Here is a 72,089-nt window from a genome sequence, read left to right as displayed (position 1 = left end):
ACAAAACAGAATTCTTATGCAGTAACTTTCAGATATATGTAACAACACAGAATATGTATTCAGTAACTTTCAGATATATGTAACAAAACAGAATATGTATTCAGTAACTTTCAGATATATGTAACAAAACAGAATATGTATTCAGTAACTTTCAGATATATGTAACAAAACAGAATATGTATTCAGTAACTTTCAGATATATGTAACAACAGAATTTTTATGCAGTAACTTTTAACGATGCAAACGGGAGCGAGATCGCTTATTAAAATACAATAAATTACACTTGTGAAACAGATGTAATTAGAGAAAAAAGTCCTGTTACCCTTTATAGTTTAGGTAGATAAAGGTCTCAGTCACATTTGAGTAAAATAATCCTATTTCTATAAATGTCATAGGATCTTTTTTTTAAAGATATTTTATTTTCACGGACCCCTTGCAATTACACAACGGGCCACTAGGGGTCCGCGGACCCCCGGTTGAGAAACACTGGTGTAAACTACTAATAAGACACGTTAGCCCCTAGCTAACAAATCTGACCCTTTAGCCGAGCGCTTAGTGATGTCGCCTTGTGGTGCAGTGTACCTCGTATCGAATCCCGCACCGGGCAAGTAAATAAACGGTTACACTTTGTTCTATAGTAAATCAGAAGCCTTTTATATAAGATTTTATTATAGGCGGAAATAGCAATTTCTAAGGATTATTCACTTGTAATCCTCGTCCTACTCTTCTATCAGGGATAGAACAAAACCTCACCTTGTTTTTTCACATGTTTAAGATGCACCCTTCATGAAATGGATGGTCAGCAGCTTTACTTTTACTGAAAAAGTCATGAAATGTCTCCACGAAGTGATCCACCACGTAAACAAAAAAGAGCAAAAACGCCTACCCTTAAAGAGGTGGTTTCAAGTTCATCCTATTATTTTCAACCTGATGCTTTTTTCAAACGTCAAACTTGCACAGTGTATTTTTCTGATGAGTATTCACTTCTCTCTGTTATGGTGAGAAAACCTGACCTTGGTTTTTTCAGAACTTTGACTTGCCCCCTTCATGAAATGAATGATCAAACCTTTTAAGTTTTAATAGAAAAAATGGTTCAATAAATTGATTCACCACAAGGTCCAGGAAAGTATGCATCCAGTGCATAAAGCAGAATACTAGCTAGCTATTAAAATAAAGTTTAACAGCAGTTTCATTTCATTTTTAAATGAAACAGATATAGTCTGGGCTCAAATTAAGAAAATGCCAGAAAGTACTGTTCTGAACATGTACCTTGCCTTTGGTCTTTTGAGGCAGTAAAAGTGTGAGGACTTGGGAATTTTAAAGTGTGAAGGCAAACTGACAAATAGCAGAGCACGGGAATTTATGTGAATGTATCAATCTGTCAACTGTCAACAGCCAACTGTCAACAGTTGGGCTCAAGGTATTTTTTGAGTTCACACTGACAGCAGCAGCAGGTCAGGGGATAATGCAGATGAGCCTTCCAGTACATCATGAATCTGCTCCTTCAAGGTGAGTATGTAGCCAGAGGGGTGTGTTTGTCCCCTCTGGGCTATTGTTGGGGGCGGAGCTATTAATTTGGTAATGAATCTAATTGCAGATCAGGTAGATGGTGACTTTCTCCAGTTCTCATTTTTATTATTACTTTTTTACAGTTAAACAATGGCAAGTGAAAAGGAGGAAACAGACCTATTGACCAATTGCATAATATGTGATCAGCCACTTGAATCTAGGAAGAAGAGCAGTCCATTTATAAAAAATCCAACTATAGATGGTCTCAAAACCATTTTAAATGCTGCTCAACTAAAAGATGACAATGTCCTTCAGAGACTCTCCCCCCACAAGGAATAGATACTTGCGGGCAGGCTTAAAGTTTCATTCCATACTACACGCAGAAGATTGTATACAGCTTCTGTTGCAGGAGAGCAAAAAGCAAGTAAAAGACCATTACCATCTGCAGCATCACAGGCTAAAGTGAGTCGAAAGGACACAAGTTGCTTTAGTATCCAGCGAGACTGTTTTATTTGTGGAAAGAACAGCAAAAGACCTGAACACCTGACTGCCATTTGTACAGGGACAGGGAGGACTACTCGGGACAAAGTCTTAAATGCAGCTTCAGCAAGACAGGATGAAGAAGTTCATCTACGGATGCTTGCTCATCCAGATCTTTTTGCAAGTGATGCAAAATATCATTGGAACTGTCTTGCAATCTATGTTGGATCAAGAAATATTGAAGCAGCCAAACGCAAGAATCTGTCAGACACAAAGACAACTCCTCATGACAAAGCATTTGTTGAGTTAACAAAGGAAATAAACAACACTGTGTTATCAAAAAGAATGACTGTGACACATCTAAATTCTCTCACTGAAACATATCAAAAGAAACTCCAAGAGCATGCAGTGGACGAGCCAGGGACTTACAAATCCTGGAAGTTGAAAGAGAGGCTGACTAGCCATTACGGTGATAAACTGGTGTTTGTGAAGCACTCTGGATTGTCAGACCTGGTATGCTCACATGTGATGCTATGAAAGAAGCTTCTACCCTGGAAGAAAATGACACACAGGACCCCAACGCAAGTGATGTGTTGCACATGGATGAGAGTCTGACTGATTATCAAATCCTACACAGAGCATCAGGAATCATAAGGAAAGCTATAGAAGATGTTCATTATGACCGCCAGTATTATGCAAGCAGTGATGACCTCTCTTTTTCACACTGCTGTGACTATGTGCCCAGTGCTTTATATGATTTCATAAATTGGTGTGTGGATGAAAAATCATACAAAGCTGCTCAGACCCGTGAAGAGACAGAGGGACAAAGAGAAAACCTGCCAGTAATTGCAATTTGTCATAATATTATTGCACAAAGCTGCAACATCTCTACCCCTATAACACTTGGTCTGGCCATTCTTATACACCATGAGTTTGGAAGCAAAACTCTCATTAATGAGTTGCATGGATTGGGTCATTGTGTATCATATGGAGAAGTGAGACAGTTCCTAACGTCTGTTGCTGCAGACCAGATCTCTCGAAATACACAAGGTTCTATTCCACGAGGGATGACAGGAGTTACATCTCGTGGACCTATTCACACAGCTATATATAACTTTGATCAACTTGAGGAGACTCTAGATGGAAAACACACCACTCATGCCATGGCAACAGTTGTCTATACATGTGGTTACAACTCCTCTGACGCTGACCGCATCCGAAGAGTGCCCGAGAAATCCCTTAATGCCTTGGACACCTATGATGTCAATGACGATGTCATTCAGAGGTAAGTAGAGAGAAATGCATACAATTACAAATCTTTTAATGAATATTTCACATACTTAGGCCTACATAATATGTCATTATAATGATTTATTAAAAATTTCTTCAGTCATATCCCAAGCCCAGATATCAAAAACCTTCAGTATGACCTGAGCCTCCCGTCATTGAGATTGCTACACTGGAGGGTTCACAATATCCCCAGGCAGCAAAACGAGACACAGCTTGGAAAATGAGCAGGATGATGAAGGAAGGTCAGCAGAATATCCCGGCATGGTTGGCTTTCAATGAATTTGTCAGTTCACCAACGTGTAAAGTAACAACTGTGAAGTACATGCCTTTCTTGAGAGCACCTCCAACAGATCTGTCAACCATTTACACGGCACTTTTAAACCTAGTTGAGTTTGCATCAAATGTGAGGCAGAGTCATATTTTTGTGACAGCAGATTTGGCCATATACAGCAAAGCCCAACAAATCCTTTGGGCCAAACCACAATCATTGGAGGGCAGGGTCTCCGTGAGACTTGGTGGCATGCACATCACAATGGCATACATTGCCAGTATTGGAAAAATGTATGGAGATGGTGGACTCCTTTCTGTGCTGACTGAGTCAGACGTGTACGCCGAAGGAACTGCCCGACAACTGATCCAGGGAAAACACTTGTCACGTGGAGTTCGGAGTATCAAACTCACTCTTGAGGCATTGTTTCGCCTCTTCTGGAAGGCGATGGCATCATGGCTAAGAAAACAGGAGCGAACACTGATCTCAAGCGAGATGGAGCAACACCTGAGAGATGTTCAACATGCCTTTAATGCAAAGAACAAGGCATCAGCAAAACATCTGGTGGAGGATTTAGAGATGAAACATATCAATGACATCCAGTCTGTCATTGAAGAGTTTACTGACACAGGAAGAAAACAATCTGCAACATTTGCATACTGGCTCAGATTCCTGGAAGGAGCAGACCTTCTATTGAAAATTCTCCGTGCAGAGCGTAGTGCTGATTTTGAAATGCATCTGAGCTGCATGTGTGATGCTTTACCGTGGTTCAGAGCTGCCGGACGGTTAAACTACTCAAAGTACCTTCCCCTGTATGTGGCAGAAATGAGAGCCCTTGAAAAAGAGAGACCAGAGGCATATGCTTTCCTGAGAGAAGGGGGGTTTGTTGTCCATCAATCAGAAGGGAAAAACTTCAACTGTGTCTCCACAGACCAGGCACTGGAGCAAAGTGTGAATCATGAAGCAAAGAGCCAAGGTGGAGTAGTTGGATACACACTAAAAAAGGCGCTCTCACAAGATGGCTCACTGAATCAAAGTAAAAATGTAAACTGTGTAACCGTAGTTTATGGCCGATATGACAGTCCACAATCGATCAAGTGTCTTGAGAGAGAGAAAAGAGGAAACGTAAAAGACAGAAAAACACACCATATCACAGGTACAGGAAACATCCCAAACTATAGACAGTACTTACAGAGCTATGGTAACAAAGAAGCCCTTTGCTTGTTTGTGTCAAACTACGTCATTAGTGCAGCACCGGCAAGACTCAAAGACCAAGACTCCAGCGTATTGGCAGGAGGATTTGAAAATGGTGAGGAAGTCAGGGTTGTTGACCATACAGGAGTCCGCTGTTTGCCTGAACTATACAGCACGCAAGAGGAAGCTGACTCCAGAATGGTGCTGCATGCAATCCACCTCTCTGACAAATATCAAACCATCATAGTGAAAAGTGATGATACAGATGTACTCGTGTTACTCATTTACGATGTCAGTCGACAACTCCTTGGAACAGCTTCCATATCCATGCAAGCTGGTCATGGTGATAGACAACGTTTCATCCCAGTATCTGAAATTTCAAAGAAATTGGGAACAGCTCTGTGTGAGAGTCTGCCAGCATGCCATGCGCTGACTGGATGTGATACCGCAAGCAGCCTGTTTAAAATAGGCAAAACGACAGCGCTAAACAAACTGGAGAAGAACATAAATGAGCTTCAAGGTCTGAGAACCTTTGGCCAAAGTGAATCTCTCCCAGAGGCTTTACCTATTGCACGGAGGTATGCTCTCCATCTCTATGGCCAGACAAAGAAGGCAAAGAGCAAGGCATGCACCAGTCTTGATGAGCTCCGTTGCATCATTGCTTCGACTACAGACACGCCAGTCTCGCATCTACCTCCAACCGAAGATGCTTTTGAGCAGCATGTGCTACGGGCAATGTACCAAACTGCTATATGGTGCTACAGCCATGTCCCCAAACCCCTTCTGTGGAGTCCAGTTGGAAAAGGTTGGATACTAAAAGATGACACATCACTGCAGCCTGTCTTTTTCAAACCTGCACCAAAAGCAGTAAGAAATGTCACACATCTCTATTGCAATGATAAGATCGCAGGCAAACTAAAAAGTGCCAATGTCTGTCTGTGGGATTACACTGCACAGAGTATTGCTCCTGCAGATACATGGACTGTTCTAATGCTTGTGACAGATTTTGATTCTGAAAATATTGCATAAGTGAATGAATAAAAATAAAATTGAAAATAAGCAGTAGATTGGCGATTTTTCATTTGGAATTTCATACATAAAGTAGTGTTTAATAGAAGGCTGCCTATAGAACAATATTTTTGTACACTTCAAAGCAGCAGGAATGACAAATATGAGTATCATTTGAAGATTCCATTTATAGTCGCCTATAAAAGCTGCTGATGCACTATACATCCAAATATTTTACCCTCTGGTTACTTTGGGGTGTTGGGGGTGCTAGCCTACCTGTAGACAATATCTACAAATATTATGTAAATCCAACCAGTGGGTGGAAAATTATGCAGGGTTAACTTGAAACTCCCCTTTTCAGGAAAGTCTGGGACTTTTATGCACTTTTTTTTGCAAATGTGGAGAATCACTTCATGGATAAATCTCATGACTTTTGCAGAAAAGGTAAAACTTCTGACCACTGATTTCATGAAGGGTACATGTTAAACATATGAAAAACAAGGTTAAGTTTTGTTCTATCCTTGATAGAAGAGTAGGACCAGGATTACAAGTGAATGATCATCAGAATAATATACTTTTTGCTATTTCTGCCTATAATAAGGTCTTGTATAAAAGGCTCCTGATACAAAATAGAACTTCATTTTGGCATCCTGGTTACTCTGGGATGTAGAGACATTACATGTAGACCTTTTGAGCAAGTTCTATGTAAAAACAAGCATCAGTTAGAAAATGACAAAGGATTAACTTGGAACTCCCTCTTTTAGGGTAGGCGTTTTTTTTTGTACTTCTTTTTCCTATGTGGTGAATCACTTCATGGATCAATTTCATGATGTTTGCAGTAAAAGTAACACTGCTGAGCATCCATTTCATGAAGGGGACACCTTAAAGTTATGAAAAAACAAGGTCAGCATTTGCTGTACTCCGGGTAGGGGTATCTCAAAAACCAAGGCTCTTTTTGAGGGTTTGTTCCTCCACTGCCTCCTCCGTGTGTTTTGCCTTGCGAAGCAGCGGGACTCACGCAAATGTATAACATGTGTAACAAAGCATGTGTGTCTTCCACTGGGAAGGATTGTGATAAAATCAAACTACAATCTGTGTTTTATCCATGACTTCAATCTACAGATGGATGTGATGGTGTTAGGCGAGAGGAGATTCATTTGGAAGACCAGGGTGAGAGCCGCACTGTGGAAGACCAGGGTGAGAGCCGCACCATGGAAGACCAGGGACATCAATCTACAGATGGATGTGATGGTGTTAGGCTAGAGGAGATTCATGTGGAAGACCAGAATGAGAGCAGCATTGTGGAAGACCAGGGTGAGAGCAGCACTGTGGAAGACCAGGGTGAGAGCAGCACTGTGTCACAGCAGCAGGGACTTCAATCTACAGATGGATGTGATGGTGTTAGGCTAGAGGAGATTCATTTGGAAGACCAGGGTGAGAGCCGCAAAGTGGAAGACCAGGGTGAGAGCAGCACTGTGGAAGACCAGGGTGAGAGCAGCACTGTGTCACAGCAGCAGGGACGTCAATCTACAGATGGATGTGATGATGTTAGGCTAGAGGAGATTAATTTGGAAGACCAGGGTGAGAGCCTCACTGTGGAAGACCAGGGTGAGAGCAGCACTGTGTCACAGCAGCAGGGATTTCAATCTACAGATGGATGTGATGATGTTAGGCTAGAGGAGATTAATTTGGAAGACCAGGGTGAGGGCAGCACTGTGGAAGACCAGGGTGAGAGCAGCACTGTGTTGCAGCAGCAGGGACTTCAATCTAAAGATGGATGTGATGATGTTAGGCTAGAGGAGATTAATTTGGAAGACCAGGGTGAGAGCCTCACTGTGGAAGACCAGGGTGAGAGCAGCACTGTGTCACAGCAGCAGGGACTTCAATCTACAGATGGATGTGATGGTGTTAGGCTAGAGGAGATTGCTTTGGAAGACCAGGGTGAGAGCCGCAATGTGGAAGACCAGGGTGAGAGCAGCACTGTAGAAGACCAGGGTGAGAGCCTCACTGTGGAAGACCAGGGTGAGAGCCTCACTGTGGAAGACCAGGGTGAGAGCAGCACTGTGTCGCAGCAGCAGGGACGTCAATCTACAGATGGATGTGATGATGTTAGGCTAGAGGAGATTCATTTGGAAGACGAGGGTGAGAGCAGCACTGTGTCACAGCAGCAGAGGGAGCATCCTGGGCCTCCTCGCTGGACTCCTTTGTTCAAATTGAAAGTTTTCGCAGTCATCTTGGCCGTGCTTCTCCTGGCCAACACTGTGGTTTTCGTAACTTTTTCCCTAAAGGTCAGGTGGCTGAGAAAGAAAAGGGAGTTGAAAAACACCGTCCAACAGACCAGCCTAATGTCCCTCAATCAGTCCCTGCAAAACTGTCTGCAGCTGGAGTACAGGGGAATGGAGGACATCAGAAAGCTGAGGGCTATCATGTCTTCTGACAAACTGCAGCTCCTCTCCCGGTGCGACCTGGACAGCCTGGAGTGTCGACACTGCCCGACCGGCTGGATAGAGCACAGCAGGGAATGTTTCTTTCTCTCCCAGGACACCAAGAGCTGGCCGGCCGCACGACTGCAGTGCATGGACCTGGGAGGAGACCTGGTGGTTATTATGAACATGGAAGAACAGATGTTCCTTGTCAAATTAATCACTGAGTTTTACCAGGAGCACCAGCAGCTGGCGTTTCAGGCTGTGTGGATCGGGCTGGAAGACCTGGTGAAGGAGGGCAAGCACCTGTGGGTTAATGGACAAAACCTCCAACACAACCGAGCCTTCTGGAGGGGACAGCACCCGTACAATCACGACTGTGTTGCGATAACGGCTCCAGATAACACAACCCATGACAGTCCTCTGAATACCTGGGAGGAAAAGATTTGCACCACCTTATACCATTACATCTGCCAGACTCCTGTTTTTGTTGTTCCCTGAGAGAGGCCAGTAGCAGGAAGAATGGCTCCAGCAGTAAAATCCATTGATAGAGTTGCCCTTCAGAGTTATCCATATGAAAAATAAATAAATAAATAAATGTCTTTATGTATGCTCAATAATTCCTAGTCCCGACTACAGCTCCATAATATCCAGGTAAGCACATCCCAGAAAGTTGAATCAGAGTGGGGAGTTGAGACCGAAGAGGTCACATTGACGAGTGATGAATCATTTCTCTCAATAAGCGTTATGTCCAGACGAACTGATTCAACTTTCTGTGAAAAGGAAAAAATGGATAATTGATAAAGTTTCACTTTCACTTTACTAAAATACATTATTCACATTAATGACAAAACAAGGAAAACATGTATGTCCTTTATATTTAATGATACACATAGCACACAGAAAAGAGTACCGCTAACAGACCAACAGTACTACAGTACATACTGATACACATGGTACACAGACAACAGTACCTCTAACAGTACTAACATAGCACCACAGTACATATTGATACACATGGTACACAGACAACAGTACCTCTAACAGTACTAACATAGCACCACAGTACATATTGATACACATGGTACACAGACAACAGTACCTCTAACAGTACTAACATAGCACCACAGTACATATTGATACACATGGTACACAGACAACAGTACCTCTAACAGTCTAACATAGTACCACAGTACATACTGATACACATGGTACACAGACAACAGCACCTCTAATAGACTTAACATAGTACCACAGTGATACTCATGGTACACAGACAACAGTACTGCTAACAGACTAACATAGCACCACAGTACATATTGATACACATGGTACACAGACAACAGTACCTCTAACAGTCTAACATAGTACCACAGTACATACTGATACACATGGTACACAGACAACAGCACCTCTAATAGACTTAACATAGTACCACAGTGATACTCATGGTACACAGACAACAGTACTGCTAACAGACTAACATAGTACCACAGAACATACTGATACACATGGTACACAGACAACAGCGGCCTCTAACAGATTAACATAGTACCACAGTGATACTCATGGTACACAGACAACAGTACCGCTAACAGACTAACATAGTATCACAGTGATACTCATGGTACACAGACAACAGTACCGCTAACAGACTAACATAGTACCACAGTACATTCTGATACTCATGGTACACAGACAACAGCACCTCTAACAGATTAACATAGCACCACAGTACATACTGATACACATGGTACACAGACAACAGTGCCTGTAACAGATTAACATAGTACCACAGTGATACTCATGGTACACAGACAACAGTACCGCTAACAGTACTAACATAGTACTACAGTACATACTGATACACATGGTACACAGACAACAGTACCTCTAACGGACTAACATAGTAACAGTACATACTGATACTCATGGTACACAGACAAGAGTACCTCAAACGGACGAACAGAGTAACAGTACATACCGACCAAGGGCGTCGGGAAACCGGGGAGGACAGGGGGGGACAAGTCCCCCCCCCCCATAAACAAAAACATTCACTACAGGATATATGCATAATATATATAATATTGGAAGTATGCTCCCTATATGTGCCAGCATTCATGTCATTCCCATCCCACAATATGTAAAGTACATATTAGTTATTAACAACAAAGAAACCCCCCCCCTCCCCATGTCTTTGGTACCGGCAGCGGCCCGATGACACGTGACTGCGGTGACGTATCGGTGGCGCTCACAACTTTTAAAGGCCGCAACGACGAATCCTCCGCTAGCCGTCGTCACTCACAGGTTTGTAAATTCCCTCACAAACAAAGTGTACTTTGTGGAGTTAGAAAACAACGAGACAGGAGACGTGAGAGTAGACGTAGTCGAGGTAGTTTATTAGCTCCAACTTTGCATGTCATACGTTCGAAAACGACACTGAACTGACTGTGAACCGGAAGCGGAAGTGCATTATCTGACCCCTCGCCTCTTCCCTTAAAGGTACACCGTCCTCTTAGGTGAATGTCTCTCGATATATAGATGTGGGTCACCACAACTTACCCATTTTAAAAGATAAACATGTCGTTATGAGGAAACCTGAGGTTGGAGCACAAGTGTTTATTTAATTAAGTAAGTGTATTTTTGCTAACTCCTGTCGATGCTAGCCAGTGAGCGGGAAGCTAGCCGGCTTTAGCTAGCACAGACGTCGTGATAGTCACACGTAAATACGTTCCACAGGTTATAACGTTAATACGGAACGGGTCACATTGACCTTATTGTGAATACAATGTTTTATATAGCATTTAGCTCCATTTCAGAGTGTTTTGGGTAGTTTGGTAACTTCATCATGTGTTACCAAGCTGTTGGGTAACGTTGCTAGCTAGTGTAAACCCTAGCTCAGTGGTTCTCAACCTTTTTGGGGTCCTGGACCCCCTGCGTATTTTTGATCTACCCTGAGGACCCCTCCACCTGATCTTGGGGGGGGGGGGTTGCAATTTGATAGAAATAGTAGAAACTGCATTTTAAATTGCATTATAGCATTTATTCACTCTTTGGGGCAAAAATAAGAGCGTTCAGTTGTAACTTAGATATAGTTAACAAAACAGAATTCTTATGCAGTAACTTTCAGATATGTGTAACAAAACAGAATTCTTATGCAGTAACTTTCAGATATATGTAACAAAACAGAATATGCATTCAGTAACTTTCAGATATAGTTAACAAAACAGAATATGTATGCAGTAACTTTCAGATATGTGTAACAAAACAGAATATGTATTCAGTAACTTTCAGATATATGTAACAAAACAGAATATGCATTCAGTAACTTTCAGATATAGTTAACAAAACAGAATATGTATGCAGTAACTTTCAGATATGTGTAACAAAACAGAATATGTATTCAGTAACTTTCAGATATATGTAACAAAACAGAATATGTATTCAGTAACTTTCAGATATATGTAACAACACAGAATATGTATTCAGTAACTTTCAGATATATGTAACAAAACAGAATATGTATTCAGTAACTTTCAGATATATGTAACAACACAGAATATGTATTCAGTAACTTTCAGATATATGTAACAAAACAGAATATGTATTCAGTAACTTTCAGATATATGTAACAACAGAATTTTTATGCAGTAACTTTTAACAATGCAAACGGGAGCGAGATCTCTTATTAAAATACAATAAATTACACTTGTGAAACAGATGTAATTAGAGAAAAAAAGTCCTGTTACCCTTTATAGTTTAGGTAGATAAAGGTCTCAGTCACATTTGAGTAAAATAATCCTATTTCTATAAATGTCATAGGATCTTTTTTTTTAAAGATATTTTATTTTCACGGACCCCTTGCAATGACACCACGGACCACTAGGGGTCCGCGGACCCCCGGTTGAGAAACACTGCCCTAGCTAACGGGTCCAAGCGGTTAGTGATGTCGCCTTGTGGTGCAGTACACCCTGTATCGAATCCCGCACCGGGCAAGAAAACAACCGGTTGCACTGGTTAAGCTTAATATGAGAAATCAAAACGTTGCAACCTGGCCTTACAAGGCTGTACAGCATTTACAGTACGCATTACAGGCAGGTTAAATATGTGTTTTGTTGCACTTTAATGCATATTGCTTTTCTTCTTGCACTGCTCCATACTCTTATTATCTCTGACCACTATTATCAATACTGCTGTGACCACTGTTTTCATTCACCACCAGTTTATATAAAACGTTGATTCTGAACAATGGGTTGTTTAAATTGACGATGTAATGGTTTATGTGTATTAAATGTGTAATGGGCAATGGAATGTTGAAATAAGAGTACACCAAGTTCAGAAGCATAGTATGCATACCGGTATTTTTGGTAAAAGAGTTTATAGATAGATAGATAGATAGATAGATTATTTTATTAGCCACATGACCAAGGCCGGTGGAATTTGTTTTTGGTACACTTTACACTCTGCAACACAATACACACATGGACAACAACAGACACGCCGCATATTATCAGGAACAATACAGATACACAATAACAGAAATAAACACATCATGCATAACAATTAGCTGAATGGTGGTGTTCATGCTAATGGTGTGTGAAGAGGGGGCTATAGGGAGGAGTTCAGAGTCCTGATGGCTAGGGGGGAAAAACTGTTTGTGAAGCGTTTAGTCTTTGTGGACAGTGAGCTGTAGCGCCTCCCTGAGGGAAGGAGCTGGAAGAGGCGATGAGCAGGATGTGAGGGGTCGGAGATGATCTCCTTTGCTGGCTTTACTGTCCGGTTAGTATGTAGAGATTCAGCTGAGGGGTGTGGGTTGCCTATGTTTTTGGATGCCTTGTTTGATAATCCGCTGCAGTTTTTTCCGTGTTGGACTGTCCGTGCCACTGTACCATACTGTAATAGAAGATGTTATGATGGACTCGATAATGGCTGAGTAAAACAGAACAAGCAGTTGATGTTTGATCCAGTATTCTAGCTATCTTATTCAGTACATGTAGTCATAAAGACAAATGTACATGGGCCAGTAGTGAAATAATAGCTACAATAGACTGCTAACGTTACTGCTGCAAGTTGCAACATTTGACGTTAACGTTGTTGGTTTGATACAGCACTGATTTATGCTTTTGTTAATGTGTAAAACCAGTAATATTTGATAAATTAATACAGTAAGTTCATATCCAATGTGTGATGGTTTTCTACTGCATCTTATGGCTGCTTTCAGCAGGACAGTGGCAGCCCCCCGGCCCCGAGACAGAGAGAGAGAGGGCGGGAAAAGAGAGTGGCATTAGCCCAAGAGGTGAGCAAGCTGAGGAAAGATATTTGTGTTCAGTGTTGTCATGCTTTTGTTAATGTGTAAAACCGGTAGGCCTAATATTTGATCCACAAATCCAGTAAGTTCATATCCAAGCCAATGTGTGATGGTTCTCTGCTGCATCTTATGGCTGCTTTCAGCAGGACAGTGACAGCCCCCCGGCCCCGAGAGAGAAAGACAGAGTGGCATTAGACCGAGAGGTGAGAGAGAAAATTAGGAATTTTTTTTTATGCCCAAAGTTCTCACGTGTTTTTCTCTTATTTTTTCGATTGAAAGTAACTTTTGCATATTGTTACCATTGATTTATGACAAGTAATTGAGTTCATTAGATCAAGAAGTTAGAGTTAGGGAAAAGGGTTTCATGTAGTATATGATGCATGAATAAGTTCATAACGACGGTGGTTTGTCACGGTAACGTGCAACTTTAAGCAAGAGAGCGACTGCTCCTTTCAAGACGACACAGAGGGAGGAAGAGAAGGGGGGCCTCAGCATTTCATGTAATCCTTCTTAGAAAGGACTGTACAGCAACGTATTGCTGCCACGCCAGAAAGAAAAAAAAAAGGATCAGTTTCACGTTATGACGCGATCACGTTGGTCTCGGGCGGAGGGTTTTTATTTATTTATTTATTTTAATATCTTTATATGAACGAAAGAACAATCTGGTCATAACAATTACAAATTAGCAAATAGTACAAATCAGACTGATCTGTCACACATTTTTTAGTATTTCAGTATTTCACAAAACAATAAAAAAATAAGGAAAAAGATAATAATAATAATAAAAAGACAGAAAGAGGTCTAATCAGAAATCAATGAATCTATGTTTTTGTAAATATGCATTTATATATACATATACATTTCAGTGCTTTCTTAGAATTTATTAATTCATTCATGAAGACTTAAGAATAGACTAACATAGTAACTACATACTGATACACATGGTACACAGACAACAGTACCGCTAACAGTACTAACATAGTACCACAGTACATACTGATACACATGATACATAGACAACAGTACCTCTAACAGTACTAACATAGCACCACAGTACATACTGATACTCCTTGTACACAAACAACAGTACCTCTTACAGACCCTTTTTCACAGTCAGCATTAAAGCAGGAGTAAGAGAATCAAGGCGGGTTATTTTAATATAATCCCATAAAAAGAAGAAGAAAAGACATTTGTGAATGTAATATAAAAGGAGGGGCACCGATAAGACTTTGTCACGTGCTTGGTTGTGATGGCACAACGTGAGAGGTAGCTGTTGACCATTTCGTCCTCTTCTGCAGAAGTGCCGGCACTGTTCTGATTTTTACCACTCCAGACAATCCAACAAACTGATATGGAACAAAGTAAAAATGCAGTGGCCTAAAGCCTTCGAAGACTTCGGAGGATTATTATTATTATTATTATTTTTTCCCCTTTTTCTCTCCTATTGTACCTGTCCAATGACCCCACTCTTCCGAGCCGTTCCGGTCGCTGCGTCACCCCCTCTGCTGATCCGGGGAGGGCTGCAGACTACCACATGCCTCCTCCCATACATGTGGGGTTGCCATCCGCTTCTTTTCACCTGACAGTGAGGAGTTTTGCCAGGGGAACGTAGCACGTTCCCCTGGCAAAGCCCCCCCCCCAGCCGAACAGGCGCCCCGACTGACCAGAGGAGGCGCTAGTGCAGCGACCAGAACACATACCCACATCCGGCTTCCCACCCGCAGACACGGCCAGTTGTGTCTGTAGGGACGCCCGACCAAGCCGGAGGTAACACGGGGATTCGAACTGGCGATCCCTGTGTTGGTAGGCAACGGAATAGACCGCTACGCTACCCGGACACCCGGAGCAGTTATTTTACAGCTACAGAACCAACCAACCCCCCCCCCCCCAACCTGCTTCCTCCTTCCTTCTCGTAGCCACTCCCTCCAGTCCAGCATCATACATGTAGCATGTAGCATGTAGCGGGTGCATGAAGTCTGCTCGTCACAGCTGGCAACACTCATGTTGTTGTTGACACATGCATGGATGTTTCGGATGTCCTTCTATCCATTACCCGAACTGCTTACCCTGCTCTCAGGGTCGCAGGGATGTTGGAGCCTATCCCAGCAGTCACTGGGCAGCAGGTGGGGAGACACCCGGGACAGGCCGCCAGGCCATCACACACGGCTAAAAACTGTGACTCTTCCTCTTGAGTTCTGATGTGATCCTCCAGCTTTTGGAAGATGGGCAGAATCTGGCCACATGTAGCATGTCTGTTGCTGTCTCTCCTCATGAGTCTTCTGAAATGTCTCTTTTTTTAATTACTTAGTGACACCAATTTCATTGTTGTGAAGCAATTTTTTACTTATAGGTGAAGTATTTAGAAAGATAGAGATCAACAGAGATCGATATTTCCTGTCCTAAATGTGTAATAATGCTGTATCACAGTTTATCATCCATGCATATGGAAGTTGTTCTGTTAGCTACACCAACAATGGGCCTGGTTTATGAATTGAGTGTGTAGATTTGGGGTTTACCCAGGCTCAGTGTCTTCTCTATGAGACAAGCTTGTCAGAGTGTGTCAGAACAAGTATTCCTATAAAATCGTGGCATGAATGAGTCCCGTTGTCTCCGTGAAGTAGTTTTCTGTCCTGGAGCCCATGGCTGCCCAATTTTGGGCCCCGCGGGCCACGTTTGGCCCACACTCCCTTTGTTTTGGCCCGTCATGGCATTGACAAGCGCATGCTTATTCTACTGTTATTTTGAAAGTGCTATAAAATCTTAACCGTAATGACTACAAAACGTAAATTATGTGCTGCTAAAAAGTACATAATCTGAGTTTTACGGCAATTTACAGCACAGGACTGTTAAGTGTCCCTATTACGTACGTCTTGTCTAGGAAGAATAACGGTACTCTCTCTCCTGCTCTCTCCGCTCTGTTTTTTTATTTGAATATTGTGGTGAGTTGGCGTGAACGAAAGAGGCAAGGATCTCATTTGAATAGCAGCCCCCGTGTCCCATACACCGCACTGAACAATGGCTCTCCCCCAAGGTCACTATTAAAAACATCGGTCTTCGTCACAGTGCTAACCCAGCCACTGAGGATGCACAAGCCAGTGCATTCTTAGTGCTGGTCCTAAGCTTGGGGTCAGCTCTTAAAGTAACGGGGAGTGCAGAAGAGGGGTGAAGAAGAGAGTGCAGGCAGGGTGGAGTGGGTGGAGAAGCATGTCAGGAGTGATTTGTGACAGAAGGGTACCAGCAAGAGTTAAAGGGAAGGTTTACAAGATGGTTGTGAGACCAGCTATGTTGTATGGTTTGGAGACAGGGGCACTGATGAAAAGACAGGAGGTGGAGGTGGAGGTGGCAGAGGTGAAGATGATAAGATTTTCATTGGGAGTGATGAAGAAGGACAGGATTAGGAACGAGTATATTAGAGGGACAGCTCAGGTTGGACGGTTTGGAGACAAAGCAAGAGAGGCAAGATTGAGATGGTTTGGACATGTGTGGAGGAGAGATGCTGGGTATATTGGGAGAAGGATGCTGAATATGGAGCTGCCAGGGAAGAGGAGAAGAGGAAGGCCAAAAGAGGAGGTTTATGGATGTGGTGAGGGAGGACATGCAGGGGGCTGGTGTGACAGAGGAAGATGCAGAGGACAGGAAGAGATGGAAACAGATGATCCGCTGTGGCGCCCCCTAACGGGAGCAGCCGAAAGTAGTAGTAGTAGTAGTAGTCACAGTCACGCTCCTACAGTAAATACAAAACACTGCTCCAAGATGCAGCATATAACAAACTACATTTCATTTTTTTCCCCATTGATTAAATATGAAATATACAAAATACTCAAAAGTATTTTTTTAAAAAGTATTTCAATTACTTCTAATTAGAATACTTGCCATCTCTGGGACCAAGCAATGTTATCTGTCACTGGGCTCAGAAAAATGTTTTTAGTAACTGGACTGAGCACTGTTAAACGTAGAATAAATAAGATGAAATATCATGACAAGATCATCTCAGATAATTCACTACAGACCTTTGGTTGCGTAATAGCACAGCTACGTCCTTTGGCATTGACAACAATAACTCACTCAAGGTAATTATGCTACACAGATGCTCGCACTAAGGCCTTGGCTGGTCTGTGAACACACACACACAGTATAGATTTTTAATTAGTAATGACCTGTGTGAACTGAGGCCAGTAGGATAGACACACACACACACACACACACACACACACACACACACACACGGCATGATAAATGACCATTCCTCAGGGCCGCCCTGACCGAGAGGAAGAGAGAACGGAGATGGATGAGTAGGAGGGGAGGAGGAGGAGGAGAGAGGGAGGACAAACGAGAGACGGGTCAGGTTGCAGCTGTATTAACAAAGGATATAGTTTGACTGCTTTTCCTTTAGGAGGAACTCTGCTGCAACGAAAAGCGAGAAGGGAAAAAAAAACAACAACATTTCTCTTCTGCTAAACGCCCTAAATCCCTGAAGACTCCCTGGTTTATCTATCCCTGTATTTAACCCTGATAAGTCGTGGTGGCATCCATCGAGGCCCCGTGGGCCTTTCTGACATGTGTGAACCTTATGAACCGTCAAACATCTGCACAAATAGAAACGCACAGCACACACGCTGGAGTCCCCATACGTGCCGTACCCAGAGATAAAAGAAGGGGCCCCTGGAGTCACATCAACAAAGTCCTACTCGTAAAGTCTGAGGGTTGAATGAGCTAAGATAAGATAAAAACTTAATTCATCTTGATATGAATGAAACCATAGGAATTTGCCTTGCACACAATGAGAAACAACAACACAAGTGACTAATCGCTTGCCACATCATCATAATCAGGGTTGGGTATTATAGGAGTTTATTGATATGAGCACCGTTACTGGTACCTCTAATCGATACCTCTTGATGGTACCTTTTTTGTCATGGTTTAAAAAATAAATCAAAATGATCAGCAACACCTTCACATCTGATAAAACAGGATGTTTTTATTGGTAACAACCACAAATCAGCATCATATGAATGACAGCAGTACGCTGAATAATGTGCTGGATCATGTACAGTAACGAAGCGCTTTGAGGCGTTGCCGTTGTTGGTTGACACTGGCTTCCTCTTTCCTCTCTCAGGTAGGATGTGTGGCCTCTCAGCTGACTATCAGCCTCTGTGGAAAATAATTTATATATATATAAATCCAGTGAGTCGAGTAAATTGTTTATGAGACAGTAAAAGCCTGTTTCCTGCCATAAGCATCATCAGCTGTCAGTAAAGCTACTCGGGACAGAACATACCATCTACTGCCTCGTCATGCACATCACCTGCACTCCGTCCAATGGGGAAGGGAGAGGTGCAACATTCAAAAATTCAAAAACACGTGATTGCTAACGGTCCAACTTGGGGGGGTTGGTATTTGTCTTTTGGCATAATTTATTTATAATTACAAAATAGGTGCTTATATCTACGTCTGCAATCGCTGGCCATTCCTGTTATTCAGTGTGGACATTTGTGGTTTGCAGATGGTAAAATGTTTTTCAGTTAGACATAGATTGCTACAGTGACGAGAAATGACAACGGCAAAATACAGACATAGGTCGGTCTAACAGAGGGAACATTCAAGAAGAGGTTTCTCCTGTGTGGTCTTTTAGCTCAAGGAAAGTTAAAAATCTCCCACTTGGTAAACCGTCTTCAGGTGATACATACCTGATAATTAAAGTCAGCTGATCAGTATGTGAAATGTAAGGGGTGCAATCTGCTGACAAGCGGAAACATCCAGCATTTTTCACGTCAGCCAGAATTGCGTCCTTAACTTTTTTTTTGCCGTGAGTCGAATCGTTTCCTCACACACAGTTTTTGACAAATACGAGCCGGAGTTTCCATTGCGATTGATATGAGCCAGTAAAAATGGATCAGATTTTGCTACTAATTCTAAAAGACCAAGATAATTGCCGTTAATCCAAATTGTTCATTGTCTCCTCTGAATGGTAAGCTTCGTTCTGCAAGAGTGCATATGACAGCGATGATTCTCTCCATGACTTGCCGCCAGTGCTGCTGCTCTGCTTTTATTTGTTCCTCTAGCGCTGAAGTTAACGTTTGTCCTCTCATCCATGTTATGTAGGCCAACGTGGCATTCCTGTTCTTCTCTGCGTTTTCATGAGTTTGGATATGATAGGAGTTTTGCCAATCGAACCCTTCAGAAGCTAAAGCTGTAGCAGAAGATGCAAGGTTTGGAAAGAGTTTACAAACAAAGCAATAAATCCGGCCTTCTGAGGGAGAATACACAAGCCCCTCCCGGCTATACGTATGTTTCCTCATTGACTTTTGCTGAATAAAAAAAGAGCTTTTGTGCAAAACCTGGACTGTTTTTTGTACACTTGCTTGGAATATGAAAATGATCCACAACGACGCTGAACTTGAGAGGGGCCCCTCTCTACCCAGTAGGATACTTCCTCATGTGAGGATTCTGTCCACGAACCAACGTCTGTTACCGTAGATCTATGTTTGGCATCATCTGTGTCTGCGTCTGGGACGCCTTGGACTTGGCCTGTCTTACCGGGTGTGAGCTGAAAATTCTGACTATCAACATTATTGTCTTAGCCTCTCCCTGTCCAGTAAGTGACTCTTGAATTAGTTTTATATTTTCATTTTGAGCCGGCATCATGACTGCCTCCTCATAATCAGCTTGCTGTTCCGCGTCCTGCTTTGCTGTTTCTGTTTTTGGGAGGTTTTCTTCTGGTTGGATGTCAGTAGTGGCTGGATAGCTCCACCACACTGATTGGCTGGTGTTAGTATCAATCTATCTGCTTTACCGCTAGCACTCGTTGGTTCTGTCAGTGGCTGATGCAAGAAAGCAGTGATTGGTCGTAACTTCTTCACCGTATCATTTTCAAGTCTCTTTCTCCTGCGCTTGCTAGCACCACTTTCAAACCCTTTACTCATGCTCAGATTAGAATCTGAAAATAAAAAGTAGAATTAATCTTCAACAGTTATTAGAAAGGAAAGCATGAAGGGGAGCTCTCACCAAATGGGGTCTACTTCAGTGAAGAACAAATCAAAAAATGAAAATTTTTCTGTGTAATATCCGGGCAACTTTTCTTAAAGAATTGTTCCTTATTGACAATTATATTGCAAAATCTGAATCAAATCTGCTTCCAAAAACTGTCTACAGAACAAGTATGCTTTTTCCTATTGTTAACAAAGATGCTATGAATCAGCGTAGTTTTATTACTAACCAAACTGATGAAAACGGCAACGTCCTCTGCAGGTACTTGCACAGCTGGGTTTTCAACTTATCTGTCTCGCTGCTTTCCTGGAAGGACAAAATCAATACAGAAGTCCACGCTGGTGTCCAGTTATCGGCTTAAGACAGCATTATTCTGAGACGGAACGCCCAAAGTGTGCCAAGAAAATATCCCCCACACCATTACACCACCACCACCAGCCTGAACCGTTGATACAAGGCAGGATGGATCCATGCTTTCATGTTGTGGACGCCAAATTCTGACCCTACCATCCGAATGTCGCAGCAGAAATCGAGACTCATCAGACCAGGCAACGTTTTTCCAATCTTCTATTGTCCAATTCTGGTGAGCCTGTGTGAATTGTAGCCTCAGTTTCCTGTTCTTAGCTGACAGGAGTGGCACCCGGTGTGGTCTTCTGCTGCTGTAGCCCATCTGCCTCAAGGTTCGACGTGTTGTGCGTTCAGAGATGCTCTTCTGCATACCTCGGTTGTAATGAGTGGTTATTTGAGTTACTGTTGCCTTTCTATCAGCTCGAACCAGTCTGGCCATTCTCCTCTGACCTCTGGCATCAACGAGGCATTTTCACCCACAGAACTGCCGCCCACTGGATATTTTCTCTTTTTCGGACCATTCTCTGTAAACCCTAGAGATGGTTGTGCGTGGAAATCCCAGTAGATCAGCAGTTTCTGAAATACTCAGACCAGCCCGTCTGGCACCAACAACCATGCCACGTTCAAAGTCACTTAAATCACCTTTCTGCCCCATTCTGATGCTCGGTTTGAACTGCAGCAGATCGTCTTGACCATGTCTACATGCCTAAATGCATTGAGTTGCTGCCATGTGATTGGCTGATTAGAAATTTGCGTTAACGAGCAGTTGGACAGGTGTGCCTAATAAAGTGGCCGGTGAGTGTATATATATATATATATATATATATATATATATATATATATATATATATATATATATATATATATATTACATTACATTACAGTCATTTAGCCGACGCTTTTATCCAAAGCGACCTACAATAAGTGCATCATTTAACATAGGAAATCAGGAGAACTACTAGTCATCAGAGGTCATAAGTGCCTCATATAGTGTGTGTGTGTGTGTGTGTGTATGTCGGCCCTGTGATGGCCTGGCGGCTTATCCAGGGTGTCTCCCCGCCTGCTGCCCAATGACCCATCCATCCATTATCCAAGCCCCGCTTATCGCAATTGGGGTCGCAGGATGCTGGAGCCTATATATATATATGTATATATATAGCCGATGAGTGCGAGACACACGAAACAGGCCTGTACTGCAGTGTATTAAAATCTTTTTTCCTGTATCCGTGTTGATATTCCGCTTGATATTCCGTGGCACCGATGTAAAGAAACACTGTTAGTACGGACCTTATCAGTCCAGTCAGTATGTCGCACTTGTATCTGGTATCTTAAAAGTATCAGTACTCGGTACCCATCTGTAATCATCATCGCCATCGTCATCATCCTCATCAATATCATACAAGGGGACTGAAAAAATGGATAAGCCTATATAAAGCACATCTACACAATGTATGGTGCTTTGGCAGGACCGCAAAAAACAAAACCAAAATAAGTTCTCAGTCTGTCCTCGGTACAAATGAGACGATGTCTCTTTCGGTCTTGACCTTATGTGTCAGGGACCCATGTCCAGACGAAAGAAGAGTGTCTTCTGGTAATAGCGGGTCACAGGGTCGGTTATTCTGAGAGCGAGCTGGGCGGAGTACTGCTGTGGGGGTCGGGGCATCTCTGTCATGTGGGTACCTGATATCCTGCTCACTTTGTGCAGTTTGGTTTTGATTTGTACTGAGAGGCTGACCACCCCAGCACTCTGGATATAAAGGTCTAACAGAAATGCTGGTAAGGTTGTCTCTGCATTAAAACGCCTCTATTTCGAGAGAAAATAGAGCCACATTAAGATGCAGTGGTCGCTTCCATTGCCGGAGAAGACAAATTATTCTGCAAGATCCACATTTCGGGGGATTTAGAGTCTGGGAATGTGCTTTGAATCGGGCGGGTCTGAGCTCTTTTGATGTTTCTCGTTTGATCACTGTCACTCTGCCTCCTCCTCCCTCCATCTGTTCCTCTCCCCCCACTACGCAGAGAGGCTGTTGCCATGGAGACGGGCAGCCGGCTCCCTGTCGGAGAGGCTGAATGGGTTAATTTGGGGGGGGGCAGCTTGTAGCTCTCCGGGTAGTGAAGTCTCATCTCCACCTGGGTCCCCTGTCACCACCTTTCAAAGAGCAGCCCCCTCCTGTTTATCTTGTTTGCCCCTCGCGGGGGTGGGGGGGGTGTCATCTCCCTCCTGGACGAAGAACCCTCCGGGTGCACACTTTTCTCCCATCTGACCCCCAAAATGTTGGAATGAACACCATTAGAGGTACTTGCTCACTCACTGCCTTCAGGAAAAACCTAAAAACTGCCCTCTTCCAGGCCTACCTTTATCCTTCAGTGGTCTCTTCAGTGGCATTTTGCAGCTAATATGAATAATATAACGTTACTGCTAATGTCGACTGTTACTATTGGGCCTTTCCTTAGACACCATTATTATTTATGTCTACAACTGTGCCCCCCTCCTACTTGCACTTTGCGTGTTTATGCTCCATGAGGATAACCTGGCTGTTATGGTGATATTCTCTAATTAACCCCCTTGTGATGCTCTAAGGCTGTCTTACTCTGAAAAGACTCAGTATGACTTAGTTTTATATATATATTTGTGCGTGTGTGTGTGTGTTAGAAGTCATCTTGCAGTTATTGCACATTAGAAATGTGCTTCAACAGCGCCCTCAAGTGTCTAGATTCTTGTCTATCATGGGACGTCAATGAAAAACTCAAACTGCTATAGAGCCATCCATCCATCCATTATCCAAACCGCTTATCCTGCTCTCAGGGTCACGGGGATGCTGGACCCTATCCCAGCAGTCATTGGGCGGCAGGCGGGGAGACACCCTGGATAGGCTGCCAGGCCATCACAGGGCTGACACACACACACACACACACACACATTATCAAATTGTAAAATCCACTTTTTGAATTTTCTTAATGTTGGCAATTGGTGATGAAATTACACCCAAAAACGTACCCTATTGTGTCCAATCAGTATAGATGTAATTCTTAGCTGAATTGAGCTGATGGCTAGTTGGGCCATTGCTGTCTATTAATATTCAATTTTATTTGAATTGGAGTTATATAAAGTCCAATTAATACAATCTAAAAATACAGGAGAGTCTTATGATATTACCAGGGTGACTGTAGTGTCAGCCATAGGGCCTGGAGTTCGTTTCCATAATAATTAACTTCTGGGTTGGCCGCCAGACCATCACAGGGCCGACACACACTCATTCACACTGCTATAGATAATGGCTATTATTTATTTGTTATTATATGACCAAGTGCAGTGAATTTTATATTTCATACAAGGGAGAGCTGCGAACACTTCAGATATATATAGCACATTAAATATAGATAGGGTAGCCTACTTGATATATCACGGTAGGCAAATAGCAGCTGAAATGAAATAAAGTGATATCAGTGTGTTTCAACAGTGTCCGTGCACTACATAATAAAGCACATTCAGTTACATTCATATGCAGAATATCCAGTATCGAGTGTGCAGGTTGAAAGTGGATTACAGCGAGAAGCCAAGATGGAATAAACCGTACGGTGGGAAGGCCATCCTACTCTGCAGGCAGTGTCAGTATGCTGAATTTGATAAATACTTTGGTTTAAAATGCCATGGTGTTATATTGTTTTCCAGACAACTGAAAAGTAAAAGAAAAGTACATTAAAAAAACAAAAAAAATGTGAAAAGAGCGATAGCTAATGATGCCAGTAAGAGTATGGCTAAAAGGATAGATGGATAGATAGATAATAGATGGAAATCTATTGAACGATGTAACACGCTGGCATTTTCTGTACAAAAATATTTAAGCTAGTTTGCTAATTCATTATCAAATCTCATAAAATCTTATTACAAAAGCTTACTCAAAAGTAGATTCTCTACATTGTGGTGTTGTTATTATGATTATGATTATCATTCTTGTCATTATTATCGTGACTGTTGTTACATTTGAAAGGTGCAGGTAATCCTCTATGTTAGCTTACTGCTAGCTGCATTATTAGATTGTACAGTAAGTGTGTATTTGTAGTCCCTGTGTACCGTCATATCACCAGCTTATTTTCAAGCTTAACAAAAAACAAATTACCAGCACCGCCTATTATTCTATCACCAGTTTGCTTCGTGCTGGATTTCCTTAGGTTTTCTATCATTTATACTTGTGTTTTGTTTTTTTTGTTTTTTTCCTAAACAATCCTAATTTTAGCCAACCAACTAGATTACATCTGTCATGAGACTTGTTGATTTGCCCAACAGCAGCTCAGTCAGGCCAAACTGTCTCCGGGTGACATCATCCAGCTAATCGTCGTTGTCATCCAGCTAATGGGATCCTGTTTTTAACCTTCTCGGTTCATGAAAAGTCCAGTTGTTTAAAATAACATTTCGTGACCCTTTTTTTTTTTTGGTTGCTAGCTACCTAGCTAACTTGCCATTGATGTCAAAAAAATACATAATCGCAAATATTGGACGTTTCATTTTAATGGAAAATAGGTTTATAGAACATCTTTATTGAAGATCTCGTCCACGCTACATAATGTTAGCTAGCTAGCTAACAAGGTGATCAACCAGTAGATGAACTTTCACCTAAAAGTATGCTTTTTTGTGTTTTTCGAAAAACATATCCTCATATAAACAATTGCAAGTCGGATACAAAAGGTGACCCTGCGCATGTATTGTACGATGTAGCTAAAAAGAGTACACTATTAAACCTGCTTTGCCTGCAATATTACGACTCTACGAACTACAGCAAGAGAGGAATGTCAGGAATGCGAGCTGTCACGATTGCATTGCGATGATGTCACCCGGACACATTTTGGCCTGACAGCTCCTACAGCCTCGGTTCTCACAGCCAAGCTAAGCTAACGTGGACACGGTGAGCCCGTAACAAAGACTGATAGATGGTACTGTACAGGGCTTTAAATTTGCCAAACAATGAACCAAACATAACAAATACACAATGTCGATGAATCAGATTGGAAAAATCTGACGTCTTCTAAAACAATTTGACCTTTTAAGCAGACATAGCAGCCAGAAAAATCTGCCCCCCCCTCCCCTTTTTTTCTCCCCAATTTTATCCGGCCAATTTCCCCACTCTTCAGAGCCATCCTGGTCGCTGCTCCAGCCCCTCTGCCGATCCGGGGAGGGCTGCAGACTACCACATGCTTCCTCCGATACATGTGGAGTCGCCAGCCGCTTCTTTTCCCCTGACAGTGAGGAGTTTCGCCAGGGGGACATAGCACGTGGGAGGATCACGCTACCCCCCCCCCAGTTCCCCCTCACCCCCGAACAGGTGATTCGACCGACCAGAGGAGGCGCTAGTGCAGCGACCAGGACAGCGCCAGCAGGACACATACCCACATCCGGCTTCCCACCCGCAGACACAGCCAATTGTGTCTGCAGGGACGCCCGACCAAGCCGGAGGTAACACGGGGATTCGGACCGCCGATCCCCGTGTTGGTAGGCAACAGAATAGACCGCTACGCTACCCGGATGCCCCCAATTTTCTTTTTATTGAGTGGGGATACTCTGTGGATGCTTCTAGGTATTGAAGACCAGGTAGGTGAATTTCTCCTCCTTGGCTTTGAGGCTGAAGTTGTAGTGTCCGATGCGGTTCCTCTGGTAGTAGAAAACAGCAATGAAACCACCGAGAAAGACGAGGGTCGTGCCTATTCCTAGAAGGCTGAAGCCCACCACATGGAAAACATCCAATGCCTCTTCCGTGGATTCTGCAAGAATATGTCCGATAAAACATTTCATAAAACTTATCTTAAATCAAACATGGAAAATAATAACAGAACACATTGAACAGATATCTGGAGGACACATTTTATAACTGGTCATTTGGCAAGCTCCTGGCCCCGTAAATAACATTACATCATGTTCATTTATGCACCTGTTTGTCTGATATACTCTGCCCTCACTAATTTGAACAAAAACAAAATGAAAGGTTCATTTAGAAGTGAAAATAATCAGGCTGAATTTGAGATGTATTTTAAACCAAAAACCTTTGGCCACTCAGTTTTAACTTCTGAGTTATGAGTGCTTTCAAATATATATGTGGTGCAGTGGTTAGCGCGGTCGCCTCACAGCAAGAACGTCCTGGGTTCGAGCCCCGGGGTAGTCCAACCTTGGGGGTCATCCTGGGTCGTCCTCTGTGTGGAGTTTGCATGTTCTCCCCATGTCTGCGTTGGTTTCCTCCGGGTGCTCCGGTTTCCTCCCACAGTCCACAGATATGTAGGTCAGATGAATCGGCCGTACTAAATTGTCCCTAGGTGTGAATGTGTGTGTGTGCTTGTTTGTTTGTGTGTCGGCCCTGTTTTGGCCTGGCGGCCTGTCCAGGGTGTCTCCCCGCCTGCTACCCAATTACTGCTAGGATAGGCTCCAGCATCCCCGCGACCCTGAGAGCAAGATAAGCAGTTTGGATATATATATCTTCTTGTCCATGAATGTCTTGTTCCAGTAGCCCATTTCTCATCAGGTTGCCCTGGTTCCTCAATACCTGACATGGACCTTGTTAACCTGGGTGACATCCGAGCTGGTATGACTCTATTTATGTTACTCTCACTCATATCTGAGGTAGCTGGCTTGTACAGCATTAGGAGTCTAAGCCATGGGCTCTTACTGGAGACTTGTCCCAGCCAGGGTTTGAACCCCCTATCTCCTGCATGGAAAGCGGACGTTCTTACCTACTGAGCTATCTAGCTTAGTGCAGCAGAAGAGTGTGGAAGAAGAAGAAGAGGAGGTGTCTTGGAAGACCAAGCCCCTCCATGGGATGTACCATTGACAGATAGAAGACATGGTTGATAGAGAAATCCTACCAGTGGCTAGAAAAGGCTGGACTGAAGGACAACACAGAGGCTCTGATCATAGCAGCACAAGAACAGGCACTCAGGACCAGCTCGATTGAGGCAGGGGTCTACCACACCAGACAAGACCCAAGAAGCAGGCTGTGCAAAGACGCCCCTGAGACAGTCCAGCACTTAGTAGCAGGGTGTAAAATGCTAGCTGGGAAAGCGTACACTGAAAGGCATAACCAAGTGCCTGGGATAGTGTACAGGAATATCTGTACTGAATACAGACTGGAAGTCCCCAAGTCCAAGTGGGAGACACTGCCAGAGGTGGTTGAGAATGGCAGAGCTAAGATCCTGTGGGACTTCCAGTTCCAGACTGACAAGCGGGTGCTGGTTAACCAACCAGACATTGTGGTGGTCAACAAGGAACAGAAGACGGCAGTAATGATCGATGTAGCAATCCTGAGCAACGGCAACATGAGGAAGAAAAAAGCATGAGAAGCGAGAGAAATACCAATGGCTGAGGTAAGAACTAGATTGGATGTGGAAGGTGAAATCCACAGTATTCCCATTTGTAATAGGAGCACTAGGGGCTGTGACCCCCAAACTGGGAGAGTGACTCCAGCAGATTCCAGGAACACTCTCAGGTCTCTGTCCAGGAAGATTCTGATGTCTCTGTCCAGAAGAGTGCGGTCCTAGGAACAGCTAAGATACTGCACAGAAGCCTCAAACTCCCAGGCCTCTGGTAGAGGACCCGAGCTTGAGGAAGACACACACCACCCGAAAAAGGGTGAGAGGGAGATTTTTTATTCTATTTAACATTAACAGTGTTGGAAATGTTATGCGCATTAAATAATGCTGATAGTGCTAATTTCTTGACAACACAAGTAAGTGTATTATGTTGAATCACTGACTACTGTTAACCTAACAAATGGAAATTATCCAATGCAGTACTTTTGACACACCTGTATTGAAAGACAGACATTGCAATACTACTGCTGTTGTTAAATCATTAAATCAAGCTTTTTTTTTTTTTTTTTTTTTTTATTTCTGATTTTCCCCTTTTTTCTCCCAATTTAGTGGCCAATTGATCCCTATTTTAATTCAAACACCCACCCTCGTATTGCATGCGTTCGCCAACTGCATCTCTCCGGCCGGCAGTCTCGAAGGAAAGCGCCTCCCCACTTTCGTGACAAGGCGAATCCAAGCCGAACCACTGTTTTTCCGACACACACAGAGACGCATTCACATGACGAACACAAGCCGACTCCGCCCCCCTCCCGAAGACAGCGTTGCCAATGATTGCTGCTTCATCGAGTCCGGCCATAGTCGGATCTGACGAGACCGGGGCGCGAACCCCAGTCCCCAGTGGGCAACTGCATCGACACCAAGCCGACGCTTAGACCACTACGCCACCGCGGACCCTAAATCAAGCTTTTTTAAAGTGCTCAGACCAACTTTATACCAACTTAGAGTAGGAAGTTATCCCTTACTTTCCAATCTTCAAGACCGGTCAGCTCGTTTTGCATCATAAATAGCTGAATAAGAGCTGTCGTGCCAGTGTTATTCCATCTTAAATATGATATTCACAATGTTAACAATTATTACAGAATTTGATCCTTTTGATACAAACACTTATGGAAGCAGCTGAAATGTTGTGCTAACTTTCCAACCTTAGCCATTTCAGAGAGGGCCAAGCATGTCTATTCTCTAAAGATAATACAGTTTTTTTTATTATTATTATATCAGCAGTGTGAATGAGCATGCTCACCGAGATCTGATCTAAGAAGAGGCCCAGAGCAACCGTAAGCCGTCCCAATCGTGTTGGCAAACCGTTCCATTCTCCCGGTGCAGTCCTTATGGGAGTATCATGAAACGACAGCGACAGTCAATTCAGAGTCAGATCTTATCTTTCGTACCTCCGGATGCATCCCTGACATAGCAACCAGAGAACAGAAGAAGGGGGAAGCGGGGTGGGGGTCACATTTGTGCATCATCATGCCTGAATGTACTCACAGGCACACAGGTGGTGGAGCCTGTCTCCACACAGATCTGGACCTGGCAGTGCAGATAGGCAACGTCCAATTCAACGAAGGAAAATATCCGGACGGAGAGACGCGATGAGCTGGAGTTCCCGTTCTCCAAAACCGTGGTGTACATGTTAGGCATGGGACAGCTATAGAGCAAAGGCAAGCAGAATCGAAACACAGTCTGTAAACAACAGTTATTGATGCAGGTGGTGATGGTGGTGGTGGTGATGGGGTTCACTGTAAGCTGCAAAGAATGACAACTCTGTCCAATGGACAGATATAGTGACGGCTACTGTATTCACTGAAAAATCCCAACTATGGAGCTGCAGCATTATTGTGTATTGTCTTTCAGCGGTATTGCATCAGGATAAAGGTTAAATATTCTCATTGTCACCATGATACACAACTTTGTCATCTCAATTTATGATGATGAGAATCTACAACCCAAAATTTCTCATAGACTGAGTTCTGAAATACTTGAGGGAATCCATCCATTCATCCATTATCGAAACCGCTTATCCTACTCTCAGGGTCATGGGAATGCTGAAGCCTATCCCAGCAGTCATTGGGCGGAAGACGGGAAGACACCCTGGATAGGCCGCCAGGCCATCACAGGGCAGACACACACTCACACCTAGGGACAATTTAGTACAGCCGATTTACCTGACCTACGTGTCTGGACTATGGGAGGAAACCGGAGCACCCGGAGGAAACCCACGCAGACACAGGGAGAACATGCAAGGTTGTCCGACCTTGAGGGTCATCCCAGGTGGTCTTCTGTGTGGAGTTTGCATATTTGAGGGAATATTTTTTTTAAAACTAGTTTTGGTTTGATATTATTACCATTATTACCATTGTCGGCACGGTGGCGCAGTGGTTAGCATGGTCACCTCACAGCAAGAAGGTTCTGGGTTCGAGCCCGGGGTAGTCCAACCTTGGGGGTCGTCCCGGGTCGTCCTCTGTGTGGAGTTTGCATGTTCTCCCTGTGCCTGCGTGGGTTTCCTCCGGGTGCTCCGGTTTCCTCCCACAGTCCAAAGACATGTAGGTCAGGTGAATCAGCCGCACTAAATTGTCCCTAGGTATGAATGTGTGTGTGTGTGTGTGTGTGTGTGTGTGTGTGTGTGTGTGTGTGTGTGTGTGTGTGATGGCCTGGCGGCCTGTCCAGGGTTTCTCCTCACCTGCAACCCAATGACTGCTGGGATAGGCTCCAGCATCCCTGAGAGCAGGATAAGCGGTTCAGATAATGGATGGATGGATTATTACCATTATATTATCATATTACCATTGGTTTGCTACTACAATGTCAGGCAGTTTATCAATGGGATAAGCCCCAGCTAAATTCTTAAATATGGTGTTTTTGCATGTTTAAAAGGATATTATTATATATATAAATATATATACAGCGCAACATTCCCTACGATGATCTTGATAATAACATTTTCCATATTGCCCAGCAGTTATCCAAACCCCTATGCAGAAGTTACAGAAGCATCAGCACACCCATCTCCTAGGAAGATGTAGTTGGTGCTGTCCAGTGGGTTTGTGCTGGGGGTGGCCCAGCAGCTGTTGATGACCACTTTAATCTGCTCCGCTGTGGTGTTGAGGCTGACTTTCACCACCACATCCTCCTCCGGCGTCAAGGTGTGGTTCTGGGGTAGGGGCGAATCGCCATTCAGCAGCTGCACGGTCACGTGAAATGTTCCCGAACCCACAATGGCATCTTTGATCATGTCATAACTGTAGACGGATGAGAACAGTTTGTTCAAACGGGCCACAATACACAATGCACAGTTATAGATAGCCGGGGAACACTTGATTTATGGCTTAGACCTGCAACTACAGGACATTAGCGGTATGACGTGTTGTTCTTTGCATGTCATTTCCTGCTCTAGGCTGATGGTGAAACTGACTTCCTGAGAGATGGGATGTAGTATAATAGTGGAGGGCAGTATCATTAATGTGTTGATGTTTGATGATAGAGCACAGCAGCATCTGTTCTATGTGGGTTTTTCAGTCTCAGGCTAGATTTCTTTAAGGTGTTTTTTTCTGAAGAAATGGAAAAAAAAGGTTAAATGTTCCTAAATATGTCAAACTATAAGATATCTTAGCTATGTCTAATCAGTCGAATTTACCGGTCATTTGCAAAATACAACATAGATAAGTCGCACTATCACCATAAACTCTTATGGAAAGGACCACTTTTCCAAATGTATTATGTTATAATTATTAACCAGAGATGGATTAACCCAGCTATAGGTTAAATGGTGTCAAGTCAGGTCAGCCTTTGCTGCTACCATTATGACGGTAGATGGTACTATCTGCATCTGTTTCTACTGCCTTGTACATTTGCCTCCTTAGGCAAAGGCTAGGAGAAGGTAACTCCGAACTCAAATCCAAGAAGGCGCTGGCAGCAGGGCGCTCAATGGTGTTTACGGCAGAAGAGCCCAATAGGATCATGAGCCCTATCGGACCAACGGCACAAACATCAGATGGCATGCAGAGGAACCACTCTGGTGGTCAACGGATGGCATCACTTGACAAGTAAGCTGTCACTGCGGGGCAACCTCTTTACCTACTGAGTCCGTCACACTACAGTATACCGCTCAGGAATGGGTTCTGAGGTCCAGAGAGACTGTTCGACGGGGGCACGACGCCGACTGTCTCAACTACTGTGCAAGGCGTGATGTGAGGAGAGCTCGATCAACATTCGTCTGTGAGAAATGTGGACGATATTGTCATTCTGGTGCGGGCCTGATGGCCCACAGGCCTGCTTTGATGGACTGTCGAAGAAGAACCAGAGATGAAAATCCTAAAGGGAACGTTTCCTATGGGATATTTTAGAATGGACATATGACACCTCACATGGAAGCGCCAGAGTTATTGATATAATGGGAGTGGTGGAGAACACTGGGTATCCATGGCACCAAATGGAGCTTTACCCCTTGGGGCCGTAGCCTGTGGAGACGAGGATGCTCTTCCTGTAGGTGCACATGATGGGCACCTCAAGCCGTGGTTTGGGTGCCTCTGCAGTGCCATTCGTCAAAGCCAGATGAACCATGCTGTCGAAGAGCGTCACTTGTACGGAGTAGTAAGTATCGTTCTAAAAAGCAAAAAAGTCAAGAGATGTCTCCTCATTTTCAGACGTATGGGCATGAAAGAAAATCATCTTTTTTATATATGTATTTATTTATTTCTGATTTTTCCCTTTTTTCTCCCAATTTAGTGGCCAATCGATCCCTATTTTAATTCAAACACCAACCCTCATACTGCATGCGTTCGCCAACTGCATCTCTCCGGCCGGCAGTCTCGAAGGAGACCGCCTCCCCACTTTCGTGACAAGGCGACTCCAAGCCGAACCACTGTTTATTCCGACACACACAGAGACGCATTCACATGTCGAACACAAGCCGACTCCGCCCCCCTCCCGAAGACAGCGTTGCCAATGATTGCTGCTTCATCGAGTCCGGCCATAGTCGGATCTGGCGAGACCGGGGCGCGAACCCCAGTACCCAGTGGGCAACTGCATCGACACAAAGCCGATGCTTAGACCGCTACACCACCGTGGACTAGAAAATCATCTTTTTTTTTTGTGGATTTTTTCCCCATTTTTCTCCTCCATTTGTACTTGGCCAATTACCCCACTCTTCTGAGCCTTCCTGGTCACTGTTCCACCCCCTCTGCCGAGCCGGGGAGGGCTGCAGACTACCACATGCCCCCCCCCCCCGATTCATGTGGAGTCACCAGCCGCTTCTTTTCACCTGACAGTGAGGAGTTTCACCAGGGGTCGTAGCCCGTGGGAGGATCTCGCTATTCCCCCAAGTCCCCCTTCCCCCCGAACAGGCGCCCCGACCAACCAGAGGAGGCGCTAGTGCAGCGACCCAGGACCCATACCCACATCCGGCTTCCCACCCGCGGACACGGCCAATTGTGTCTGTAGGGACGCCCGGCCAAGCCGGAGGTAACACGAGGATTCAAACTGGCGATCCCCGTGTTGGTAGGCAACGGAATTGACCGCCACGCCACCTGGACGCCCCTGCAATAAGTAAATCATCTTTTAATCTATAGGAGTTACATGACTGGCATTCTGTCTCCTTGCAACACGTGTATGAATAAAGAACAAAGCCAAAGTTTCTAAACTTGAAACTCTGATTGTCACTGAACACCCAGGAATTAAATAAATAAATAAGATGGATAAACTCACATGCAGGAGTGTTGTGTTACACTCGCCCCATGCTAAGATCAGTTGGACGTGGGTGGCGTTGCTCCTGTTGACACCACACTGCTCCATGCCCAGGTGGAGGGCGCTGTCACTTATTTTTTCCCTCACTAGAAATTCCCTGGTCACCGTCACAGTTATGGCAGCGGCTCGACATTCGACCGAGATGTCCTCAGGCGTAACCTGGCTGTCTGTAGCAGGGGTAGGGGCAGTAGTGGAGCTGGTGTTTGGGGTTAGGGTAGTAATGGGGATGATGGGGGGGTTGATGGGGGCAGAGGTGGTAGTGGAACTGGTGGGGGTGTTAGCACCGGTGGTGGTGGAGGCAGTAGTAGGTGAGGGAGCAGTACTAAAGCTGGTGGTGGTAGGGGTGGTAGCGGAGCCGGTGGGAGTAGGGGTAATTGTGTAGCTGGTGGGGATAGTAGTGCTAGTGGTGGTAGGGGCAATTGTAGGGGTGGGAGCAATGGCAGAGCTGGTGGGGGTAGGGGTCGCAGTGGAGCTGATGTGGGTGTCATTAGCTGTGGAACTGCTATGAGTGAGGGCATTAATGGAGCTGGGACCAGTAGTGGAACTGGTGGAGGTAGTGGCAGTAGTGGAGCTAGGTGGGGTAGTAAGGGTATAGTTTTGTGGGCTATGGACAGGGATGGTGGTGTCAGGTGTAGCGGTGTTGTTACCAACAGCCTCGATGGTTGGAATTGTGACAGCTGGTGTGGTTTCGGCTGGTATGGTTGTAGGAATTGAAACAGGTGTTATGGTGGTGGCTGACTGTGATGTAGGAGGTGAAGAAAAGCGCATAGTAGTGTTAACAGCTTCAGTAGTTAGTGTCTCGGTTGTAGCTGAACTGTCATTTGCTGGGACTACATTGGTTGAGGTCATTTGAGGTAAAGAAGTAGGGCTGAATGGAGAAACAGCCATGGTTGTCAGTAATTCTGTTGTTGTGTCCGGTGATATTGAGGTGGCCATGACTGCAGAAAAGACATTCAGGTTGCAATATTAAAGCACGTCATCATCACCGTATAAATATCTGTAAAGTGAGTCTTTCTCTGTACAGTTTTAGTGCGTAACCCCCTCCACTCCCCAAAAAAATCAACTCAATACACACTCCAGTTAGAGACACACTTTTGTAACAGTGTAATGACCGCGGATGTGTAGACTTGCTAGCCCTTGGCTAACGGGTACACCACGGGCGACTGCTAACCAGTCAGCTAAAGGGTCCGACCCGTTAGCCAAGGGCTAGCGAATCTACACATTTGTGGTCGCTACACTTTTGCACTATTAGCCCCGCTAGAACTTACCTTCACATACTCGTCCAGGCCTTGCAGGGTCAGTGTCCATGAAGCCATCCAGACATAAACACTCATAGGAGGCCCAGGTATTGCGGCATTGAGCCCATCGGGAACAATCATTTTCCCCAGTAGTGCATTCATCAAAATCTGTTGGCAGGACAGAACATATCTGGATTCAGGATTATACGGTAAACTATGACCTGCTAATGTTAACCACAACAAGCGGTGCTTTTGTAGAACAGCCAGGAGGCAAAAACTACGGCAACCAATTACTGTTGTAAAAAGAAGATGCAATCACTGATCACAGAAAGGTGAATCAGTTCACCTGGACACGTTTATTGAGAGAAACGTTTCGTCACTCATCCAAGTGGGGGTGAGTGATGAGGGTGGGGATGCCTGCAGTCAGTTTAGACAGAAGAGGTCACATAGATGAGTGATGAAACGTCCATCCATTATCTGAACCGCTTATCCTGCTCTCAGGGGCGCGGGGATGCTGGAGCCTATTCCAGCAGTCATTGGGCGGCAGGCGGGGAGACACCCTGGACAGGCCGCCAGGACATCACAGGGCCGACACACGCACATTCACACCTAGGGACAATTTAGTACAACCGAGTCACCTGACCTACATGTCTTTGGACTGTGGGAGGAAACCGGAGCCCCCGGAGGAAACCCACACAGACACGGGGAGAACATACAAACTTCACACAGAGGATGACCTGGGATGACCCACCAAGGTTGGACTACCCCGAGGCTCGAACCCAGGACCTTCTTGCTGTGAGGCGACGGCGCTAACCACTGCGCCACCGTGCCGCCATGATGAAACGTTTCTCTCAATAAACGCTGTGTCCAGATGAACTGATTCAACCCTCTTTGATTTTCTTACCTGGATTATTGAGCATGCATAAAGACATCCAAGTAACCCCTTCAGTCTCAACTGACTGCAGGTGTCCCCACCCTCATAAACAATACAGTTGCATAAAGACCGAAACCAACGGTCGGTTTCATATGCAAATAGGCGTGACCATTAACTAGAGTTACAATGGCCATGTGTGTCTACTCACAGAGGATTGGGGAATAGTTGCAATCACAGCATTGTGAGATGGCAACAGATCCTCGCTCACCAAGATACTGCCCTGGTTTAAGACTCTTAAACCAGGGTGGTTTCTTAAATCAAGAGGACAAAAAAGTCTAGATCCGTAACATTCTATTGACAGAGAGAGGTTGAGAAACATGCCGTGAATGCTCATGTTGTTTTCATCAACAGTGAATTTGGAGCTGTTGAGTAGGGCGGACATCAAAGCTGAGGACACGTTGTGGACATTTGGGCTCTGATCGGAATTAAGGACAATGGTGAAGTTGACCACCACACTGCCTTGGGACAAACTTGTGATCTTGATTCTCATCTCTCCTGAGTCAACCATGGCCTTCATCTTTGGATCAAGAGACTGGTAGATCTGTTGGTGACAAGAGAGGAATATGCACAGACGGGATGGATGGATGGATGAACCACGAAGTCCACACAGACAATTAACCCTATTGATTATTTGGCTTATTGATACATACAGACAGACAGACAGAATGATGTGGAACATTCAGTAATATTGCAAAAGTGACAGAGCGACATGTTATTTGAATTTTCACGCGAACATCTTAATCCTTGTGAGACCCGTACCTCTTCCTGAATAGTCTGAGTGAGGTTTAAGTAGGCCTGGCTGCTAGAGTTTAGCAGGTCATCAGTAAACTGGATGTTGGTCAGGCGAGCCGTGGCTTCAAGGGTCTGCGCAGCTGGGAGGGAGAGACAGGTGTCACTCAGTTAGAATAACCCTCCACGGCTAAAAGTAGACCTCATTAACCTGCACTGATATACCTGCATGTGAGTAACGCATGTCATGTCAAAAAAACCAAAAATGTCCCTTGAACTCGCTAAGGGGATCTGAAAAAAACCAAAACCAAACCCACATCTAGCAACAAGGTTACCACATTGGCAAACGTGGCTGCGAGCAGCTTATAGCAGGAGATTCAATGGTATGGTTGAAATGTTGTCATGTCTTTGTTTTCACTTTCAAGCCCCACTGAACGCATTTTAAAGCCGGACTGAAATCAGTAAATGAGATTTAACTATTCATGTCTCAAAACCTTGAACACGGACTTATAAAACAGCAGTACTTTTTATTTGTAAATGACATATTGTGGGGTTTTCTTTTTTTTTTTGTACCTTCATCCATAACTGTTCTCATCTGACTCATGGACTGTGAGGGGGTGGTCTATCCACATTAATATTCTTGAGCTGACCTTTGAGTGACAAGTACAAGCAAGGGTGGACGGGGTTTCGTGATTTGATGATTTGATTTGATCGGCTATATGCAAATAAGGTTCTGATGACATCATAAGTATCAGATAAAAAGATTGGCTGAGAGAAGCTCAAGTAGGGGGAGCTCTTCTAAAAAGAGAAAAATAGAAAAACTGAATTCTCTTATTACACTTTTGCAGTAGAATGAGATGGTATAAAATGCATGACAAAGTAATAAGTGATGTTAGAAAATATTAGTGTTTGAGTTTTCGTCCAACTTTAAGTTATGCACTCTGCTTATCAATATTTTGCTTCTTAGAATATGTGAACGAGTGAATTTTGGAGTTCCTTTTCAGGTAAATAAATCCTTTTGTGTTTAAAAATGACATCAGTTTTCAGAAGTCAGTGTTCACTTCAGCTGAGCAAAGCCATCTTACCTGTCTTGACACACAGGTGGAGGCTGCCACCTCGGCTTCCACAAGCACAAGGAGTGACAGTGATGTTGTACAGAGACCCGGGCTGCAATCCCGTCACCTCCGTGGAGGTCTGGTTGGTCTCCCATTGACGTACCACCTCTGACTCCTGCCTCAGAACAACCAGGTAAGTATGGTTGCTCCCCAATTGGCTGGACCAATAAAGAAAGAAGGAGGTGCCAGTGACGTTGGACGACCATAACCTGGTGATAAAGGGAGGGGCTGGAGAGAAAATGGTGGGTAGATGGGGGGGATGGAGGATGAGAGTCAAGTTTTGAAAGTTTTTGTTCAGACAATTTTTACTGAAATGTTTTATACAATGGAAGAATATCATTCTGATATTCTTCCATTGTATGGGAGGGCTTGAAGAAAGAGGGGATGGGGGGGACAAAATAGTTACGAACGTGATGAAACAATGACAATAAATGTATAAAAATGTGGAATGAGTTTGCAGGTATAAATTGATGTACATTTGCAAATGAGAGTTTGCAAATGAGAGTTCGGTGGTTGTAATTACAATTGTGAAAGGCGTATTTAAATACGTGCTAAATCGCCTCTCCAGTGAAATCATCAATCCTTTCAAACTCCTCAACGTACCGTATTTCCCGGACTACAAACCGCTCTGGAGTATAAGTCGCACTCAGCAAAAAATGTGTTGTTGTGAGGAAAAAAACATATATATATAAGTCTCTTTGGTGTATAAGTCGCATATATATGCCAGTATCATAGAAATTGAATGAGTAGAACGGACACTCCCTTTAAATCGACATAGTGTAGCGCGAATTCAAGGAGCAGCCGGGAATCGACCTTGGGTTCCCCGCACCATGGGCGAGGTCCGACCCGTTAGCCATGAACTAGCGAGTCTGCATCCGTGGTCGTGCACTGTTACAATAGCAGGATGGAGCGGCGGCCATTTTTATTTGAACCGCTGCCATTGCAAAGACGCGTGACCATTGAAGCGGGCTAACTTCCATATAAACTTCTGCATTAACAGACTTGCGGCAAGTCGCCAGCTCTTTTTTTGGGGGGGGGGATTGCGGACTCACTCAAGTGAGGTTTTGCAGTAATGACCAAATGAGCAGTGGCGTAGTACGAACATTTACGGCCCCTCTGACATTTGTTGTCAGCGTAACAACAATCGCCATTTTCTTTTGAACTACTTTAACGACCACGGCCAATTACCTAATTACTCCATTACCTATGGAGTAATTAGGTATGCTATTAGCATTTGTTAGCTCTAGCACTGCTTAATGTGTCCTGGCAGCACTGTTGTTGAACTTGTGTGCTAATGTGGTTTGTTTATTCTTGTTTTATTGTAGAACCACATGCCTACTTGTTATTAAACACTATTGAAGATAACCTACCAGCATCCCTGCCGATGCACCGTCGTGGTCACATATTCCCAACTAGCTACAGCTAAAGTCCGAGCTATCAATCCTTCATCATCATCCAAAACAGTGACTTATAGTCAGTTCTCTTATAATACAGTTCTCTTGAGGAGGTTCACTTATAAATCGGGGGAACAGACAGGGGAATGTACAGCTGTGCCTACTTCAGTCTACAGGAGACAGTTGATACTTATTTTCATGCATATTTTGACTTGTACACTGAAATTTACTTGGAAGGCTCATTTGATTTTTACAAAAAAAGTAAATTGGTGTTGTTATTAAGAAAAAAGTAAGTGTTAGTAAGAAAAAAATATACTTCTTACAGCATGTGGATTGTTGTGCAGTCAGAGGCGTCACAGCAGAAGAGCCCGTGCTCAAATAAGGCGTGGCACTTGTCTGCTGCGAAACATATGGTGAATAAGGGCGACCGTTGCTCATAGTAATCGTAGTACTCATTGTACTCAGTGCTGCCGGCACACTGGTCTCAGAGGAGGAGACGATATCTGCGCTGCTGTTTTCTGCAGAGTCATAGGTGGCACTGGAAACTGCCTGGGTTGTGTTCATAGTTGGAGTAAAGATGGAGATGGGTGTCAAAACGGTGGGGGAGGATGTGGGATGCTCGGTGCTGGTTGTCGCATTTTGGTCAGCTGGAGAAGAGAAAGGCTCATGTCATATGCATAGGTTCTGGTGCAAAATATGTACTGCATGACGAGTGAACTTTACTCTGATGTGTGAAAGCCCGTCTCCACCCACTCACTTTTATAAAAAGGATCAAAAAGGGGTGCAGATGAAGAGGACAGTGATGATGTACCTCCGTGTCTCACCACTTTAACAGCACAAAGCCCCCTAAATCACGTTTTTTCCCCACTTTTATCTGATAGTGATGGTAGAGAGACATGCAGCAAAGGGCCCAGGCCAGAGTCGAACCCAGGCTGCTGTGCTAAGGACTCAGCCTTACGTGGTAAGCACTCTACCAGGTGAGCCACAGAGGCACCCCCCCCAAGCCACTTTTTAATGTGGTAGTTGTGTTTCAATTACCACATTAAAAAGTTGTAGTTGTAACAAAGGAACTGATTATTCATGATAATTACTCCACCTTTCTCATCGCCATCGTCAAACTAAAGGTCACAGCTAAAATATGTGTATACACACACACACACACACACACCATGTCACCCTATACTTGTGTGGACCCCTCATTGACTACCCTACCCTACCCCCATTCCCTAACCTTAACCATCATAACTACATGCCTAACCTTAACCCTTACCCTAACCTTAACCTAATCCTAATTCTAACCTTAACCTAATCCTAATTCTAACCTTAACCCTTACCCTAACCTTAACCTAATCCTAATTCTAACCTTAACCCTTATCCTAATCCTAATTCTAACCCTAACCTTAACCCTTACCCTTATCCTAATTCTAACCTTGACCCTAAAACCAAGTCCGAACCCTAAAACAGACCCTCTTCCTCATGGGGACACATAAAATGTCCCCACAGGGCTGGTGTTTTCAGGTTTTTCTATCCTAATGGGGACCAAATGTTCTCATTAGGATAGAAAAACCTGGTACACACACACACACACACACACACGCACACACACATCCTAACCTTCACAAACTGCTCCAGGGTGCCGGGGGTGAGCGTCGGTGTATCCCTGGTGACAGGTACACTGGTAGGAGCCGACTGTGTTGTTACACTCCGCCTGAGGGGAGCAGGTACTGAGACTAGTGTGTAAACATTCATCCACATCTGCACCAACACAGAAAATACACACGGAACGGCACATTAGTGCAGAGTAGGTTTTCTTGCACCCTGCACTCGCACTGCCGTCGTGGGAGTGTTGGATTACAAGTAGCAGAATTACTCTAATGTGTTTAAGTAATGCGCGTCCTTCCATCCATCCATTACCCAAACCACTTATCCTGCTCTCAGGGTCGCGGGGATGCTGGAGCCTATCCCAGCAGTCATTGGGCAGCAGGCGGGGTGACACTCTGGACAGGCTGCCAGGCCACCACACAGGACCCACACACACACACACACACACATTCACAGCTATGGACAATTTAATACGGCCGATTCATCTGAGGGCAGCAGGGTGGCACAGTGGTTAGCACGGTCGCCTCACAGCAAGAAGGTCCTGGGTTCGAGCCCTGGGGTAGTCCAACCTTGGGGGGGGGGGGGTCGTCCTCTGTGTGGAGTTTGCATGTTCTGCCCTGCGTCCTCTGCATGGGTTTCCTCCGGGGGCTCCGGTTTCCTCCCACAGTCCAAAGACATGTAGGTCAGGTGAATCGGCCGTACTAAATTGTCCCTAGGTATGAATGTGTGTGGGTGTGGGTGAGTGTGTCGGCCCTGTGTGGTGGCCTGTCGGCCTGTCCAGGGTGTCTCCCCGCCTACTGCCCAGTGACTGCTGAGATAGGCCCCAGCATCCCAGCGACCCTGAGAGCAGGATAAGCGGTTCGGATAATGGATGGATTCACCTGACCTACATGTCTTTGGACTGTGGGAGGCAACCCACGCAGACACGGGGAGAACAAGCAAACTCCACACAGAGGACGACCCGGGACGACCCACCAAGGTTGGCCTACCCCGGGGGCTCGAACCCAGGACCTTCTTGCTGTGAGGCGACCGCGTTAACCACTGCACCACCGTGCCACCCAGTAATGCACGTAATGTACGATCATCTTTGTGCCCTCAGACAGGAGTTTGGATGCCGTTTAGATGGTGAGTTGACAGATGTAAACAAGATCATTAACATATGAAATAATGCTTAATTATAGTTAGAGATGACAGTATCATACATTCAGCGTGTTATTCACTGGTGTTCATTCTCTGTTCAGTTTGCAGGCAAAGTAAATCAAGATAACTTGAAATAATCAGGTTACATTACTGTGGTGGAATAACTCAATGCGGGGGAAGGGGGGAAGGGGGCTGGATAGGGGATGTAGGCTTCTGCCTACGTCAGCATGCAGAACACATGAGTGATGGTGTGATGGCACCGGTGTTATTTTCCACTGTCGCAGGAAACGTCCCACAGATGAGTGTCATAAAGAAGCGGTGGCAGAGGGAACCTGCGGCGCTACTGAGTCATTGTTTCCTGAACACTATGTTCTCTGCACCATCTGAATCATGCACACAACTACAACACCTTCATCTCTCCAGCGGAACGCTGCAAACTGTGAAAAGAAGAAGAAAAAAAACCACCACAGATCGTGCATTTTCTCACCCTCCACCGTTACAGATGACACTTCCTCTATGTGCCGGAGGAGAAGATGCAGTTTTGATGTGGCGTTCGGCAGCGAGAAGGTGGCGTTGCAGGCGACCAGCAGTGAAGTGGCAGTTCTGTAGGGGTGCACGGGCTGAGAGCTGACGTAGTGAACGGAGACAGCAGGCGAGTCGAGCGCACCAGTCACCTGAAAATACAGAGACCTAGCAAGCGATGCGCACGAACCAGAGGAACGACTGTAAATGTGAGACACTGCGGCGTTTCATGGCAAAATGGTGGATCACACAGTAATACCATAGCGTGCAGCATTCTTGTGTGGTCCAGAAGCCCGCCATCCAAAGACATCAGTTGCTGGTAGTCTATTTTCACGGTCACAGTCACGTTCAGGTGCCATCTTCTATTCTCTGAATACTGTGGTGACCCTGAAAATGTATTTATTTATTTTATTACCACCCCTCCCCCTTTTTTCTCCCCATTTGAATTTGGCCAATTACCCCGCTCTTCCGAGCCGTCCCGGTCGCTGCTCTGCCCCCTCTGCTGATCCGGGGAGGGCTGCAGACTACCACATGTCTCCTCCCATACATGTGGAGTCGCCAGCCGCTTCTTTTCACCTGACAGTGAGGAGTTTCACCGGGGGGACGCAGCACGTGGGAGGATCACGCTATTCCCGCCAGTCCCCCCCCTCCCGAACAGGCGCCCCGACCGACCAGAAGAGGCGCTAGTGCAGCGACCAGGACACATCCCTGCATCCGGCTTCCCACCTGCAGACACGGCCAATTGTGTCTGTAGGGACGCCCAACCAAGCCGGAGGTAACACAGGGATTCGATCTGGCGATCCCCGTGTTAGTAGGCAACGGAATAGACCGCCATGCCACCCGGACGCCCCTCCTGAAAAATAATTTTTATGAGACCGTTTGGCTCCGTCGCCAGAGAAAAACATATGAAAGACAATTAACAACCAGTTTCAATACATACTTACCCGTAGGGGCGGTGCAGGAAGAGCCACAGGGTCTCTTGCAGCATTTTTGCCATCCTGGACAGTCTATGTCCCACTCGCAGTCTTCATTACTGGAAGGCAACCCTTTTGCATCGGGGCAGGACCCTGGCTTGGCGGTGAACTCTCTACTCCGGTTTAGAGCTTAATTCAAACGAATGAATTGTGTTATTAGCCACACATGAACACAAAGATGTTGGCAGTTGTGTAATTTCTTTTTCTTTCTTCCTTTTTTTTTTTGTTTTTCCCCCTTTTTCTCCCCACTTGTATCCGGCCAATCACCCCACTCTTCCGAGCCGTCCCGGTCGCTGCCCCACCCCCTCTGCCGATCTGGGGAGGGCTGCAGACTACCACATGCCTCCTCCGATACATGTGGAGTCACCAGCTGCTTCTTTTCACCTGACAGTGAGGAGTTTCGCCAGGCGGACGTAGCGCGTGGGAGGATCACGCTATTCCCCCGAACAGGTGCCCCGACTGACCAGAGGAGGCGCTGGTGCAGCGAACAGGACACATACCCACATCTGGCTCCCCACCCCTGCAGGCACGGCCCTATTGTGTCTGTAGGGACGCCCGGCCAAGCTGGAGGTAAAACGGGGATTTGAACTGGCGATCCCCGTGTTGGTAGGCAACGGAATAGACCGCCGCGCCAGCCGGACGCCCAAGCTGGCAGTTGTGTAATTTCTGTGTCACCGTTACCACTTGTCTGTGCACCGTGTGTGAAACGCTGCATTATCAACCCAAGCCAAACACTGGTCACAAATGTGCAGCACAGCTGAGAAAAATTCATCGAAGGGTCTGTGGGCGTCCATCGTGCTCAGCACGTAGGTGAATAAACCAGCAAGACTCACGAAGGGCACAGTAACTGCCCACTTGTGCGAAGCCATCGCAGCACCTCGTCACCTCCTCTGTGACCGTCTTGTTCTCGGTCCGGTGGATCATTCTGTAAAGGGTGACTTCACACGTCTTCCAGGGCAGCCAGCGGCCACAGGGTCGCCTCACTTTGTAGGGAACCTTGTGGGTCACCAGCACACTCGCCTGTCTCGTCTCATGGACAGCACATAGATGGTAACCGGATGTAGACAGGTCATATCCTGGAAGAAAATATGCATATCTCGTCAAAATTGTCAGATTTATCTCAACCCGTCCTTCTAGGCTTTGCCCATGAAAACTGTAAAAATGCCGAATAAATAAGGGAGATAGGTAAAGCGAGACACAAGCCGTTTGCACCACACTCCATTTTATGTGTCCATCAACATCATTTTTATGTGTCGCGTACCCAGACGCCTACCTTCAAACAGAGCATTGTGTCCCTTGCAGACGAGAAGGACCACAGCCAGCCATATGGAGAGCATCCAACTCATCTTACACAGATCGGATTCTTCGTCACCGTATTCAGCGACTACATTGTACGTGGATATTCCTCCATATTCCTGAAGCAGTGATTTCTGCTTAGGGTGTATGCAACATCTGAATCCTCTGCGGCTCTCTTTCCCTCCTCCCCCAGCAGCACCAACGGCTCCAGATGGAGCCACACTGTCATGGTAGCGGAGGATAAGACAATGAAGTGAGCTACACGGTATGCATTTGAGCTACATTCTGTCATACAGATGAAGCACACTTACATCCTATGTGTGTGTGTGTGTTTGTGTGTGAATTTTCAGTAAGAATTATATTCCTAAACGAAGTTGATTTTGTGTGTGTGTGTGTGTTTGAATGCCCATCTTGCTATTTTAACCATAACAGCTTACTAAGCTGGTGTGATATAGACCAGTGCATTTGGCTTTGTAACAGAAGATGCTAGCAAAGGTCACTCGGGGCCTTGTGTTGACATTTTGGTTAATGCACAAGCTGCCATTTAAGTATAACTTGGCGATGTCAGCAGCAGTAAACATGTTTGTGATAACAGAAGGGAAGGGAGGGAGATCCTTGAGTCACTGTCCCTGAAGATTTGGTTTCCACACAGGTAACCAAGTCTGTGGCAGCCGTTAGTGTCAGGTGAGGAAGAAGTTCCCTTTTATCCTCTTCACTCTTACTGTCATTGAAAACCAGGACAACAAATCATAGTACATGCAAGGAATATGCACAGAAGGAATTTAATATTATATGGATAACAACAATAATGGAGAAGTATCGCCAAGTGTTTTGTGGGATGCTGGAAAATCAGTGATCATAGGAACGCTCATAGCCTTCACATCACACAGAAAAATGAAAGATGCATATAAAAAGCTGTCGGATTTTCAAGGAAATGTGAAAGTTTTCGAGCGGGAACATCATAAGGAAGGCTCCCCATATATTAAATCAAATAAAAATGTCAAAAATGAAATAAATAAACTATATGAGGAAGAATCAGAGAGAGAAAAAAGCCAACTTCATTAAGCAGAGATATTATAAAAAGGGTTCAAGACCGTGAAGTTTTGGGCATGGAGGTTAAGGAATCAACAGGCAGAGAGCACCATCTACGAAATTAGGGCCCTTAAAACTAAAGTAGCGGGTCATAAGAGAGGATAGCCAACACATTTTTGAAAATTACTATAGAAACCTATATAAGGAACCAAATGCAGCTAGCCCTCAGAGAATAAATACATTTCTAGAATCACTTGACTTAGCCTCCGTAGGTGAAGAACAGAATAAAGCCCTAATGGCAGAGATTACAAAGGAGTTAACGGAAAGCAATTTCTAGATTAAAGGCTGATAAAGCACTGAGAACTGATGGCTTTCCGGCCGAGTGGTAGAAGGCCTTTAAGGATCAAATAGTGCCCATACATTTTGATTACTTTAATTGTACACTTAAAGAAGTTGAACCACCAAGAACATGGAGGGAGTCAATAATATCGGTTATTCCTATAGATGGGAAGGACATAAAAGAGTAACACATTTAGACCAATTTCTGTACTAAACATAGACTACAAGTTGTATGCGCCAATATTAGCTAAACGATTAGAACGTATAATACCAGAACTAGTGGATCCAGACAAAACAGGTTTTGTACATGATAGGCAGACACAAAATAATATTAGACAGGTGTCACATGTAATTGATCATGTGATTAAGGGGAATACTAGGGACATAGTAATTTAAACCTAAAAACACTAGAGCCATAGTAATGTGATTCAGTTTGTTGGGAGTATCTGCACTTGGTGCTGAGAAGATTTGGCTTCAAAGACAATTTTATTAGATGCATTAAAACTCTATAGTCCTCCCCAAATGCCAGAATACAGATTAACGGACACCTCTCTCAGATTTTTAACTTGGAGAGAGGCTGCCGCCAAGGTTGTCTTCTCAGCCCCACCCTTTTCGGTTTATTTATCAAACCCTTAGAACAATCGATTATGGGTGAAAAGGTGATACTTAGAGGTTTAGAGCAGAAGATTTGTCTATATGCAGATGACGTGTTTCTGTTTCTTACAGCACCAGAGGTTAGCATTCCTAGACTAATGCCTTCACTAAAATATTTTGGAACTTATTCTGGATAGAAATTAAATATGCTAAAAAAAATTAGGTTATAACTACACTCCTCAGAAAGACATGCTTAACAGATTTGAATTCAAATGGAACTCATCAGACATTAAGTAGATAAATTTCCAAAATATATGAAAATAATTATTGTCCCACGAGTAAAAACATCAAGTCAGATATTGGTAGGTGGTCCCAACTGCACTTAGATATACATAAAAGGACAGAAACAATAAAAATGAATGTACTTACCCAACTCATATCTTTTTCAATCTTTGTCAGTTGAAGTAACACTAAAACAATTTAATGAATGGGATAAGCTGATTTCAAGATTCATATGGGGGGGGGGGGGTTAGAAGGCCAAGAATTCAATTAAAACACTGCAGCTGTCTGAAGAGAAAAGGGGTAGATCACTACCATGCTTGACATGTAAGGCGGCACAATTAAGATCGCTAGCTGCTGTAACCCAGAGTATCACAGTTAGATATACCGTTACAATCTTTATTGGGTAGCAAAACTTTGTATGAGCAGCATTATAATAGTTTAAATCAATGGACTAAAGTTCCTCTTAGAATCTGGTTTAAGGAATGCAAGTCACCACCACTTGAAAGACAGTCTAGCCTGCTGAAATGGGTCACTTTTGACCCGGACTTCAAGCCAGCAAGGGTTGGCAGGAGGTTTAAGCATCAGTATAGAACTGGCATCACTTCTTACTGTTCAGTTTCATCAAAGGGAGAATCGGCTAGCTTTCAGAATATCTCGGATATATATGGTTTAGGAAATTTTGATTTTTCTTTTTTTTAGGTATTTACAAACCAGGGCTTATATAAATAATGAGATAAAATCTACGGAGAAATGTGATACCAACCTAATTGACATATTTCTTTACATGTATAAAAAAAAGGACAACAGGAAACTTGTTTCAACATTATCCTCAAGTATTCAATAGATTAAGAAACATTCAACAAATAAAGTTAAATTAAAATGGGATAAAGAATCTGGACTTGTCATTTCGGAGGGAGACTGGTTGAATATGTGCTCAGAATTCTGTCGGCAGAATTTGACTCGAAGTGTACAGACAGGTGAAAGGGGAAGGGGTCTATGTTGGAGGCAGATCATTTCCATGTCACAGAAAGTTGAATCGGTTCATCTGGACACAGTGTTTATTGAGCGAGAAATGACTTTATGCACACTCAATAATCCAGGTAAGAAAATCAAAGTAGGTTGAATCAGTTCATCTGGGTACAACGTGATGCTGGACCACCGAGCTGACCACGTCCCCACCGACACAGCGGCTGGGGAAGGGGATAAATCCCACATTAAACAGGCCCTTGGTTAAGTGTGGTTATCTGAACTGGACGTTTGTCAAATCCAGGAAGACGCCCAAACAATGTGCTGGCCAGTCGAGCAGAGGAGAAGGACATCAGCTGTCTAAGCATAAACCAGTGGTGATTCCGTATGTGGTGGGAGTGTCGGAACAGTTGAGACGCATATTTTCCAAACACCGCGTCTCAGTTGCTTTCAAACCACGAAACATTCTGTGCCAGAAGTTGGTCCAGCCCAAGGACCGGGTCCCCTGGCACAAACGGAGCAATATAGTGTAGCTGTTAAGTGCCAGGAGGATTGTCGTGACTTGTACACTGGAGAAACCAAACAGGCGCTGGCCAAGAGGATGGCACAACACAGGAGCGCTGACTCGTCAGGCCAGGACTCCACAGTCTACACCATCTACAGGCCAGTGGCCACTCTTTCAAGGATGAGGATGTGCACATCCCTGGTAGTGAAGAACGCTGGTTTGAACGGGGAGTCAGAGGCCATCTGTGAAGAGTTAACGGCCATCCCAGAACCGAGGGGGGCCTAAGAGTACATCTGTCACCATCTTACAATGCTGTGATTGCAACTATTCCCAAATCCTCTGTGAATAGTACACATGGCTATTGAAACTCTAGTTAATGGTCATGCCCATACTTGCATATGAAACCCATCGCTGGTTTCAGTCGTTACGCCACTGTATTGTTTATAAGGGGCATACCTGCAGTCAGTCGAGACTTAGATGATTCCCAGACAGCATCCGGATGTGGGCCACTTCAGGCAGTGATGCGGCACTGATGGTCGTCTTCTGGCCCTGACAAAATGGATGTGAGCCTGAAGTGGCCCACATGTATGATAGCAAATACGCCAAATCAAATGTGGGCCTTTTTTTGGCAAAGACGCGGTGCTCTGGGCAACATGTGATCTGGATGTGACCCTGAAGTGGCCCGTGTGGTGAATGGTGAATATGACCCAAATATCACAAAACACATATGGGCCACCTTTGGCAAATATGTGGCACATGCGGCATCGCTGTGGCTTGGTTCTGACCCAGATCTGGAAAACAGGAGCGGACCGCCCAAGTGCCATCATTCCACGTGGTATGTGGGCCGGATGACAGAAAGATGAAAGTTGGGTGTGGGACGGGTCCGGGCCACAGCAATTTTGTTATCGGGGGCGATGAAACGTATCTGTCAGTAAATGCTGTAACAAAGACTGACTGGATAGATACTATATATATTTATAGTGACTAATATTCAAAGTATGGAGAACATGGCTTTTTCACTAAATCTACAGGTTCTTGCAATACTGGGGGGAAAACGGATTGTGTTTGTGACTGATCCATGAACTGACCCGTATTTCCATCAGTGTAACATCTGTATGAACGCATGGCTGACCAACCGTTTGTTCTACCACGTTTTCTTGTGTTCGTATGCTCCTTTATAAAAGTAAATTATAACAAACATAAAACCAGGACAATGGCCACAGCACAACAATAACTTCATTCTTTTAGCAATCTGAAATATACTGCAAGAGTGGCCTGTGTGTACTATCAATATAGAAGTTATTTTGAACTCGAAATATGTGTTTTGTATAGGTTTTGTCAGATGTTCTCGGCAGCCTGTGTGTGACACGTCTTTCTCCCGGAACAGTAAGCTCATGTAAATCATCACGCTCGTGGGGTTTATTTTCTTCTAATGAGTCTGATTAACCTTGCTTCCGTTGCTGTGGATAACGGCTGGTCATGTGCTGAAGCAATGGGGCATGCTGAGTGATGGAGGAGGGTGTAGGGCTTCACTGCCACATACAGGCCAAATCGTCTTCAGCTTTCCTTGAGCACCACAACGAGAGGATATACATCGAATCATGATGTATGTCCAATTTTGGGCGGAAATAAAGATGCAGTCAGTTGAGGCACTGCACTATTTATTATTATTGCACTTCCTGATTGGGTCATGACACTGTTGCTAGGTAGCTGACAGCTTTCCTGGAAGAGGCCTGCAGACCAGATAAACAAAACAAATGGTTCCCACTGGGTAACAGTAATGACACAAAGCCATTGCCATGCTTTTGCCACTTCATTTCGGTCCTTGGCTCGACATAATTGGTTTCATAGGGGATAGGAGCCATGTGCATCATAAACTGTATCTGCACCCCTCATCCATTCCCTAATCCCACCTAATACCGTTCTGGGTCCTGGCGGGGGTGGGATGGGGGTATCCCAGCAAATAATTGGCATAAATTGGCTGAGACACTCAGGTCAAGTTGCAAGGCTCTCCGATGGCAAACACACCATACCACTTCACATCTAAAGACATGTTGAGGGGTTAGAGGAGAAGTTATCAAAGAAGGCCGAATCAGCTCATCTGGACACAACCCTTATTGACAGATACGTCATCACTCAACTGAGTGACCTCTTCAGTCTGAACTGACTGCAGGTGTCTCCACCCCTTATAAACAGCTGCATGACCACCGAAACCCACAACCAGTTTCATGTGCAAATACGGACGTGCCCATTAACTAGAGTTTCAGTGGCCCTGTGTGCGGAAGTTAGTTTCTCAAACTGAATAAGTGGATTTAATTAATGATATATAAGTTTCACTATTTGATTTAAAATACCGGACAAGGTATGTTACCAAAGGGCGAAATGGTGACATCTAGAATTAAAAGTATCAATAACTATATCGGTAACACTTGAGTATGGGAAACATATTCAGCATTAATTAGGTGCTTATTAGCATGCAAATTAGCAACATATTGGCTCTTAATTGGTCATTATTACGTACTCAATGCCTTATTCTGCATGTCCTTATTATACAACCAGTAAGCCATTAACTATGAGTTTTCCCTCTATAACCTCAGAAGTATTGCTTATTAGTAGTACCATCTCAATATGCCTTGCTTAGTATGGCCTTTATAAGGTGGTAGTACCACAAGAAGAGTTATTCTCCCTTACTAACACTTAATGAATATGGTCTGTTCTTACATAACAACACACAACACTACAAGTGTTCATAGTGTTAAATTACTCTAAATTAAGTTGTTACTTAGAATATGTTCCCCATACTAAAGTGACATCTTGATCATTACTAATTCACTAGTAATTAAGTTTTTTATGTTCCCCATACTAAAGTGTTAGCATATAAAAACAACAAATATCAAACCCCATGCCCCAGTGCAGTGAGGGGGGCACTGTGCTGCAGCAGACGCCGTCCTTCGGATGAGGCGTTAAACCGAGGCCCTGATGCACTGTGGTCATTAGAGAGCCCATGGCGCTTATCGCAAAGAGTAGGGGGTTCCCCGTGTCCTGGCAGAATCCCAAACCTGGCCCTCTCCATCTGGCCACCTCACCACCCCTCCACGTAACTGGCTCAGTGACTCCTCCCTCTCCACCTCAAGCTGATGTGTGGTGTGAGTTCCGGTGCAAAATGGCCGCCGTGCATCACCCAGGTGGTGCTGCACACTGGTGATGGCTGAAGTGAGCTGCCCCCTTCACTCTGAAGCACTTTTGGGTGTCTAGGGAAGCGCTATGTAAATGTCAGCGGTGGAAAAACCCGGTCCAGAAAGTAAAAACCCGAACCGTGTCTTTACTCCATCCATGTATTAAACCAGCTAATTTGGGAAACTAGTCGGTGCAAATCTGATGGTTTAGTGCACGGGTGGAGTAAAGACACGGTTAGGGTTTTGACTTTCTGCACCACCTCTGGTAAATGTAATTATCATTGTTATGATTATTATCAAACTTTGCACACGTGAAACGCCATGTAATGAGCTTTACAATGAGCTGAAAATGCTCAAATTGGAAAAAAGGTGATGAAAGATGAACACATACAGAACATTGAAATCAGAAGTTAAATAAAAACAAACCAAAATAAAACAAAGTGAGGGAAATAATAAAGGAATACACACACACACACACACACACACACACACACACACGCGAGCTGCCCCTTTAAATCCGCCTCCGCCTGTCCGCCCCCCGCCCGGCCCACGGCGCCGACGCGGCCAATGGGGACGCGCGACACGTGACGAGCGCTCCTTGCGATGACCTCATCCCCGGAGTGGGATGACGTCAAATTCAAGATGGATGGAATCACGATCGGCGCGCGTCCCACCGAACCCTGAGTAAAGTGTCGCCCGTCCGCCTCGCGGGGACCCCCGCTTTGGGTTTGACCACCCGGGTAAGTTCCGCTGGCCGGAAACTTGGTTTTGGACGGGGGAAACGGCGAGGCGGGCCGTACTTAAGTTTTGGGGAGTGTTGTCGGGAGACGGTTTTCCCCCCTCCCTGACGTAACTGGAAGGGGGGATTCTTCTTCAGCCCGCCCGCCTGCCTCGTTGTGGCACCACGGTCTTCGTCTGCGCCGTGCCGGGCCGGGCCGGGCCAGAGCAAACCGGAGCGGGCGCGGGCGTGCGCGCTCGCGCGCTCGCGTGTGTTGTGGTGCGGGAATTAAACGTGGCTCCCATTGATTTGAAACGCACCATCATCGATGCAACTTTTCCCCCCTTCATCGCAAACGCTTGCCGCGCCGTGCCTCTCTGCATACGAGCCCCCCCCCCACCCCCCTCACCGGCCCGGTTCCGCTGCAGCTCGCCGACACCAGAAAGAGACCCGGTTTTGGTTTAAGATTTCCCCTCAACTTCACCGCCGTCAGGATTTAGCCACGTCTCGTTGGTGACCTGACCCCCCCCCCCTCCCCGACGTAGCCCCCCCCCCCCGAGCGGAAGCGCGACGGGCAGAGCGATGCACGCGTCAGACACACACACATACGTGTTGCGTCTCTGCACGGAAACGCTTCTCTGCACAGCCTCCGCGGCATGTCGGCCCCGTGTGCTTCTGTGTGTGTGTGTCACCGTCTGTGTGCTGTGATTGTCTGCGGTGTCGCGACTCCGCTACAAATGTGCACCCCTCGGGGGGGGGGGAGGACCCCGCGGGGGGACCCCCCGACGCCGGGTCGTCGGTTTATTGATTCGATCGTCTCTCTCTCCCTGGGTCTTGCCGCAACCCAGCGGTCAATACGCGGACGCCTTACTTCCTATCAACATACGTGCTCCGTAGCTTGGCTACAGGCGTGATGTAATGTCCGTATACCAGACCGCACTGCGCATGCGTGCTCTTAGGCGCGCTCGTTCTTGCGAACGGGTGAGGAACAGTCGCTTATACACACACATGTGTTGTTTATGAATGGAACCGAGGACGCGGAGTGGCTGTTGGCACCGTCTCACAGAACTGTTCTGGGCCTTTCCGCGTGGGTCGGACCTCTCGGTAGAAACATATGTAACAGCAGTGTTCACAGACAGGCGACTTGGCTCATCTGGACAAAACGTTTCGCAGACACTCGCAGGAAGTTGAGTCAGTTCGTGCGGACACAACGTCTTTAGTGGGAAACGTTTCATCGGGGTGACCTCTTCAACTGTGAGTCCCAAATCCCCCAAAGAAGGCTGAGTCAGTTCATGTGGGTACCCCGTTTACTGGCAGACACGTCTAAGTGACCTCTTTGGCGTAAACTGACTGCAGGTGTCCCCACCCTTATGAACAATACAGAACATAATAAGCCATACAGTGGCATGACCACCAAAACCAACCACCAGTTTCATAAGCAAATATGGGCGCGACCATTAACTAGAGTTTCACCGGCCGTGTGATGAAACGTATTCCAGTAAACGCTGTATCCAGATGAACCGATTCAACCTTCTTTGATTTTCTTAACCTGGATTATTGAACAAGCGTCAAGACATTCCCAAGTCCTCTGTGAATAGCACACATGGCCACTGAAACTCTAGTTAATGTTCACGCCCATATTCGCATATGAAACCGATGGTTGGTTTCGGTCGTCATGCCACCGTATGGTTCGTAAGGGTGGGGACGCCTGCAGTCAGTTGAGGCCGCAGAGGTCATTTAGACGAGCGGTGAAACGTATCTGTCAATCAACGTTGTGTCCAGATGAACTGATTCAACCTGCTTTGATTTTCTTATCGGGATTACTGAGCATGCATAATAAAAACGTTTAGTGAGAGAGAAACGTTTCGTCACTCATCTAAGCGGCCTCTTCAGTCTCGACTGACTGCTGGTGCCCCCCCACCCTTATAAACCGTACAGTGGCATGATGACCGAAACCAGTCGGTTTCATAAGCAAAATGCCATAAGATTTAACTAGAGTTTCAATGGCCATGTATACTACTCACGGAGGATTTGGAAATGGTTGCAATTACAGCAAGATGGCAACAGGTGTACTCTCAGCCCACCCCCACCATCAGGGATGGTCGTTCCCTCGTCACATATGGAGCAAGCTCCACTTTGAAAAAGCTGTCGACGCTACATGGGAGGGCAAAGGTGCAAGAGGTTGCATGGGTTGCAGTCCTGAATATGAGGCGAGACAGCTCAGCTGAGTGCAGTGTCCCAGACCCTATGCCTGCGATCGACCACCAATGGCGGACTGGCCATCTGGCGCACTGGGAGTTTTCCCGGTGGGCCGTTTGACAGTTGAGTTCAATGCAATGCAAAATATAAATAACCCCAGCCCCCACTTAAATAAAAATAACCAAGTGTTGTGTGTCTGACTGGCCTAGGCGAGTGGGCTGCCGGCCCGCTGCGGTTGAGTATTAAATCTGTCAGCCTCTCTCTCCCAGCCAATTACTTTTGATCCGGTCCATTCTAACGTTTCGTGGGCCCCGCCCCTTTACCGTCTCTGTTAAGTGCCGACATTTGGATAAGTAGTGGAGTGGAGCAAGATGGACAAACAAAAAAAAAAGAAAAAAACGTAAAGGTGGTGCTGAGAAGCGGCGAGATAGAAGAGGTTGAAGTCCCTTGAGGCCGAAGCAGCCAAATGTTTTAAAATAAGAAATTATTCATTTGGTGCCGTTTCCCGTCAATCATCTCAGCCTAGTGAGCCTGAAGGCACTGGCACCAGAGAGCAGAGAGAGCAGCCCATTGAACCCGACGATACCAGTTCACCTGTTAGTCGAGGTTTTTAGCTAAAATGGTAAGAGAGAAGACAACATGGATAAGATGAGCAATGTTACGGTTTCGCTAGCTGGCTATTTAGCTATATTGGGTGCCTTTTGTTGAAACAAGCCCTCATCAGTGTCACTTTTCATGTACTGACTAATCACACCTGACCAATCACCTGGATGGGCAGTACATTTAAAAAAAAAGGTTGATGTGCTACAGCGAAATTTTAGAAATGTTGAACTCTTAGACCCTTTTGGGGCCAACGTCATCAAAAACCATGCCTGGAGGGATGGCACAAGATGAGACTTACTGGGGCAGAGAGTGCATACAGGATTGGTGTCCACAATCAAATTCAGGATACAGTTATAGATAGCATCTATCGGCGGTTTCTGAGTAATGGCAATGTGTATGCTGACGTGGCTCTTCTGGACCCTAAAAACTTTAGTCCGCTAACACCCAGAGCCAGTGGCCTTCCACAGGCAGCCCTTCAAGAACAAAGCACATTTTTTGATCAAATTTGACAGCAGAGCAATGGTGGCCAGTTTACAGAATGAGCTCATGAGTCTGACAGAACAGTGGACTAGGTTAAAACAATCGCGATTTGAAGAATACACAACCAGGACTATGGAGCATCATAGACCTGAAGGAAATGAGGACGAGGTAGAGATGGTGAACAAGAGCTGCTCGTCTTACAAGGACAGTCCAGTGTGTTGCTACCATATTCTTAGTCAGTACAACCTATAGACCCTTTTACAGTTGGTAAACAGTGATGACGTGATTTTGCTGTAGGTCATAAAAGGGTCTATTGAACGGTCTTTCCCCGATGGAATGCGGTAGAAATTAATACCTTTAGTCTTGCTAGACCTGTTCTGGCAACCCACAACACAACAAGATGACATTTTAAAAATGTAAAAATCAATCAATCAAAAATCCACTTGGATTCTGCATTGATTGGAGATGGAGAAGTTGCCTGAATATGTTTAGTTTTATTTTATTCTATGATTTGCCAACTCACCAGTCTTTTCACCAACACATTGCTTCCTGTATTATTTCTTTTACTGGTCAGATGGTTACAGAAATTCTTGCCACCATGCTGCCAGTGCCATTGTGCCAAAATGTGCTCCTTCTAGCCAGCCTCCTCCTGAGAGCAACATGTTCCCCTTGTTCTTTTTTACTAAAGTTCTTGTTATATATATTGTTCAGTAATCTTGTTTACATAAAGTGTGGCGTGGTTTGTGTGGGTGGTGGTGTATCGCGCGCACAGGGAGGGGGTTTGGTGAGCCGGTCTGAGTCAAAAAGTCCGGGGCCATTTTTCATTCCCAGTCCACCCCTGTCAACCACAATGTACTGGTGAAAGCTCAAAGGTCCGATCCAGCCATTGGAATGATAATGAAACTCAAAGAGACAAATAAGACACTTACCAAGCAGATGAGACAAGGAGTCAGTGATGCAGTCAAAAAACTTATGCATGAGTGGAGCAAACTCCACATTGAAAACGGACTTTTATACCACAAAACCAGCCACCGACGTCAGTTTGTCTTACCTGCCCAGTAAAAACCAATGGTCCTCAAATAGCTGCACAATGAGATGAGTCACGTTGGTACGGGTGAAGCTGCTGCGAGTGCAGATCTTGGTGGTAGTAGCAAATATTCAAATGAGAACTTTGAAGGCCGAAGTGGAGAAGGGTTCCATGTGAACAGCAGTTGAACATGGGTCTGTCAGTCCTAAGAGATGGGCGGACACTGTTCAGAATCGCCTCCAGTCGATCAAAAGGGAGTCAGGTTCAGATCCCCGAACCCGGGGTGGCAGAGATAGGCACTACAAGGTGTCCAGTGCAGTAATGCAAGCAATCCCGGAGAAGCTGGCGGGACCGCTGGGAAGAGTTCTCTTTTCTTTGTGAAGGGCAGGGCACCCTGGAATGCGTTCACCCTGAGAGAGGGGCCTGCGCCCCGGAAAACTACCCCATAACTGACAATTACACATAGTCAGTTAGAAGATCAACCCAAGCAAGGAAACAACACAGACATTTACCTACCAAACATTAGGCCAGCTTTAATGGCAGCCATACTCTGCAGTCAGTATTTTAGCAGTTTGGAGTGTACCCTCCGTGTCGGTGACAGCAGTCCCGCTGTGCTGTTACAGTCATAAAGTTTAATACTTTCCTGCCATCTCATGGTGGATTCTACTAATGCAGATTGCATATAGTTTTAGGTGTCATGACACAGGAAGTTAAAACAGCCAGGAAGTATGTTTATTTACATTGAGATGACATGTTGACGGACTTCGCCGCAATCCGTTTATATCGGTTTTTGTCTTTCGTGGCGTCGTCTGTAGGTATATTCTTATTTTGATGCATATCTTTACTTATATTTAGATATTTGTTAAGCTTATGCCATTTAGTCACCATATTGTTCAGTTAATTAGAACATAAGGAGGAACACGTGTGCTCTGTAATGGCAAGTTAATTGTTACTATGATTAGATTAGATTAGATTAGATTGTTTTATTAGCCACACGACCAAGGCTGGTGGAATTTATGCACTGCTATTCCAGTAATTAAAGATTTATGTTTTTATTTATAGTTTCACAACTTCAACATTATTAAACCTGTCGGCAACACTAACCGTCTTCAGAGTCGTAATCTAATTAAGGTTTTGTCACTTGCTGCCAGTGCCCTCCTTCCTCAGTGGTGAGAAGAGGGAAAGACAGTACACCCACCTTATCATTTCACACATCCATATCAGACGTTACCACACCGAACACTACCCCACCCACCAGGGATGCCTTACAGTATTCCCACATATGGGTACTAAGTATAGAAACTTACCTTGAGTGCTTACCGTTACTGGACATTTGGGGTGTAAGTCAGTCTGGAGAGTTCTTATGTCAGGAGCCATTTTTCTTGTTGAGGAGCGTGTGACGCCCACTAAATGTATGGTCACAATTTTGTGATATACTGAATTAATTTACTTTTCATTTTCTTGAATATTTTCGTTTTTGATTTTTAGTCTCACCAATACTTTCAGATGAACGCTGCTCTAGTTTTCACCTTGGGGGGAGCTGTCTGAGAGGGAGTGGGCGCTAGCTAGATAGCGTAGAAAGCTGCTGTGTTTCCTCAGATGCTGACGAGCAGAACTGAAGCACACAGCAAACACTGTCCCTCTTCGTTATTCCTCTTTTCCCCCGTTCCTAACAGGCTGTCCACAGTTATTACCTGTTCATGGGATCCCAACCCCCTGGGAACTGTAACACATAGGTGGCCTCTTTGACTCCCTGTTCAAACCAGCGTTCCTCCCTACCAAGGAGGTGCACATCCTCATCCTTGAAAGAGTGGCCACAGGCCTGTAGATGGTGTAGACTGCGGAGTCCTGGCCTGAAGCGTTAGCTCTACACATGGCCACTGAAGCTCTAGTTAATGGTCACGCCTGTTTGCATATGAAACTGGTCGTTGGTTTCGGTCGTGATGCAACTGTATTGTATGAGGGTGGGGATACCTGCAGTCGGTTGAGACTGAAGAAGTCAGTTATGCCCCTTTTCCACTACATGGTACCGGCTCGACTCGACTTGACTCGACTCGCAGCGTGTCATTTTCCATCACCGTAACCGTACCCCCTCTGTAGCTGGTCCGCATTGACTTTGGTACCCGCTCCAGCTGTTATGGAACCTCGACAAAGGTGGTACCGGAAAAGTGTTAACAGTCACCAAAATGCCGGTACTTCCCAGTCATGGAAAACGAAAAAGTCGAGTCGAGTTGAGCCGGTACCGTGTAGTGGGAAAGGGGCATTAGGTGAGTGATGAAACGGTCCTGTCAATAAACGTTGTGTCCAGATGAACTGATTCACCTTCCCGTGTTTCCTTACCTGGATTATTGAGCATGCATAAAGCTCAACGCAGCCACTGTTGCTGACATTGGATTAATATTTTTTCATGAAATGGACTGAAGTGAGCTATCTTCTCTAATTACTTAGTTTATGAATCAGGGTGCTCCCGCTGCTGTGATAAGAGAATGTGGGTTAAACATAGTTTAAATATGCCATTAACAATCTCTGAATTAATCTGTAGCAGTGAAAGTGACCGCTATCACGAAAGGCAGTTTTAAGCTAGTGTATGTTTTAAAGTGACTGAAAACAAACCTGGTTCCAGTGACTAAAGACTACGACGACCGTACTTATTTGTGTTAAGAGTGAGTGTCAGTCCAAAATTGGTGTGTCCAGTTGCAAGACAAGAATAAATGGTCCAAAGTTTCAGTGTCAGTTTGCCCAAAGTACATTTTTCTGTTTCAATTTTAAATCGGTTATGAACGAAATCAGATGGCAGGAATAATTCTATAATGTGTTTCTTTTACCGTTTAATTCCACCTAAAGGATGAGTAAAACGTGAGAGCATTAGAAATAATAAATTATCACTTAATTTCATACCTGGTCTGCATGGAAGGCCTACACCAACATGGAAGTCACCAAAAATGTGTTTTTTAATGGAGTCAGAAAACGTTTTATTATTGGTCTTTTTTAGCATTGATTTTTAGTGACGGTAATACAGTAATAACATTTGGCAGATCCGCAAATGTGTGTGGAGGTTCGTGTGTAACTCCCGGGTTTTGTTTGCCCTGAGTTCAGGCTCACAGTCTCACGCAGGTTAATATAAAACACTTAACGAGGTAAAAGCTCAACATGGCTCGATGTACCAAATATCAACCAAAGACGACCAAGTCTCTCTCACACATCTCTTGTTATAAAAACTTTCCCATGTCCAAAAAATCAAAACCGAAATCCTAGGAACACGGTCGTTACTTTATGTTAGGCGTTTTCCTCTCCATTCACGCCCATTATAGGGAAAAAGCTTAAAAGAGGTACTAGCCAATTAAACGTGTTTTCCGAGCTGTAAACTAAATGATATGACTGCACGGGGATGAAACACACCAATGCTGGCGTTAATGTTGACATTTCTTACCAAATTTATAAAAATGGACATTTCAGTTGCTCGACACGCCACCTACTGTTTTAAATCAGCCCTGAACCTTGCAAGGCCAATGCTGACATAGAGTTGACAGTTGGAAATTATTACGTCATGAAATTTAAAAACCAAAATTTTTAACGCCCTCAAATCAGAGGTGGGTGACCCAACTCCCCCAGCCCCGCCCTTCAGTGCGAGCCTGTCAAACCGCACTCATTTTCAAATATATGCTGATCGGGACTCATCATTCACAGGAGTTTTACTCACTAACCTTGCGCCTTTATTAGATTTTCTACCAACCATGTGAAATTCTCTCAATTTACAGTTATTGTTATTTATTCCATCATTTTGAATTTTGGTGCAGTGGCCCAGATTGCAGCGCACACTGGGGCGGTTTGCAGCTGAGTGTGAAATGGCCGGGATGAGAGTCAGCACCTCCAAGTCTGAGGCCATGGTTCTCTACCGGAAAATGGTGGCTTGCTCCCTCCGGGTTGGGGATGAGTTGTTGCCTCAAGTGACGGAGTTCAAGTATCTCGGGGTCTTGTTCACGAGTGAGGGTAGGATGGAGTGGGAGATTGACAGGTGGATTGGTGCAGCATCAGCAGTAATGCGGACGTTGTGCCAGACCGTTGTGGTGAAGAGGGAGCTGAGCCAGAAGGCAAAGTTCTCAATTTACCAGTCAATCTTCGTTCCAGCCCTCACCTATGGTCATGAGCTTTGGGTAGAGACCGAAAGGGTGAGATCACGGATACAAGCGGCTGAAATGAGTTTCCTCCCTAGGGTGTCTGGACTCAGCCTTAGAGATCGGGTGAGGAGCTCGGATAGCTGGAAGGAGCTCGGAGCAGAACCGCTGCTCCTTTGCATAGAAAGGAGCCAGTTGAGGTGGTTCAGGCATCTGTTTAGGATGCCCCCTGGGCACCTTTCTTTGGAGGTTTTCCAGGCACATCCAACTGGCAGGAGACCCCGGGGTAGACCCAGAACTCGCTGGAGGGACTACATGTCCAATCTGGCCTGGGAACGCTTTGGGATCCCCCAGGAGGAGCTGGAGGGTGTTGCTGGGGAGAGGGATGTCTGGAGTGCCCTACTTAGCTTGCTGCCACCACGACCCGACCCCAGAGAAGTGGCTGAGGATGATGATGATGATGGCCCGGACTTGTGCTTTTTTTTTTACGGCTGTGGAAGTGTAATAATGGTAATATTGTGGTCGAGTAAGATCCCTACAAACAATGCACCCCTATGCTCACAGAGTGGTTTGGGCCAGGAGGTTACACTAGAGGGAGATAAGAGGGGTGAAATGATATAAGGTATTGATCATTTGTTCATTTTTGCTTTTTCATATAATATTTAAAATAAAAAGCGCACTTATGTCTTTATTGAAAAGAGGTTAATGCAGTCAATATAGGCTGTTTTCAATCTCGTATGTTAAGCATCTTAAATGCGACGCCACCTGTTGCACGTTGGTATGGTCACATGCGCGGTTCCCCCTGAGATTACACTCGAGACTGAGAGAGACAGAGAGAAAGCTGTTATGTGGGAGTGCATTGATGTTCATCGCCCTTTGTCCATTGTACACTGTGATTGCAGACCAATCAGTAAAGCACTGAAGGAGAGCTGTGTGTGCTGTGGGTTCTTTATCACATCACCATGCCACGGGTGGCAATAGTAGCACCACCCGACAACTGGGTCGGTCAGGCTGGGGGAGCCCCGTGGCTGGGGGATCCCAGCCCGCCTCTCTCCGCTGCCGGAAAGCTGCGCCCTGTATTGCGGGGTCCCCTTCTGTCTGCAGCACATCCGCGTCGCGGTGGTCGAGGCATCTTCGCAGGGCGGTGTCAGAGGCCGTGCCAGAAGGCAGGCTGGTGGAGGGGACTGGGTGCAGCAGTGTGTGGCAACGAGGCACCAAAGCGCCGAGCCCATCTCATGAATCTCCTCGGTTACTCCTGCCCATGCCCCTCTCCGTCCCCCTTTGCCCAGTTTTTAGCATTTTTCAAAATTATGCAGCGGGTAGAGTTAGACTCAGACTGGGGGGGGGGTTACACTTTAATGTTGCTTAATGTACCAAAACAGCGATCAATGATAACCAAATTTCTCTCAAATTTCTCTCAAACACCTCTTGTCATAAACACTTCCACCTGTCAAAAAAATCAAGACTGAAATGCTGTGAGTAGGGACGTTATCTTACATTAAGCGTTTTGCTCTACATCATTTATAATCAATTATACATTACATTATACATTATTTTTGTATTAGCAGGTATAGGAAATCTTCATGCAGTTCAGTTAGATTTTGTAAGATGGGAGAGCCCTCATAACCAGAGATTCCATAGTAGACTGTTTCAGTGTAGGGCATCCTCTCTTTTATGTCAGCGCTGCGCACTTTAGTCTGCCTTACATCGGCCCCGCCCAGCAATGTCACGCTTAAGCTCACTGGGTACTGCCACTGACTGATGGTATGTAGGCTATATAGCTACTGAGGCACAGTGTGGGCAGAGCGGTACACTTGCAGACAAATCTCCACACGCATTTGCAGATCTGCCATGGCAGAAGTGTAGCAAAGATAACATCTAAAAAGACAGTCAATTGAGAGGTCCGTCTGAGTTGTAACTGATGACTTGTATTTTCAGCTCTTGGAGCGAAATACTTAGACTTTTCAGCCGCACGGATTCTGAATACACATTTGCGGATTGCTGTACTCATTCACAAACCTCAGTACGTGTTTAGAGATTCTTTTACACATTTACAAATCTGATTATGCACATACAGATTGAGATGCAGTGACACAACTCTTGCAAATGATTCTGCTACAATAATGACCCCATAAAATTCCAAATTAGGATGAATCGGCAAGAGTTCTGTTCAATTTGTCATGTGTTTGATTTCTCTAATTCATTTTTTCTGACTGACGTGTTTTATATGTCCTCTCCAAACCTGTGACAAACCAAACATTCAATGCAGTGATTATCTTTGTATTTCCATTTCGCCACTTAACTGTAAACATCTTGCCTTCTCTTTCAGCCACCATGGAGAGCCTTGTGCATTACACTAATCCTTCCCATGCCCTCTCAGTGTTAGGGATTCTCAATGAGCAGCGTATGAGGGGCCAGATGTGTGACACAGTCCTGGTGGTGGGGGACCAGAGATATCAGGCTCACAGGAGTGTTCTGGCTTCCAGCAGTGAGTATTTCCAGTCCCTGTTCACACAAGCGGATGCAGAAGCCCTGAGAGTTGTGCACTTGGACTTCTGTGAACCTGATGCATTTGAAATAGTTCTGAACTACATTTATTCCTCCTCACTCTTTGTGGACAAAGGTAGTCTGGCAGCAATCCAAGAACTGGGCTACAGCCTAGGAATCCCCTTTCTTACCAACATTGTATCGACAAGGCCACATGTGTCCTACTGTGTCTCCAGAAAAAGGCTGTCCTTTTCTGAAGAGGATGAAAATGACAGTCAGATGAGGAGTGTCATCGTTTGTCGGGTCCAAAGTGACACATCTCTCCCCATCTGCACAAATTTGGAAAGAAAAGAATCTGAGGGGTCGTCACCCTTCTCTACTAGAGAACTTGCTCAGTCTACCTTTGAACAGTACTCACAAGAATCAGTCAAAGACTCTGAATCCATCATCAGAAAACCAGTTGAAATGAGTAAGGATTCTAAACAAAAACCCACCTATCCATACAGCTCCATACTAAAAGGCAGTTCATTACATGGTACATCAGAGAGGCCACAGCTCCAATCATCAGTGTCTTTCAGTGATGCAGATACTCAGCACATGAGGTTACAGTCTGGCACTGACCTTGCTGCTAAAGAGGAGGAGGAAGAGTCCCTCTACCAAACCAAAGTGCCCTTTCAGGGGAAGATGTGTGTTCCAAGCCAGACAATTGACAGAAGTGGGCCACTCATAAAAAGCCTTCTGCGTAGATCGTTGTCCATGGACAGCCCTGTCCCAGTCTTCTCACCCACGCTTGAGCTCAAGGAACTGCAAAACCGTGAACAGTCGGTTGTTAAAATGATATCAAAGGCATCAGAAGTGCCAGAGCACAATGGCAGCTCAAAAACAGCATCTCCACTGGCCCTCAGGTCAAAGCACCCCAGCAAGTATGATGAAAAAGAAACTCAGGTGGAAGGAGAGGTGCAAGTGAAAGCTGAACCCAGCAGTCCTCTTGCTGACCCTTTGGAGATTATTCGAATCACTGTTGGGGACACTTTACCTGTCAGTCTCAAAGATTTTCAAACCAATTATGACCAGGGTCCTAGGCCTGACTTCAGTTCCTTTGGGAAAAGGAAGGGCAGGTCAGACAACAGAAGATACCCATTCAAGAAGACCAGAGGATTTAATGAACATCATCTCTCCCATGGTGACAACGTGCCAGAAACAATGCCTCAGAACACTGGCATGGATGGTAATGATAACACTGGGGAATCACGGCAGATATTTAAATGCTGGAACTGTTTGAAGGTGTTTCGATCCAATGCTGGACTGCATCGCCATGTGAACATGTATCACAACCCCGAAAAGCCCTATGCTTGTGACATCTGCCACAAGCGTTTCCACACCAACTTCAAAGTCTGGACACACTGCCAAACTCAGCATGGCATAGTACAGAACCCAGCTTCGTCCTCCAGCTCTGTATTGGATGAAAAGTTTCAGAAGAAGTTAATTGATATTGTTCGAGAGAGAGAAATAAAGAAAGCTTTACTTTGGAAGCTCAAGAGGAATAAGCAGGGTTTGCAGTCTCCTTCACTTACCAAAAAGAGGTCAAGAACTAGCTTCATATGCCCTTACTGTGGGAAAGGATTTTTGTTCCAGTCACAGTACAAACAGCACTTGAGAACCCACCCTGCTGAAAAAGCTGACCAGGATAAAGAAAGAGAGAGTGTCCTCCTTCAGAAAGAGGATGGAATCATTGAGCAGAAAAAGGACTCAGATCCTGATTTTTACTGCTGTAGGCTTTGCAGTTTGAAGCTGTCCTCACTTGTTGAGCAGGGTAACCACGAGATGGGGTGTCGGCATGCAACTGTATGCCCATACTGTGGTCTTCGATTCTCAAGTTCCACGGTCAAGAAAAACCATGAAGCACATTGTAAGTACAAGAAACTGACATGCCTGGAGTGCATGCGGACCTTTAAGTCCTCCTTCAGCATATGGCGCCACCAAGTAGAGGTACACAACCACAACATGATGACTGTTAAAGACCAGATGAGCCTAAAGCAACAAGAGAACAGAGAAGTGGTGTCTGACATTCTTCAACAGGGGCATTACAGTGACAAACCTATAGCAACTGGAAACTCTAGAGAGAATATTCTTTACAGTGACTCATCAGGTCCACCCATGTATGATTCAGAAGACTCGTCATCTTATGTGCCTGAGGACCTGAGTTTGAGCAATCAGGGCAAGCTGGTAGTGAAAGAGGAGCCCATGGAAGAGGCTGTTAGCGAGAGGGATAATGTAGAGTCCACCAAAGCTGGGTTTGAGGAACCAGGTGTGTGGCCTTGTGAGAAATGTGGCAACCTTTTCAGCTCTCACAAAGATCTGGAAAGGCATCAAGAGCTGCTATGCCACATAAAACCCTTCATTTGTCACATCTGCAACAAAGCCTTCAGAACCAACTTCCGCCTTTGGAGCCACTTCCAGTCCCACATGTCAACTGCGGATGAAGCTGGAGTCAAAGAAGTTGACAGACGCCCTTCATCGCCATCTCCTTCACCACCCCTGGCGCTTCAAATCTCTGGACGTCCCTCCCCACAGGCCTCTGTGACTAAACCAGCTCAGACGGTGCCAGTGGCTGCATCAGCACCACCAGCAGCAGCAGCAGATAAGCCTGATAGTCCAGAGCCTGGTGGCTCATCAGTAGCTAAGACCAAGACGCCTGATGTAGATGGGCAGCACAGCAGTCACAGTCCTCTGTCAAAGTCAAACAGCGTGGACAATCCGGCTGCTCCTCAGGAATCAGATACACTCTTTTATCATGCACCCACTCTTTCTGTCCTGACATTTAAGAGGCAGTACATGTGTAAACTCTGTCACAGAACTTTCAAGACTGCCTTTAGTCTGTGGAGCCACGAACAGAGTCATGGCCACCTGTAAGCAGCAATCAAATTCAATTAGTACATTTTTCCCGTGAGACAGTACTAAATATTAGAATAACACACCTCAGCCTACCCCTAAAGAAAGAATTTGAATGTATATCCAATTTGCTTGCCTCCATGTCATGTATTCAAGTGGTTATGTGCATTAGAGGTGTGACCGTGAATGTGTGCAATTAATAGTTAATTTTCTCCTCATTAGATGAGTTGATAAGTGGTTTCTTTTACTTTGAAATTAACTATAATCATTTATTTGTTTGAGACTTCCTTTAACTTTTTGCTTCTATTCATCTATTTAGTTGTTTTGATGAAACAAGTGCTTTAATTAGGAGGATGTGGTAACATTCGATATCGAAGTGTTTTTGCTCTCGCATAAGGTATGTTTAGGTCTTGGTGTGTGTGAAATCACAAACATTTATTAGTGGCCTACTCAGATGTGTAATCCTGCACTTTGGTGAACTATTTAATTTTACAATATATATTGAGGGATATACAATCTAAAATGTTTGCTTATTTTGTTTTCGGAAGAGAGGTTTTTGTCTATAGAACAAGAAATTATGAATATTAGGTTGTATTTTGTCTTTAGTAGCCTGTTATTTTCAATTTGAATAGATTTTCTGGCTCTCCAGTGAAGATATTTTCTTACACATTGTTTAATTAATATTTTTGTGTCATTTCACATTGGGTGGATTGTAGAATTGAATGAACCCTTAAGTATGTTGAATGAAGTCAAAATCTATTGTTCAGACACGTGGGTTACCTGCTGCTTAAGGCACAGCAGTGTGCATGGACTGAACTGAGAACACCGAAACCAATGATTGAACTTAAACACAAGTTAAAAATCATGGAGGGGGCTGCAAGCAGGTCAGATTTGTAAAAGTATTTTAATTGCTTGTAGTTTTTGCGTTGACCAGCTCTTAATGTCATTGAAATTAGTTTTTTTGTTCTTTTGTTTTTTTTGCAACAAACGTTTTTCCTCTTGTTGATGGAAAGACGTGTGAATGGCCCACACAATAAACAGCACAACTGCATAATATTTCTTAGGAAACACAATTCTGAAATGCTGTGCTGCCTCTTATTACTGAAATTAGATCCGCTCAACGATCAGTTTGTAAAGATGCCCAGACCAGCTGAATTGGTAAACTTGGCAAAATTTGTGCTTTCTAAAACAGGGGCGCTCAAACACATTACCGTATTTCCCGGACTATAAGTCGCTGTTTTTTCACTCGTCTGGCTGGTCCTGCGACTTATCTTCCGAAGTGACTTGCACTGCACTGCATTTCCACTAAGGCCACTACACGGCCCTGTTCAGTCTCGTGACTCAATTTAAAATACTGTAGCACCATATAATTGCGACTTGCACACCGAAGCGACTTATATGGTGTTTTTCCTTGCAGCAACACGTTTTTTGCTGAGTGCGACTTATACCCCGGTGCGACTTGTAGTCCGGGAAATATGGTACTCGGAGGTCCGCATCTGATCATTTTTATTCAAGACCAGACGTCCGGAACAATTGGCGATAACCTCACCTCATTAGCTAATTTACCGAGTTAGAAGAACCTGGAGCAGATTTTCGTGTTTTAGGGGTGGCGACCGAATGTTCCGCTAAGACCCCTCCTACTCTGCCTCTGATTGGCTCTAACCCTGACGAAAAGTCAGGCTAATCATTAACGTCATTTCCGGTAGCGCTGGTTTTCTCCCCTCTGCTCTGGAGGGACCGTAAACCAGGTGGAGTGGAGATAGCGCTGTTCAAGCTGAGGACAACTACACTCTTACTGTAAGTGCGACAGAAGATTTGTGCCACCCCCCAAAGCAAATTGTCCCGTGTAGCGTTAATGCATGAACTCGGCGATAACGACACACAACATAGAAAAGGTTGCACTTAATTACGTATTGCACTGATAACTCGACACGTGGGCTGGATCCGGACTGACTTGCCGTTCGGCCCGGATGCGGACCGAGGTACAAAATGAAGCCCTGGTATAAAATGAACACGCTCAAGCACTTGTGCAGCACAGCAGTTCAGTATACAGCTAAACCTACGTGTGCATAGGCTAAACCTACGTGTGTTGCAAAATATTGGAGGATGGTTCACTTTTCTTTTCTTTTTTAAAATCTAGACTTCATTCAGATGTGATCGGGCACCGTTCGGGATCGTAAACACGCAAACTTCGCGGATCACTGCAGTATGAAATCTTCCCACTGGGCTCCAACCAGGGGCGGATCTACAGGGTGGCAAGGGGTGGCAGCTGCCACCTCTGGGACACAGTCTTGCCACCCCATTTATAAATCAGATAATGTGTTTTTAAAGTATATTTTATGTACATGCATGGTGAAGGTCAATGAGACCCGCACCAAACTCATCTCAAACAGAAGTCGCCGATTTAGAATCCCCCTCCCCCCTCACAGGCGCGGATGGGACACAGTCTTGCAACCCCTTTGCCACCCCAGGAAAAAATCTCTAGATCCACTACTGGCTCCAACATTTACGCCCTTAAACAATGCCTCCTTTTAGAAAACGGGACTCTCATCGTGCAGTCACAAGTCTTTTAATGTGTACCTTGGCCAGAGTAGGCGCAAACAATGCTCCCTATCAAAACGTAAACGATTATTTTATCTTGCTATAGCTACACCAGTTCACTCTGGGCAGCACGAGGCTACAGCGCTGCTGGGCTGCAGGACTTCCTGTGCAGGAAGTGCAGGAAGTCCTGCAGCAGCCATTTACGTCTACTGACGGTTGGAATGTGCATCAAATGCAAGAAGTAGTACCAAGTTGGATTTCGCCCCTATTCAAAGCATGTTCTGTGCAAACCTGAAATAAACGAAGATGCGTGTGTCTGTCGCCTTTTCAAAAAGGAGGTGTAACATGGTTTCTGAAGGCTTAAATTATTGTCCCATTAGTGCCCCCCAGTGGACAGTGTTGGAAGAAGAAGATTCAACCAAGTGATGGGTTTCTTAATACTGCCTATTTGTGAAGTTGGCCTTTACGCTTCTCAAGGATGCCCGACCATGTTCTCATAGCACCAAGGTCCAAAAACCCGAACCTATCCATTAGAACTGTTGTTGTTGTTTTGTTTTTTTGCCCATCTGACAGTCAAACATTTTTCGAACTTCAAGAACACCTTTGCATGACGCACTAGCATCTGAACCTGAGATGGAGTTAAAAAAGGGTGGAGAACGTACAACCGCAGAGGCGAGAGATCAACCACCACCGACCGACAAGCGCGCTCGGACTCTCCGCCGAGTTCGGCGCCTCGCGCCCAGTAAGTCACCGGACGTGACGCGCCGGAAGGTGGCGTGAGTCACCGGAGGGACGGGTGTTGCGCGACACCCTTGCAGTTTCTCTTTTCTTTTCTTTTTGCAAGGATAACATTGGGTAACGAGTCGAGCTTTACAGTACTCCGATAGCCTTACACACATCCTTTCGAAGATCTTGTCGACAGTCTCTTGTACACGGAAGCACAAAGCAGTTTAATCTCAGACGGCCCTGCTGCTCCCTGGCGTTCCGACCCGCTCCGGTCGGTAGGAGGCCGTCCCGCGGGAGCGCGCGCCAGCCTGTCGCCATGCCGACCACCAAACGTCCCGGGAACTAAACTGCGTCACAGAGTCTTTATTCAGGATTGTGCTTCATGATTGTATTTCTCAGTTGTTTTAACAGTTGCGTATAGTCGTGGGTCGACCGCTGATATATATTTTGATCTCGAGAGGCGAGGCGGACTCGTCCCAGGATGTAAAGGTCGCTGCAGCTCGGCAGGTTTAATCCCCAGGTGCTCCGCGGTGACGCAGCAGCGACTCCGCCCTCCACAGAGCGAGCGAGCGAGCCGCCGCCACAGGGGGGCTCCACGTGTCCTCCAGGAACCACGTGTCCGTAGGAGCGCTCTGAACTCCGTGTGGACAAACTCCTCGACAGACGTTCCAAGGAAAGAATTAGGATATAATTTTTGTCTACATGGCAGTGTTTGTATTTTCGATTTTGTACCTATTTTGTCAGTAAAACCAAAACTTTGGCTTTATAGTATGACCGTGCTTTCACTGCAATAATGGATATTTGTATTTACTATTGGTTGCATTATTGTTGTTTTTGCAGACTTGCGGCGGAGTTGTGTTGAGTTTTTCTACCGTTTTTGTCCCTAATTTCTGTAATAAAGCGTTAGAATGGAGAACGTGGCCTAAAGCACGACTGCTGTCTCGTGGTGTTATTTCAGTCGGTGATAACGACGTGTTGGGCTGTATGTTTCACTCAGGAACCTTAATCTGGTCCCCATAACTCCTCATCCGTGTTGAAACTCTGGGCAAAATAACGGAAATAGCCTTTGATGGCAATTACGAGAGGTACGAGGTTTTTCTGATGTAAAGAAAATGAAACTAGGATAAATCATGTCAACTTTTTCTTTCTTTGAGTGCTGCAATAACATCAGAAGGTGCTTCAATAAAACATTAGAGGTGTGCACACTTCTGCAACCAGCTTATTGTAAATGTTGTACCCCCCCCCCGAAAATGTGACTATTTTTATAGGTTGCATTTAGTCTTTCTGGGGAAGAGTCTGTCAGTTTGGCACATCTTGACTTGGCAAAATGTTCCTACAGATTGCGAGGGCATCTCCTGTGCACAGCCCTCTTCGGGTCACCCCACAGATTTTCTACTGGATCCAGGTCTGGGCCGTTCCAAAACATTGGTCTTCTTTTGGTGACGCCATTCCTGTGTTCATTTGGATGTATGCCGTGGGTCACTGTCGTGCTGAAAGGTGTAGTTCCTCTTCATTCTAGCAGACGCCTGAAGGTTTTGCACCAACATCACCAACATCAACTGGTATTTGGAGCTATTCATGTCCAGGGTGACTCCCCGCCTGCCACCCAATGACTGCTGGGATAGGCTCCAGCATCCCCGCGACCCTGCAAGCAGGATAAGCGGTTTGGACGATGGATGGATGATTCCCTCCACCTTGACTAAACCCCCGGTTCCGGCTGAGGAAAAGCCGCCCCAAAGCCTGATGCTGCCACCACCACCATGCTTCACCGTGGGTCTGCTGTTCTTCTGGAGATGTGCTGTGTTGTTTTTGTGCCAAACATACCTTTTGGAATTATGGTAAAAAATGTGTTCTGGACTACATTTTCCATGTGGTTTTGGGAGACTGGAGTATCTTTGTGCAAAATTTAGCTGGGCTTAGATGTTTTTTTCCATGTGGAAAGGCGTCCATCTTGCCACCCTACCTCATAGCCCAGACACATGAAGAACACAGGAGACTGTTGTCACATGTAGGGAACAACCAGTATTTGGCAGAAATTCCTGCAGCTCCTTTATTGTTGCAGTAGGCCTCTTGGCAGCCTCCCTGACTAGTTTTCTCCTTGTCTTCTCATCAGTTTTGGAGCGCCGTCCTGTTCTTGGTGATGTCTCTGTTGTGCCATATTTTTTCCTCTTGTTGGTGATTGTCTTCACTGTGTCCCATGGGATACTAATGCCCTGGAGGGTTTTTCATACCCCTCTCCTGATCAATACCTTTCAACAATGAGATCCTGTTCATGCTTTGTAAGCTCTTTGTGAACCATGACTTTTGCAGTCGGATGAAGCCAACTACTACTACTACTCTACTACTACTACTTTTGGCTGCTCCCGTTACGGGTTGCCACAGCGGATCATCCGTTTCCATCTCTTCCTGTCCTCTGCATCTTCCTCTGTCACACCAGCCACCTGCATGTCCTCCCTCACCACATCCATAAACCTCCTCTTTAGCCTTCCTCTTCTCTTCTTCCCTGGCAGCTCCATATTCAGCATCCTTCTCCCAGTATACCCAGCATCTCTCCTC

General features: G+C 45.1%; 2 protein-coding genes across 2 annotated transcripts; one reads left to right on the top strand and one right to left on the bottom strand.

Annotated features, from left to right (window-relative positions):
- Window positions 1-26,384: 26,384 nt before the first annotated feature.
- Window positions 26,385-44,901, bottom strand: umodl1 (uromodulin-like 1). Its single transcript, XM_056285196.1, has 17 exons — window positions 44,829-44,901; window positions 44,389-44,631; window positions 43,526-43,684; window positions 42,841-42,968; window positions 42,547-42,733; window positions 40,932-41,072; window positions 39,779-39,964; window positions 37,894-38,151; window positions 36,839-36,951; window positions 36,401-36,620; window positions 35,176-35,313; window positions 33,869-34,599; window positions 32,607-32,767; window positions 31,168-31,404; window positions 29,654-29,813; window positions 29,409-29,493; window positions 26,385-26,572 (listed from the first exon to the last, which is right to left on the bottom strand). Exons 1-17 carry the CDS (start codon window positions 44,899-44,901, stop codon window positions 26,385-26,387), a joined length of 3,408 nt encoding a protein of 1,135 aa, XP_056141171.1.
- Window positions 44,902-52,394: 7,493 nt separating this feature from the next.
- On the top strand, window positions 52,395-70,460 carry zbtb21 (zinc finger and BTB domain containing 21). Its single transcript, XM_056285258.1, has 2 exons — window positions 52,395-52,485; window positions 63,217-70,460. The coding sequence occupies exon 2, from the start codon at window positions 63,222-63,224 to the stop codon at window positions 66,285-66,287; it is 3,066 nt and encodes a 1,021-aa protein (XP_056141233.1). The 5' UTR covers window positions 52,395-52,485; window positions 63,217-63,221; the 3' UTR covers window positions 66,288-70,460.
- The last annotated feature ends 1,629 nt before the right edge of the window (window positions 70,461-72,089 follow it).

Source organism: Lampris incognitus, chromosome 8, assembly GCF_029633865.1.
Source record: "Lampris incognitus isolate fLamInc1 chromosome 8, fLamInc1.hap2, whole genome shotgun sequence".
NCBI lineage: Eukaryota > Metazoa > Chordata > Actinopteri > Lampriformes > Lampridae > Lampris > Lampris incognitus.
Note: the sequence above shows the minus strand (reverse complement) of the source record. Positions and strands in the feature narration are given on the sequence as shown.

Excerpts from the sequence above, each read along its gene's own strand:
- umodl1 (XM_056285196.1), bottom strand. The coding sequence starts at position 44,901 with ATGAGTTGGATGCTCTCCATATGGCTGGCTGTGGTCCTTCTCGTCTGC. Across the intron at positions 31,405-32,606 it reads ACAGGCTACGGCCCCAAGGG|TTATGACATGATCAAAGATG; the intron begins GTAAAGCTCCAT and ends ATCCGTCTACAG. Across the intron at positions 29,814-31,167 it reads TACATCTTCCTAGGAGATGG|CTGTCCCATGCCTAACATGT; the intron begins GTGTGCTGATGC and ends TTTGCTCTATAG.
- zbtb21 (XM_056285258.1), top strand. The coding sequence starts at position 63,222 with ATGGAGAGCCTTGTGCATTACACTAATCCTTCCCATGCCCTCTCAGTG.